This window comes from Diceros bicornis, chromosome 33 (assembly GCF_020826845.1).
Source record: "Diceros bicornis minor isolate mBicDic1 chromosome 33, mDicBic1.mat.cur, whole genome shotgun sequence".
In the NCBI taxonomy this organism is placed as follows: Eukaryota; Metazoa; Chordata; class Mammalia; order Perissodactyla; family Rhinocerotidae; genus Diceros; species Diceros bicornis.
The window spans coordinates 7,242,074-7,314,162 of NC_080772.1; the positions used below are offsets into that span (position 1 = coordinate 7,242,074).

The window sequence follows — 72,089 nt, forward strand, 5'->3', positions numbered from 1 at the left end:
CCAACAGGAATGGGAGTGGAAGTGATGTGCACCATTATCGGGCTTGGCCTGTAAAAACCTTTCCCATCTGAGATTGCATGGAAACATCATAACCTCGGTTGGAGGTGGTGGAACTACAACACGATGAGGCCTTGACTCACTGAAGGAATGATACTTGCCTATCAGAAATATCTATTTTGGACTTCCTGTGAGCTAGAAATATACTTCTCCTAGTTAACCATAGAAATTTGTGGTTTTATCTATTATGGTAGCTACTGCCTCTCTAACTTGTATATAGTTCTACGTGATAGATACTGTTAGTATCCTTATTTAACATGTAAGGACACAGACCAGAAGTCAGACAACTCAGCAGCAGCCCTGGGATTTAAACCCAGACAGTTAGGCTCTAGAGTCTAGACTCCTAGGTATTACACTATTCTGCCTCTTTCTTCCTTGCGGGTACAGATATAAGATAAATAATTGTTTGTTGGTTTTTCCTTCAAGCAAGTGATATAACTCAGTGGCAGTGGATCACCTTTCAAAATACAAATTTATCTTCTCAGGAGCGTACTTTTCTTAATACTGACCAAGCGTGCCAGTCAGCCAGTACCGGCCCATGTCAGTCAGGCCATTTCTGATGACTGGATGCTGCCAGGCACACGGTGTCTGGGGAAGCAGGGGGAGGCAGGAAGGAGGAAGAGGACACAAATATCAGCATCACTGACGGTTGAGGATAGGCTACTGCCACTGTCAGTCTAGGTAATTGGGACAGGGGAGGCGCCCTCTCCATTGTGTCTGGCTCACCGGCAGCTTTTTGGCTGGTGCTTCCTCTGGCCCCTGAGAATTTATATCAAAATAGGGAGGGTTAACCTCTCTTCCTTGACCTCCACCTGGCCACGCCTCATCAGTAGTGATAGTAGCAGAAAAGGGAGCTTATTCGCCCCGGATAAATACTTGAAATAAACCATGTGTATTGATTTACTGAACTCCTGGTAATGAAGCAGGTGCCTACAGGACCCAAAATGTAAAAGAGAGAGACCAGAAGACAGCCTCTGATATTTTGCTGAACTGAGTTTTGATAGGCTCACTGTATTCCAAAGAAACAAAGTAATGACTAAAATACAGCATATGATCCTCCAATATGCAGGTGCAGGAAGCGGAAAAATTTATATATAGACCTATTACCGTGGTGTCTCTGGAACTTGTGCTAACCATCAGGTTCCTAATTACCAGATGCCGTGCAGCTTTGAGTTACATTTAGGAAATTATGGAGGTTGCAAAATTCACATTTAAAGAGAATAACAAGGTACACAGCGGTATCAAATAGGCTTGTGAATCAAATGCAGAATCTAATGAAATTCAGCCATGGGCCTTCTGTTTTCATGTTTGTTATGCTCTATCAGGTCACTGAATGCAAAAATAACTCCATACAGATCCTTCACTTTTTTATGTATAGCCATGGGTTGCACGCCAGCAAACAGTTGGCAACAGAACTATTGGCGATTGTTTCTGAATATTAATGGTTAAAAATCTCTGAGCATCTAGATGATGTGAAATGTCTTAGATTTCAAAATAAAATCTTTTGCTTTCTCAAGATAACTAGCATCAGAATAGAAAGTAACCAATCTTACTCTTTTTTTTTTTTTTTGTGAGGAAGATCAGCCCTGAGCTAACATCTATTGCCAATCCTCCTCCTTTTTTTTTTCCCCCAAAGCCCCAGTAGATAGTTGTATGTCATAGTTGCACATCCTTCTAGTTGCTGTATGTGGGACGCGGCCTCAGCATGGCCGGAGAAGCAGTGCATCGGTGCGTGCCTGGGATCCGAACCCAGGCCACTAGCGTGCGCGCTTAACCGCTAAGCCACAGGGCCGGCCTCCAACCTTACTCTTTAAACTTAACCTTTAAAAAACTTTCACAACCCAAACCTGAGTAAACCAGTGGCATTTTGTGATGATGCTGACACTGCTCTCAGCTTCTTCTGTTCATAACAGATGTTAGAATTTGATTTGCAAGCATTTGTCAGCTGAGTCCCCAGAGGTCACCACATAGGCTGATGTGTGACCCTCGGGGGCTGCTCTGTTGGTCACTGTGACAAGGAAGAATTGGATCTCAGACTTTTAGCTCTGCTCCACTACAGAATTTCTGAGGCGCAACTGTTTATTTAACTACCCAACGTCCAGTGTCCCTCCCCAAAAATTCATGTCCACCCAGAACCCCCGAATGTGACCTTATTTGGAAATAGGGCCTTTGCAGATGTAATCAAGTTAAGATGAGGTCATACTGAATTAGAGTGGGCTCTAAATCCAATATGCCTAATGTCCTCATTAGAAGAGAAAACAGAGACAAAGAAGACACACAGGGAGAAGGCCATGTGATGACAAAGGCAGAAATTAGAGTGATATGTCTTCAATTCAGGGATCACTAAGGATTGCCAGCAACCACTAGAAGCTAGGAAGATGCAAGAAAGAAGCTGCCCCTAGAGCCTTGAGAGAGAGCACAGCCCTGCTGACACCATGATTTAGACTTCTAGTCTCCTAAATTGTCAGACAAAAATTTCTGTTGTTTTGAGTCACCCAGTTTGTGGTACTTTGTATGGCAGTCCTGGGATCTACTACAGGGAACATCTAGTAAAGAAACAATGTTTTCAAAGATTTATTACTAAATATTTGAAACCAAGTCAATGTGAAATACATGATGGGTTTTTCTTCTTGTTCTCAAGGCATCCTTCAAAAGATAAAGAGAAACGTATTTCCTCTGAGTTCGTAGCTGCCGATATCAGCTAGTCGACCGCAGGCCATTGGTCATGCTCCATTATTGCACGTTAAGGCATGAAAGCCTTTCCACGGTAAAGGGCAGCCAGAGAGTATGACCAGGGCCCCAGGGCCTCTTCTCCCAGTGACCATCAGTGTCCCCTGAGATGGTACTTGTGAAACTCTAAATCTGAGATCACCTTCGTTGATTAAAGTCTCAAAGAATAGAAGCAGCTCTTTGCAAGAAAGTGTAGCACTGGGCTCCAGAGCATTAGCTTGACATGCCACTTGTCATGTGCATAAGCTTGCACATGTTGTCTAACCTTCCAGAGCCTCAATGTTATCACCTATAAAATGGGAACAATGGTACTGCCTACATCATAGAGTTATTTAGAGACTTAAATAAGTTAATACATGAAAAGTGCTTGGACAATGGCTGGCACACAAAAGCACTGAATCAATGGCAGTTGTTATTGTCTATGAGAGCCTCAAATGCCCCAAAAGGAGAGTTTAATACTGAACAGCAGTTCTCATCATGGTGATTGCATTTATGACTTTGGCATTTAGATGTAATCCATGAAAATCCCAAGCTCATGTAGTACTATCCTCCAATCTAAAGTGTATATAGTATGAAAAATGAAACTCAGTAAATGCTGTATTTTTCATTCTTTATATATGGCATACCAGTTTGGAAACCATTTTTCTAAAGAAAAAGTTCAAGATAGAAGTTATCACAGCCTAGGAGACATTTGTTTGACTTTCTTTTCCAAATGCCTGCAATAGACAAGACTGGAGTGAATCTGAGACAAGTGTCAATACGTTGCCCAGAACTTCTACCTGCCAATGTAAAACCATGGTGTAAGGTAGTGTCGGGGCAAGAGGGAGAATCTCCCTCTGCCCTTTTCCTTAAGGTTCTTATGGCTGGCCAAATAATCAACAAGACAGGTTAGCAGGAGAAAATAATACCAAGTTTAATAACATGTATACATGGGAGAAACTCAGAAATGAGCAACTCGTCCCTCTGTCTAAGCTGCTTGCTTAAGTATTGCAGCTAAAGGCGAGGAGCGTGTTGGGGGTGGGTAGTGGCCTGGGACTTCAGAGGGCAGGAGGACAATTCTTTTCGGGGTCATCTATAGATAATGTGGCCAGGGAGAGACAGAGTTTTTGATAAAAGAGGCTTGGTGCCTTTGCTATTGTAACCTCTATCCTACATTATCTTTACAGCCATCATGATAGAAGATCTGTTCCAGGAAGGAGCCACCATGTCAAATTCTTTAGGCAGTTAGTGGGGGAGGTCAAATGTCCTTCAGAGAAAACAATCAAGGTAAAGAGATATATTTCAGGCTGGCCAAATCTTGATCTCCCACAGTAGTTATCTCTCTGGTAAATAACCTTGTGTGTCTTTTGGCATAGGCAGTTCCATGGCTTTCTGATAAGTGACAAAAAGATCATCTGTGCATTATAGAAAAACTTTTCTTTTACCTTCTTGCATTATATAGACAGAACACTCTTGACCTCTAGCCAAGGCTAAGAGCTAATTTTAAGTGACACATTCAGTAGAGTTGGCACCAAGTTTTCCTCCTACAACACAGAGGATTCTGATTTCATTGGCATATGAACCAGTCCCTTGTGAGGCTGACATTGCTCAGAAAACACAAGAATTTTAACTGATAATTTGATTTGTCGTAGATGTTCTGGCTTAATGAATTTGACAGTCCCTAGTATCTCCCAGTATGTTTATTTCCTAGAGAGAAAATTGGTTACACTTATAAGAAAGTGTGAAATCTACTTATAATGTTTCTACATAAACTCATCTATTTAGGTTTCTTAGTTTCTTTGACCTCTGTGTTGAGTCATTTACTCAAAATGTCACCAACTAGGTGCCTCAAGAAACTCAAGGGTGGGTTTGGAAGCATTTAACTGTTTTTCCAAGTTGTTTTTTTCCTTTTGTGTGTTAAGGAGATGTAACCACTAACCACGCTGAAACTGACCAAGCCTCACCACAAGAGCTATGCCCATGACCTTTGCCTTATTTTTAATGCTAAGATCTCTCCAGGAGGAGGTTAGGCCTCATTATGTGGAAGCATGTGTTCCACGTGAGCCTGTGCAAGCAAATACTCACCTCTCTCTTTTGAGTATTCATTCCCCATCCAAAATAAAAGTTCCTGCTTCCCTTTGTTTGAGGATGCCATGACTTTGGAAATGATTCCTCATGGCCTCCTATTTGCTGCAAATACACTTTACTTTGTGAGACAAATTCCACTGGTGTAGAGTCTTATTTAACTCACCAGGAGGCGAGCCCACTTGGTTCTACAACAAAAGCATAGAGTAACAGAGTGAAATGCCAAAAGGTAGATTAGTATTAACATACCATTGTGTTGAGCTTAGATCCAAATTTCACATGATCCATGGCTAAACTGCCTTCAAGAGAAATGAGAGCCGTTCTCTATTTCCAAGCAATTGCAGGTCTCTGCATTCAGTGCACAAAATGAGCAACACAGCATGACTCCAACTGGCGACTTGCAGTTTCTGGTCTGACATGTAGAGAGCTTGGAAGTTATCACTACCATCTTCACAACAAGAAAAAGACTGAGAAAAACTGAAAATGATGACTCTTTTTAGATCTTTCAGAGAACTGAGGTCACGGGGCAAATTACCCATTGGAAAACTGGAGAGAGAGGGGAATAGAGCCTGAGCTTACTGGAAACGAAGCTGCAGCTAGTAGGAACAATTAAAGGATAATTGACTAGTTCCTGAGGGCTGAGTATAGACTAGCTTGAGAAAAAACAAAAACACCTACAGGCCCAATCTTAGGAGTGTCCTCACACTTTGTAAATTTTACCTCCAAGAACCCCACCGTGTTCTCAAGGCAAAGATCAGAGAACAATGCCTGCCTGCTTCAAGCAGTAGGTTGGGAAAGTAACCATTGTGAAACATACCCAGAGCATTCTGTTCTCATTAACAAAGGCCCTGTGATCAAGGGAACTATTTTACCAAAGCCTAACCTGGCTTGGGTTTTACCAGAATCTAACCAGCAAGGGGGAAGGGAAACACCCAACTCCAGCCCTGCCAACCTTCTTATCCCACCTAAGAGGGTGAAAAAAAGCTGAGAGGCACTTGTGAAGGTCACAGCCCAGGGGCATGAGTTGATACCTAATCATAGCAATATAGAATGTATCTCCCTCCCCCAAATCTTACCATGATAGCAAAAAGACTGCTTTGTAATAACACAGGATTACAGCTAAAAAGAACTGCAAGGTTCAGACTCTATTTTAGGATTCTCTAGGAAAACCTAAAGACAACAGAGGAGACAAAAACAAGGACACTAGAGGAAATGTGAGCCACTGACAGACACAGCTACAGCAAACGGTAAACACAGCCTGACTCCTCACCAGATAAATATGAGACCTCACACTAAAGGCATATTTACCTTAGTTCTTCCTACCCAGGATATCATGCCTGGCTTCCAACAACAAAAGCTACAAGGCATGCTAAAAGGCAAAAAACACAAACCGAAGAGGCAAACCAAGCATCAGAACTCAGATGTGGCAGAGATTTTGGAATTATCAGACTTTATCAGGAATTTAAAATAACCATAAATAATATGCTAAGGGCTTTAAAGCGGACAGAAAAACAAAAAAGTGGACAACGTGCTAGAACAAATGAGTAGTGTAAGCAGAGGTGGAAACTCTAAGAAAAAATCAAAAGGAAATGCTAGAAATCAGAAACACTAGCATACACTGTAACAGAAATGATGAATGCCTTTGATAGGCTCATTAGTAGACTGGACATGACTAAGGAAGGCATCGGTGAACTTTAAGATTTGTCAGTAGAAACTCCCCAAACTGAAAAGCAAAGATAAAAAATAATGGGGAAAAAATAGAACCAAATATGCAGGAACAGTGGAGGGATTATTACTTTTTTAAATAGACTTTATTTTTTAGAACAGATTTAGATTTACGGTAGAATTGAGAAGACAGTACAGAATTTCCTGTATACTTTGCACCCAGCTTCCCCTCTTTTAACATCTTACATTAGCATGGTACATGTGTTACAATTGGCAAAGCAATAATGATACATAAGTATTCAATGCGTCCATACTTTTTTCAGATTTTCTTAGTTTTTCCCTAATGTCCTTATTCTGTTCCAGGATCCCATCCAGGATACACATTACATTTAGTTGTCATGTCTCCTTGGGCTCCTCCTGACTGTGACAGTTGCTCAGATTTTCCTTATTTTTGATGATCTTGATAGTTTTGAGGAGTATTATTCTGGTTGGGATTTTTCTGGTGTTTTTATCACTATGTAGATTTGAGTTATGGTTTTTTTAGGAGCAAGACCAAGGCAAAGCCCCCCTTTCATCGCATCACCAAGAGTACATACTTTCAACATGGCACATCACTGATGTTGACCTTGGCCAACCTGGCTGAGGCGGTGTTTGTCAGGTTTCTCCACAGTAAACTCGCTCCTTTTTCTCTCTGGCCATACTATACTCTTTGGAAGGCAGTCGCCACGCACAGCCTGCACTTAAGGAGTGGGGAGTTGTGTAATACACCCTAGAGGGAGGGGGAGGGCTGTCTATATAAAATATTTGGAGTTTGTCTCTTCTCTCACATCTATTTATTCATTCAATTATTTATTTATACTCATTTATTTAGGAATGTTGACTCATAGATATTTATTTTACACTTTGGGTTATAATCCAATACTACTTTTTTAAAGTTTATTGCTCAAATTGTTCCAGCTTTGGGCACTGGGAGATCTTCAGCTGGCTCCTGTGTCCCTTTGACATCTCCCCAGAATGATGGGTTTACTTATTTATTTTAGCATATCCTTACTTTCTGGCACTACAAGATGTTCCAGGCTCACCTTGTATATAACCTGCTCACTCCTAGAATCATCCCTGGTTACTTGTATCGCAGAATGGTATTAGAAACCATGATCTGGGCACTAGGTATGCTCATTGCTCATTTCTTTTAGACTCTCAGTTGACAAAGAAAGGAAATACATGTTTATATAAGAAACCAAGTAAACACACACATCTATACGTTTTTCTATATGTAACTGTCTGTATCTATATTTTAAGGTAAACACAAGATTACACTGAAGTCTCCAGTTCTAACCCACTAGTACATGGATTATTCTAGCTTCCTCCCCTTGCTTGTCTGTAAATTCCCACTCCAACTGGAAAACCTGGCTTACACCCTTTGCTGTCTGTTTCCTTAATTGCTCAGTTCCAATGTACACGTATAGCAGTGTGGGAGATCAAGATTTGGCCACCTTGAAATTTATTTTGTTTTTTGGTTGTTTTTTTTGAGGACATTTGACCTCCCCTACTAACTGCCTAAAGAATTTGACATGGTAGCTCCTTCCTGGAATAGATCTATCATGATGGCTGTAAAGATAACGTAGGGTAAATGTTACAATAGGAAAGGCACCAACAAGCCCCTCTTATTAGAAGTTCTGTCTCTCTGGCCACATTCTCTGGATGACCCTGCGAAGAGTTGCCAGACAATCATTTACATTTATAAGAAAAATCTCTATTTGTAAAGGTATCTCTCTCTCTGTTTGGAGAAGAGAGGGGGATGAGCTCATCTCTGGTGACTTGTCAATGTGAAAGGTGAGGCCTTGAGCTACATAATAAACTTTATTCTTGTTTACTGTGCTTTAGTGGTAATCTCCTGTAACTGACTCCCCCCACCGCTAAAATCCTCCTTTGTCATTGGCTGAAAAAGATATTTAAGACAAGAATTTCTGCTATTGTGTTGAGAAACGCAGTGTCCCTGCTTTCTCCCATGTATACATGTTATTAAACTTGGTATTATTTTCTCCTGCTAACCTGTCTTGTTAATTATTTAGCCAGCCATAAGAACCTTAAGGAAAAGGGCAGAGGGAGATTCTCCCTCTTCCCCCGACAGTTTTGGCGAGCCAGCCAGGAGCCACACTGGCTGGCAAGTTGCCTTCTCTGGCTAAAAGACCTGCCTTCTCCCTAGACTACTACAGATGATAAAATACGGGAACGCCTGACGAAAGCCGACAAAAGGTAAGACTTCTTACCATGTCAGCCTCCCGGAATCTCTATCTGCAGAGTCCAGCGAAAAAAAATAGTGAAAATTTTTTCTCTTTCTAAATTTAGATTGGCAGGAGAAAATATTTGCAAAACTAGTTTCTTGGGCTTTTAGTGACTCTTGGTTTAAATTTGATAAAGTACTCTTGATTTTGATCTTGATCCCTTTTCCTCCCAGAGTAGTCTCTGTCTTGTTTTGTGTCCTAAGAATTTAGCTTTGTGACCAGTGAAAATCTTCTCCTTGGTCTCCACCATACGGAAGGTGCATTTACCGGGGTGCACCTTGGTGGCCAGTCGAGTAGACTGGGGTTCCGAACTGTCTCTTTGTCCGGCTGTGCCAAATTCTCAGGAGAGTTTGTCATAAAAGGCCCAGTCCATAAAAGCTTTTGTCGTCTTAACCATCGTTGCTTGTTAGTACTGGAAAAATCCCATTCCAGTATCGCCTGCCCGGTGTCACAGATTAGCGGGTCTGTGACTAGAGGCGTCCCACACTATTGTGGGAGAGCGGAGGCACCGTTTTCACTACACCATCCTTACCGCCTGTACAATGAAGGTCTTTACTTTCTCTAAATATCTTTGAGAGTAAATTCTGTAAATCATGGGGGCTACATCATCTGCGCCCTCACCAGGGACGCCTCTTGCGTCCATGATAGATTTATTCTAAGCGTAGAAAGTTACCTCCGAGTCTTTCCTTAAAAAGGCTTATTAGTTCGAGTCACTATTAAAATAAATATACAAATAAAGATCCTACTCGTCAATGGCCAGATGACGGATCCTTTAAATTAGAAAAACTTCTAAATTGAAAAAAAAAAATGTTTTAAGAACTCTCACATAATTATATGTTTAGTACCTAAAAAAAGGCCAGAAAAAAAAAAAAATTTGACTAGCCTTAAGACCTTGACTCAGGTTACAATTAAATTAAAAACATGTAAAAGTATAAGTGTTGATAAGATTATAAAGATTAAAATGTTTGAGCTAATTTTATATAAAAAAGTTACATCAACCTTGCCTGAGTATATTTTAAAATGTCTGACTGGGAATGCTCCCCTGATCCAAAATTATAAGACCAAGACCTATTGATAAAAATCTTAATGATAACTATGTTTAAAGGTATAAAAAGTGATAAAAATTGCATAAAATTTTGTAAAAAAAAACTGATGTTATTTCTATTACAGAACTGGTTAACAAAAATAGTAATTTAAATGATGGCTAATTTTATCTAAAGTCTTATAAAAGCTTATAGACAATCTAAATAATTATTAAAAACAAGTAAATAGTTATAAAAAAAATAAATGTTAGATAAACTTTAAACAATAATTATGTGTTATGGTAGTTACTGCTTCCAAACTCTTTTTGGTGACTTAAAACTATAAAGTTTTGCTAAAATTTATGATAAAAAATTCACTAAATATCATCATTTCCAAATAACATAAGATATTAGACATTGATTGCTAAATATACGTTTGTCTACTTTTGGCTTTTCATTACAAGAAAACTAAAAGGTGTTTTGAGTCTATTGGTAAACATGTGTTTTATTAAAAAATTATACTATAAAATAACATGTTTCTAAAAGATATAAAGTGTTTATAAATTTTCCAAGCCACAAGATACTAATGTAAAAAAAAGTTTATAATTGTTTAGTTTTTACTTACAAATTAAAGTTTCTAAAGGTTAAAATTTCTAATTAGTATATGTGATTAAAAATTAAAAAAATATGTCTGTGTACAAAAAAAGTAAAATATATAAAAAAAAAACAGAAAATAAAAATATTTTGTTTGGTTGATTAAAAAAGATAAATTTGTCCTCAAGTACTAAAAGGGAAAAACAAAGACATAAGACAAATTCTAAATGTAAAAAAAAAACTTATAAAAGATTTATAAAAAAAAAAATTCTAAAAAAAGAGTTTTTACATGGTCAAGTTGGCTAAAATTAAAATAAATTTAATTAAATAAATGAGTTTTAATAACAGAAGTAAACTAGTGCAAAATTAAAATTTCTCATAAAAAGATAATTTGCTTAAACTTGATAAAGAAGTTATAAAAAATTTTTCTTTACCTTTGAGTAAGTCTACCAAAAAAAATAAAAATAAAAAAATAAAAAAACCTGTTAAAATGATTTCCTGTGTTCAAAAGACTGAGATCTCTCTATTAAGGCTTTTTAAACTGTTAATGCTCTGTTTGCTTTGACTTTTTATATTTTGACAAGCTCCCCAAAATTCATATCTTAAATAAAGTATTTTTACTTTTTTCTTTGAGAATTTTCAAAGGGCCCTGAAACTTCTCAAAAAAATTTGCTCTCTTCCTATAAAAAAAAAGACAAAAAAATTTGCTCTCTACCTATAAAGAAAAAAATACTAAACTTATTAGGCTTATTCAATATGGTAAATTACATAAAAAACATTGTCAGACAAGTGATGATAAGCCTGCTTAGGTGCTATTATGTGGACAAATGTTATTGACATAGGTGTTTTAAAATTATATAACATTACTAAAATTCTGATCTGTCCTGGTTATCAGTCATAATTCTGGTTATTATTATTTTAAAGTGTTATATGTCACAAAATTAACCAAATTTCCTTGTCAATTGCCATTTTGAGGTCTTGTTGTTTACAGACACTTCTTTACTCTAATGCTTTTGCAAAATATGTTTCATCTTCAGAAAAGTTCATAAAAAAGACTTTAACACTTACTCTAAAATACAAGTTTCTGACAAACTTTCTGATCATAAAACTAAACTTGGTAAAAAATTACAAAAATCTGATAAAAAAACTGACTTCATAAAGCTGCTAACAAAAAGATTGAGATCAAAAATAGATTACACAAGACTAAATAAACTGATAAAGATAATTATAATTTTTATGATTTTTCATTTAAAGTATTGCTAAATTTTTAATGTTTTGTTTTTTCAGATTTAAAAAAAACTTTTTCTCTTTTCTCCTGAGCTAGCTATGACTTATAACAATTTGATAAATGATACTTTTGTAAGTAAAATTAAAATATTTATCTTTTTCTCTCTACCTGATCCCTCAAATTTAAAAACTCTTAATAAGTAAATATTGTTGTTTTCATGGCAATATAGTTATTTACATAAGTTCAATAAAAATCTGTTCTCCTTATAACAGGACACAATTAAAAACACTGATTCTATTACCAAGGTTGTGACTGGAATATCATATTTACAATATAACCATACAGCTTTTAAAAAATAAAAATTAGACTTTATAAAATAAAGCCATGTAAAAATATTAGCCTAGTACCTTTATGTTCCAAGCAGCACTTACCAAGATAAGTAAAAAATGTCACTTATCTGACAGGTACAAGAAACCTCAAAATATTTTTAAAAACCTCAAAAAAAAAAAATTCACCGAAATCTATAAATATTACAGGCAAACGTCTGATGACAAAATCCTTGGCTTGGCTTTCCTGGCCTCGAGAGGCCTTTAAAGTTCAATCTGAAATTCCTTATAAAAAGTTCCAGCAAAGCAGATTTAAAAGAGCCTATGTGATCAATTGCTATTCTTGCTGTACTTATGTAAATAACTGGGCCAACTCTATTAAAACTAGACTTATTTTACAAACTAGTTAGTTTTCATTTGGCTATCTTAATAAAAATAAAAGTGATTTTAAAAAAAAAATTATATTTCAGTAAAAACTATAATATACATTTGTAGATATTAGATCCTAGTTTTGTTGTCTTTTGAAGTTTTTGTTTTATATCTGTTGACTAGACTGGATCCTGATTTCTTCTAGTCTCCTAAAATATCTAGCTACAGATATCCAAACTAACATTTTTGATTTTTTCCATCATTTTCATTTAAAATCACTAAAAATTAAACCTGCCCTTTTTCCTAAAGCCTTACAAACTGAAGCCGATAGACTTGATATAAACTTGAGATGACCTGACGACACCATCCGAGACATTTTAAACTGCAAAAAATGCTTTGACGCTGACATCTAAAATTCTTCTTCACTGGCTGTCCTCTAAACTCAAAAACTACTTTACAACTTGCTCCAACCATTAACCTTGTTTTTCTTTTATAAAAATGCTTCTATTAAATACTTAATTGCTTGCTTCCACAATATAAGCGTAACCTTAAGAACCCACCTGCATCACCACCTTCCAAAAAGAACTTAATTAAACTAATCTATTATCAAAACAAAAAACTGTGTTCAGTGAGATAAAACAATCTACCAACTCAGCTTCTAAACTATGAAACTTCTCTAAGTTTCAAAAAGACTGTAAAACTTTTAGTTTCAAAGGCGAGACTGTGGGAGATCAAGATTTGGCCACCCTGAAATCTATCTCTTTCCTCGGTTGTTTTCTCTGAGGACATTTGACCTCCCCCACTAACTGCCTAAAGAATTTGACATGGTAGCTCCTTCCTGGAATAGATCTATCATGATGGCTGTAAAGATAACGTAGGGTAAATGTTACAATAGGAAAGGCACCAACAAGCCCCTCTTATCAGAAGTTCTGTCTCTCTGGCCACATTCTCTGGATGACCCTGTGAAGAGTTGCCAGACAATCATTTACATTTATAAGAAAAATCTCCATTTGTAAAAGTATCTCCCTCTCTGGAGAAGAGAGGGGGATGAGCTCATGTCTAGTGACTTGTCAATGTGGAAGGTGAGGCCTTGAGCTACATAATACACTTTATTCTTGTTTACCGTGCTTTAGTGGTAATCTCCTGTAACTGACTCCCCCCACCACCAAAATCCTCCTTTGTCATTGGCTGAAAAAGATATTTAAGACGAGAATTTCTGCTATTGTGTTGAGAAACGCAGTGTCCCTGCTTTCTCCCATGTATACATGTTATTAAACTTGGTATTATTTTCTCCTGCTAACCTGTCTTGTTAATTATTTAGCCAGCCAGAAGAACCTTAAGGAAAAGGGCAGAGGGAGATTCTCCCTCTTCCCCCGACAGCAGTAACAGCATTGTTAACCTTCACCCTCATGGGAAACAACTTTATCAACTAGAGTACAGTGCTTTGTGCAATTCCCTTGCCTTTAGTCTTACAGACTTCACTCATTTCCAGAGTTACGGAGGTCAGCACCTTTTCCCCCACCCCTTCAGTGAACTTGTTCCATATATTTGTAGTACACTTAAAAATGGTCTGCATTCCTCCCTGTGATCCCTCAACCTCCTAAATTATTTTTAAATCTGTATACAGTAAGGCCTACTCTGTACTGTGAAGTTCTAAGGGTTTTGACAAATGCATATTGTCATGCGTTCACCATTACAATATCAAGAAAATTGTTCCAGTGCCCTGAAAATCCCTTGTGCTTCACCTAATCAACCTTCTCTCCTTCTGCTTGGACTTTTGGCAACCACTGATTTTTTATTTTCTCTATAGTTTTTCCTTTTCCAGAATGTCATATAATTGGAATCATCCTGTATGTAGCCTTTTGAGGTTTTCACTTAGAAATATGCATTTAAGGTTCATCTATGTCTTTTTGTGGCTTGATAGTTCTCTTTTTTTATCACTTAATAGTATTCCACTATAGGTATATACCACAGTATGTTTATCCATTCACCTACTGAGGAATATCTTGATTGCTTCCAGTTTTGGTCAATTATTAATAAATCTATAAACATTGATATACAGATTTTTGTGTGGACATAAGCTTTTTAATCAGTTGGGTAAATATCTAGGAGCATAATTGCTGAATTGCATAGTAATACTATATTTAGCTTTGTAATAAAGGAGAGGGCCTATTTTTAAAATCAATTCCAGTACCAGCATTTTATGATCCTACCAGAATATGGCATTAACTCCATTCTATAGCAGTGGTTAATAGTGATAAAATACAAAATATAAATGTGGGGATAGTGAACATAAACAAAAGTATATATATCAGCACCATTTTTTTCCTCAGAGTTTCCTCAGAGTAGTCTTCTCAGTGAATTAATACTTTATCTCAACTTGCTCATTCAGGATTAACAACAAATTCACATAGCAAAATAGATCTGATCTGTGTGACTACCACATTAGTGATCTCAAATAAATCAATGTGTTTTCATGCCAATAGTTATTAAGAAGTCATTTTCTTTTTCAGTGTTTCTGGGAATATTCATTGGCCTATCTATGACATTCAGTGGGATATGCTCACATCAGATATCACAACATTATATAGTCACATGTTACCAGCCCAGTGGTTTATGAACTCTTTGGCAAAATGCAATTTGACTCTTAAAATTGATTGTAGGTAACAATGTTGTACTATATACTTGAAGTTTCTAAGAGAGTAGATCTTAACTGTTCTCACCACACAAAAAAATAATGATAATTATGTGATGTAATGAAGGTGTTAGCTAACACTACAGTGGTAATAATACTGCAATATATAAGTGTATCAAATCAACATGTTGTACACTTTAAAGTTACACAATGTTATATGTCAATTATATCTCAATAAAGTTGGAAAAAACGAGACATTTTATTGGAAAGAAGCCTGATTTAGAAAATTTGGAATTTTCTAAAAACCCCTTAGCTTGATTGTATAGTCTTGTTTAAATTCTAATTAAAGAATGTTGTCTACAAGTTAAATATTTTGAAATTTATTATAAACTGTATTAGTTTGCTAGGGCTTCCATAACAAAGTACCACAGACTGAGTGGCTTAAATGACAGAAATTATTTTCTCATGATTTTGCAAGCTAGAAGTCTGAGATCAAGGTGTTGGCAAGGTTGGTTTCTTCTGGGGTTTCTCTCCTTGGCGTGCAGATGGCCGACTTCTCCCTGTGTCCTCACATGGTCTTTACTCATGTGTGTCTGTGTCCTAATCTCCTCTTCTCAGAAAGACACCAGTCTTATTGGATTAGTACCCACCTTAATAAATTCATTTTAAGTTAATTACCTCTTTAAAGACCGTATCTCCAAATACAGTCACATTCTGAGGTTAGGACTTCAACATATGAATTTTGGGAGGACATAATTAAGCTCATAACATGTACTTTCATTTTTTACTCTTGATTTTCAAACTAACATTTATTACAAATTTAGTGTAGACCATATTTACCAGAAGTGTAATAGAAAAACTTCATAAAAATGTGACTCTCAGGAAATAATATATTTTTTTTAAGAAAGCACTCAGAGGGGCCCAGTAGGACAACTGCCAGTTCTCCCAGTCAGGGATATAACACCATTTCCTGCAACATCATTTTCAACTAAGCTTTGGAGTGAGAAAAGTACCTGTTATCACAAGGAGTAATGCCTCCCGGAAAAAAAATCTCTCATGACATATTTTCCTCTCCTTCCCATCCTCCCACCAATTTGACCACAGTAAATCTGAGAGATAAAATTAGGCTTACTCAGAGAATAAAATATTTGCAATTGTTATTTACACTTTCTTGTTTTACAGTGAAAATTAAGAGCGGTAGAATGTAAGACCAGGATAGCCAGCTAGTTAACAGCAGAACATAGCTCCAGGTTCCTAATCTAAGATTATTGCATATTGTTAAGGATTCTTTAGCTTATATGTAGAAAATGGAAATATTTACATATCTGTTCCAAATGCTTAAGTGATTCTACAGTATACAAGGCACCATACTAGACCTTGAGAAAATACAAATTATGTGTTAAGACTCTGCAGCTGGACTCAAAGATCTTGTAATGTATGGAGGTGGCTAATGGAAAGGGGATTGGAACATGTTAGCAAGTGTTTCTAGAAAAAGATAGTTTAAGATAAATGTTACATGAATGAAACAGAAGAGTATCACACACACTAAAGATAAAGAACATATTTCCTGTGGGAGTGATCATCAGGGTTAAGATTCCCACAATTGAGCAATGTCAAACACGTGGCCTTATATTTCTCAATAAAAGCCATTAAATGCCAATAGTAATCTCAATTCCATTTGAAAGAGGAACTTCATAAACCAAGCATTCATTGGTATAGAGAGGTAACTATAAGATACCATGTTAAATGCCACATTATTAAAATTAACCTTGACACTGTTGACACAAATAATCCATAACCAAGCTATAAACCAAAATTGGGGCGAGTTCCTTATGAGCCAGATCTGAGGACCATATAGCCCAGGAGAGTCCTTCCACAAAGGAATGGAGCACTCTAAAGAAGTGGGGTGTACAGAGCAGTTATATACCATCAAAGAGCATGTATCACATATGATTGGAAAGTCCCTTTTACAATAGTCATGAGATTGCTTTGCTGGCACAGCAGTTCAGTAAACACAGCAGGTCTGTGGTCTCGAGGTGGGTGGTCACAAGGTGAGTGCAGCAGGTCAGCAACCAATCCTTAGGTTAGGGAGAGATGCTTATCCTTAAGGAAATGCCAATGTGGGGAAGTTACAGCCTTATCTTTAAGGGCATTGTTCTTGTCTTTGGGACATGGTAAACGCTTAAAGCAGATATGCAATGCATGCTCAACAGCCGTGTCAGGACCTTTTGGAAAAACAAGGTCAGGCCGAACTAGTTTTACACCAAATGGCTTCTTCATATACTCTAATATCCTATTGCTTGTCATTTACTTATCAACAGTTATCTAACAACTGGACAATGCTACCAATCAGACGGTAGTATTAGTATTTCATGAAGGTTGTTCTCTCTCTCTCACAGATAGATAGACAGATAGATGTATGTATGTATATGCACCTATATATATCCATACATATAGATGCATATACATACCTACATATAGGGTGTTATTGACAAACATTTAATAAAAGTAAAGCAATGTAAATTAACATGCAAATTCAATTTCCAAAGCAAAAAACTAAAAACTATGTAATTTTTATTTTCTAAATAAACAAAATCGTGTGTACGTGTGTATCATAAAACTACCTCTCAATCAATATAAGTTCAGGTCATTTTAATCATTTCCAAGTCCTTTATTGAGTTTTAGAATTTCTTTTCCACATAACCCATTGCATTGCTTGCTCATCATTGGTTTTCCGGTGCATGTTTAGTTGTAGTCAAGGAATGGCTCAGGGTGAGAGTCAGCTCCTGGATCCCGGGGTCTCCCACAGTTCCCTGTGTCCCTGCCCATGATGCCTCCACCAATGCCGCTGGTCTGCTGCCTCTTCCACTGGCCCTGCCAGCTGAAGCTTAGTGGGGAGGCAACCACTCCCAGCCCCTCTGCTGCCACCTCCACCTCTGTGCATTTGTGCCAGCTCACAGCCTCTGCTGTGTATGCCATCCTCTTACGCACTTAGCCAAATGGTATGGAAGGATGTGCAGTTTGTGCCTCCAAACTGGGGCCACAGTTTGTGTGTGTGTGTGTGTGTGTGTGTGTGTGTGTGTACAGAGATAACATATATATGTATATTAGATAATGAAAATAATGATTCTATGCACTTAAGTCAGTTATAGCCTCTCTTTAGTTGAAAATAATGGAGATAAAAGCCTCCCCCCACTCTAGCTTATATTTTTGCCTGAAAATCTGTTGTCGATCTTAAAGGAAAGTCACTGTAAACCACACTCCAAGCATTTTGAGTTTTAAAGAGCTGACTTTAAACCCCCCCAGCCTTGTTATTCTGTAAAGCTTTAATGAACTTGCCCTGTATCTAGTCATATAATCTAATATCCCCACCTGCCATTTGTTCAGATAGAATAAATTGCCATTACTCTGAGAGCAAATAATTACAGGCTCTTTGATGCTTTGTTCAGCCTATTAAACTTTATCTAATTTACCTTTGGAAATATACTCAACACTGTATCAAAAAAGTACATATCTATCTGCATTTCTGATTTCTAACCCAAAATTTCAAACAATATGATTTGATATCAGATTACCTGAACTGTTATACTTCGATAACAGAACAACGTAGATATTTTTTTGGGAGGGTGGGGAGAATTATCTCACAACTATTTTATTTTTTTATATGTATGATTTTTTTTGGAGGGAAGAGTTCTTTTTTTCATTGAAGTAACAATTATTTACAACATTGTATACATTTCAGGTGTGCATCATTATATTTTGCCTTCTGTATAGCTTATGTTGTGTTACCCACCAAAAGTCTAGTTTCAATCCGTCACTGTACAACATGCCCCTTTACCCCTTTCACCCTCCCACCACCCCCCCAAAGTAGATATATATATATATATATATTATTTTTTTAGTGCATAAAGAAACTAGGATTGAGAACTGTTAAATAACATGTTCAAAGTCACAAAGCCAGTAAATGGAGGTGATTACAAAACCCATGATCCCAAAACCATGATCTTTCAACTTTCCCACAATGTTGTCAGGGATAACATTTGTATAATTTGATATAATAATCTTTAGGAATTTAAGATAATACGCAATGATAAAGTTACTAAACTTTGTAGTAGAAAGTTACTTTTTACTACAAACTATTATGATGGGGAAACTATCCAAATCTAAGAGAAACTTATTTTCAGTGTTCTCATAAAACTTCTACATTCATTGCTTATTTCCATTGTTAATAAATTCATTGCAGAATTATCTGCCACTGCTGAGCTGTCTTTTCAGTTATGTTCATTATCTGCTGTTTATGGTCCAGTGGTAGCTGGAGGGAAGAGGATCTAATGTGAGTGTCTTAGAAGCCTTAGCATTTATATATTCCTTCTCCTCAGAAAGGATGTGAGTTGGTAAGCCAACAAGGTTGGAAGAAAGGCTAAATCTGCTTAGGATGATTCTTTTTATTACTAAGAGGAGTAGTTTCTCTCGTCTGCAGCATGGAGAGGTGAACAGGGAAGTTATGAGTGGGGGAAAGCAGTAAAATTTGACTGCTTCTGTCTGTGTGTGTTCCAGTTATTGTTGCTTCATGTCAAGTGCCACTGAACACAGTGGTGTAAAACAGCCATTTTCTTATGCTCATTGATTCTGTGGGTGAGGAATTTGGAGGTGATAGGATGGCTTGTTCTGCTTCACAGTGTCTGGGTTCTCCACTGGGAGTGACTTTACACCCAGAGGCAGGAATCATAGGCAGGTGCCTTCACTCCCTTGTCTGGCGGTTGATACCATCTGTTAGCTGGGGCCTCAGCTGGGCTCTTACACTTGCCCATAGCCTCTCCATGTGTCCTCTCTGCAGGGGCTTGTTTTGGCTTCCTCTTGAGACGGCATCTGGTTCCAAAATCAAACTTCCCAAGAGAGAAAGGCAGAAGTATGTGGCATTCTATGATTTAGTCTCAGAAGCCACATGGCATCATTTTCTCCATAGTCTCATGTCTTCTACCAAGTCTCATGTAACACTCATGTTACCACGGTGATGTTATCACACTCATCAGTAACACTGATTTACCCAGGTTCAGAGGAAAGACATAGACCCAGAACTAGACAAGAAAAATGCCAAGATCATGTTGCATGAAGATTACTTGGAATGAAAGATACTGTCATGCCATTTTGGAAAACACAGTCTGCCACAATGAGTGAGATCTTAAAAATAGACTTGTAATTTTATAAGCTGTGTGATTTCTCAATGGCAGAAGTATGAAAAGAATCATTGATCTGGGACTATTTGCCCGTTAAACTGTTCATACCATTGATGGGCCTCTCCCTAGAAACCAATGAAACTTGATTGCATATCCATTCTTTATGACTGGATCTTTGCTCCTTTTGTATTCTTATGTAATAGAAAATGTGATGTAAGACAACTAATACTTTACCCATTGATTGCCAATCATTAGAATTTGTTTCATGATAACAGTAAGAAAGATACTAGCAAAGCCTGCTCAAGTAGATCTGGCTGGGAAAACTCAATTCAAGGTGCAACTGATTCACAACACCTGAAAGCCTGACCATGCCTGAAAGCCTTGACCAAAACAGTTCAGTAATAAGGACAAGGTTGTCCTACTATTTTTTTTATTCCCTAACAAAATATTTATGTTTTTTGGGAAGGGAGGTGATATTGTTTAAGTCCTTAATTACATTTGAACTCGTATTTGAATGACATAATCAAGAGATTTTACATAAGTGAAATAAATTTTGTCTGAGTGTTGATCTAAATGGAAATACCCTCTATTTTTAAAAAAGTTGTTCTTAGAAACAAATATGTGTGTACAGAGGAATGATTTTAAACTATGACTTGAAGGAACTCTGAGATCTATTTTTAAATCTGGAAATAAAGATGGTGGGAAATGTCATAGAAGAAAGAAAGCATAACTGTCAAAGGACCTTGAGAGGGTCATTTTGTCATAGTGTGTTCATCTCAGCAAAACTCCAAAATGAAAACAGGCTATGGAAAAATGTCTTCTAGTTTACCAAAAGAAAAAAAAAAGTCAGCACTAAAAGAAAAATCTATTCCATGTTTATTGGTACACTGTTCCTCAAATTATCTCAGAATACAAACACTCTTAATTTTCACCCAAATGGCAACACATTCCAGCTGGCATACATCACAGTTTTGTGTGGGGTTACAAGAAGGAATGGCAGAACCTTATTCTCTGTATACTGATTGAAGACACATTGTTTTATGTCTTTTCCCCTCACTGTCACTGTCTCTGCATCATAATCTTTTCTCCATGCCAATAAAATGCCTGGATCCGTCCTCCTTAAAATGGTGTCCAATTTACACCTGCTAGTTACAGGATAAACTTGGGTATAAATAGCTGCCATGTGATAAAGTCTGATCTTTATGGAAGATACACAAAATATAAGATATGGAAGGTATAAGAAAATCATTAATTTAGTCGGCAGAGGTAATCAATTGCCCATTGTGTTTTGTATTAACAGTGCCATTTTTAGCTTTATTTCTAACATCTGCAAATATTTATTTTTTAGCTTTATTTCTAACATCTGCAAATAAATATAATACCTTGTGTTATTTATAATAAAGAGTGTTAGAACTCTTCAAAAATGTTACTTATTCTGTGACTTGTGTAAAATTTTACTCACTAATATTAAGAATATTCTATTCTCTTTTATTAACAAAAAATTGTAAATTTGGATACTTATTCCCATTTAGAATTAGTACTCAGAGATATAAATATTTTTAGTGTGGGTTTTCTTCTTGGCAATATGCAAATCTGGAGCCCAGTTCCCAGAACAGAAGGAAAGAAGTGACAAGGGTTGTCAGAACACCGTGTCCCACAATCCTATGGCAGCCTATGCTAATAATACTGCTGCTCTCATTCTCCGCTCATCTCATACCTCAGCTCACTCTCCACCTTCACCTGCAAATATCTTTTGCATGTACATTCCTTTCAAAGCTGCTGTCATCATTTTTCTATTCCCACCAGGTTCTTCCCCTTTCTTCCTATAGATCCATTGAGGAAGCGGCAAAAGTTTGAGTAGACGGATACTGTGGTAGATGGCTGTTGTACTTCTCTTTCCAGAGTCCCTTTTCCCTTCTCTGGTGATAGAGTCTCTTTTTCCAATGGAAATCCATTTTATGAGGCTCGAGGAAAACTACTCCTTCCCCACTCCTCCCTGTTAATACACACACGGGGCTAGAGGGAGCCCAGAACCTAGGCCTGGCCAACAAGAGTACTGCATACCCAGTACTAATGATTGATTCAGGAATAGAGCAGTTAGAATCTCTTCCTTAGATATAAGGGTGGTGGAAAGAGATGGTCTGACTGTTCCGTGGTATGAACTACATGAGCCTGGAGCTCCCAGTACCATACTTAGGGAGAGATTGCTGGAAAATGAAGGTAACACAGAAGGCACTAGAACAAAGGAATAAAGAGAGAAACAGATCCCTGACGTCATCATCTGAGCATTGGATCCATCTATGTCTATCCTCTGAGACACTCAGTGTCCCTAAGCTGCACTGCAGATGAAGCCCACACGCCTTATGGGCCAGCATCTGGGTGCTCTGCTTGAGGTGAGAAAGCAACCAGGTCAGTCCTTTCCTGTACCCAGTACCACCCCTCACTTACAGGAGGAATCAACCAGTGATGATAAGGCAGTCTCTTTTTCAGGAATGAATAACTTTTAGGGCTGGAAAAGGAAACAAAGCCCGGCTTCTCACTATGCTGGAAGACCAAAGACCTGTGTTTCATCTTGCTAGGACACTCAGATCCTCTTCCCAGGGCATAGTAGCGTCCAAATTTTATTTTGCAACTACTTTTAGGGAAGGAGATGACAGTAGAAATGACTTGTGTCCTCACTATCCACTAGATCTCACATGTCCATGATGTGTTAGATGGCTATGTGAAGCAGCACACAGGGAATCTCAGAGTCATGCACTTTTAGAACTGGAAGAAACCATGGAATAACTGAATCCAATGTTTTTGCAGTAAGCCTAATTGAGAATAATAATTATTATATTAACTAATACTATTGAGTACTGACAATAGTTGTATAAGCCCAACAACACTATGTGGTAGATATTCTTTTCATCAATATTTTACAGAGGAGACTGTAGTGCAGAAAAGATGATATCTTGCACAAGACCACACAAATCCTAACTAGAGCTGGGATCTAAAGCCAGGCAATCTAATTCCCAGTCTATACTAGTTTTTATCCTCCTAATCTCATCCATTGCAACTCACTATCCTCCCATGAACACTGACCCTGAGAAGTCCTATCACTTTGCATGTAATAATCACATTTTTTCCACCTCTGCCAATTACTATGTGGCACTGGCAAATTTACTTGATATCTCCATTTCATTTAACTCATAGGCTTCTTGAGAGTATTAACCCAGGACATACCTGTTTTCTCTCCTCTTCCCACCTGGTAGAGGAGGGGGATCCTCCACAAGAGGAGTTAATTGGTTGCAGAGCAGCTATTTTAACTCTTTCCTCCCCAGTTCCATTAAAAAAATATTAAAAGTGACTACACTGGACCCTGTAGTTTGGTTTGTGTTTTACATACATCTTTATAGCATAGCTCATAATTATCAATGTCTCATCTTCTGGTATAATTTTAAGACTATGTTGTTCCTAAATTGTTTGGCTTTCAACATATTGGCTTCCTTGACTAATTCAAATTCAAATAAGTCACTTATACTACTTACGAGTAGTCGCCATTTTAACTATCTACGAATATTGGAATACTGTTAACTTTTCTAGTAGCTTCAAGTGTAACATAAAGACATAGATAAAGCAACTTTAAAAATACGTCTAGGTAAATGGATATAGACCTTTTAGGATAAGTTGCATTCCACTAATTTGTGCTCCCGTTGCAATACATTGTAAGTACTTCCTTAATTGCTCGTTTTTCTTAAACTGCCAGCATCAAAAGTCTATGTGTTTTGTTTACCTATCTATCCAAAATCTAGCATAGTTCCCAGCATAAATATGAGTGAATATGCTCTCAAGTACCATTTACTGAAAAAAAACAATGATGATATTTGTTTGTTATTGTTATCACTAGTTTTCACAAACCTGGCGACCATCCACAGGAATATATACTGCTGCAAATTTACAGAGAAGATAACACAATGCCTAAAACTTGCTGTATATTGAGTTTTCTCTCAAATATATTAACAATTTTCTTAGAAAATAAATTTCTAATCACATTCAACATACTCAGACATTTTTACAACCAAATATATAGCATCCAGCCCAAGGAAAGGATCTTGTTTCAAATGAAAAACTATTTGCTTCCTTAGACTTTCCAATTTATTTTTGTCCCTATTTTATTAAACAAGCCAAAGAATCCACCAAAAATAGAAGCTTATAACACACACGAGATCTAACCGTTAATGAAATCGAATTATCAATCAAAGATAAACAGTAATAAGAACTCTGCTGTGTTAAATGAGAATAGGACCTGCTAGTGTGTTCTTCCCAATTAGCAAGAGGATTCCCCTTTTCTCCCCATCCCCTAAGTTTTTGCTTCTACTTACAAAAAAAACTTTCTTTTGTCAAGATCCTGGTTTTTAAATTGCTTTTTGTGTGTACAGATACCATGAGATTTAGAAACAGATCATTCATGGAGTGATATGGTTATAGTGTATTGGGAGCAGAACAGAAGGTTGTTTGTGTTTCTAGGAAAGTTTGGTTTATGTTTTTATTGATGGCACATTTTGCTTTTTGAAATTTGCATAGTTTTTATAATGAAAAAGTGGTTTTTCATGGAGAGGGCAGTGTGTAACACTGATTCTCGGATTTTGACAGCATTACTGTGGAAACAGGTGAATTTTCCTAAGTGATTGATGGGTTTGGGTATTTAAGATCATGGTTTAGATTCCTACACGTTTTTCTCCTTTCTATTAATCACCCACAACAACGTCATGGATGGAAAGTTAAATCAACTGTTTATAGTTTGAGAAACAGTTAACATTGTTCTTGCTGAAGGGCAGCATCACTGAAGCCATTAAAGAATAGGTGATTTACCACAGTAATCAACTGTTGCGATTTTTAGCAGGTACAATTTTTATTTTGTTGCAAGGCACACAATCATAGACACAATGCATAATCATCACCTTCCAAAAGTACAAGATATAAATAATATACAACACAGTAAAGAATATATGAATATACTTTTGTTTCAGGGAAGAAAACTGCCATAGGGCAAGCAGGTTTATGCCCTTTGAGGATGGGATTTTCATATTGATGCTGAATCTTCCACACAGCTCTTGCTGAGAAAATAAATCTCATTGAATGGACATACAACCTTGTCACAGTTTTCTCTTTAAAAAAGCTCTAATTTAAAGCCAGCCAATGTATTCCTTTTATTCCAGTTATTCACCTTACTATGACCCAGTACTAGATGGAACATCTATAAATGGTCTGATCATGGTTATACAAATTTAAGAACTTTTATTTCTCAGCTATACATTATAGAATGGGATCATTTTCTTAAGATTTATGTGAATATTCCTTGGTTTTTTTCAAAACTCTTTCCAAACTATGCTTCTTTTAGTTTTAAGCCTCGAGTTTTGACTTAAAATCTTTGCATAGGCGATGCTCCTAGATTCCTAACAGTAGTCTGAGACACTAACAGTGGTTCCACTCTCCTCCCAGTTAGCATTATGGTTTTCCATCTTCATTGCTGCCTCCTTCATGGCTGTTTTATTTCTCTGCATTTTTTCTGACCTCTCACTAGATCCTGTCTTCCAGAAGTTGTTACCAGGGTGGGAAAATGCAGTTAATGTAGAGAGTTGATCTCAAGGTTAGATACATGCAGTTCTGGTCTCACAGAGACACAGCAGACAGCGCCCTCCTTGCTGTGATGGGAGAACAGGAACATCAAGAGATGGACATATCTGAGAGGTAGCGGGGCTTGCACAAATGTATTGTCTGGAACGATGAAGGAATGGCAATATGACCACTGCTTCACAGCAGTACACACACACCCTCACACACACATATGCATGCATGCACACACTATCACACACACACACACGTGCACACATATACACTTCTGACAAAGAAACATCTTTGTGCAAGTGGCATTTTTCCTAACATACATGATTCATTTTATCACACTAAAGTGTGCCCTAAAATGTCATACCCATCCACTTTTCTCTTTCAATTTGGGGAAATTGGTGTTAACAATAATGGAGAAGTTTGGAACATCCCTCATGGGCACTTAGAGCTACTTCTCTATCTCCTTGGGCTGCTAACTTACATATGAAGAGATGCAGGATAATCACGCTAAAATTCAGACTCCAATAATGGCAATGGATCCTACGAGACTATGTGGGGTGCTAATTTAAAGAGAACACATTACTATAATTTCGTCCCATGATTGTGTCTCTGTTATATTTTTGCACTGCATAAGAATCCTTCAAGAAAATTTCTGAGGTTTTACTGTTTCATATAGAAGTTTTTACATTTCCAACTTCAGTAGGGTTTGTTCCTAGAACTATTCTCATATAGATATCCCTCTTGTATGATATCTAGTTTTTTAACCCAGGGGGAAATGTCAACCAATATTTAAGCCATCCCTATCTACCTTTAGCTATAAGAATACAAGGACACCTAAGAAAATCAATGAAATTTAAGAAATGCCCAAAAAAGCACTTCATTTTCGTTAGGTTACCCTGCCTTGCTGACTTAAGTCGTCTGTGTTAAATGCCGTGAAAATCGGGAATATAGCTAAATGTCATCATAGTAAAATTCTGAAGCTACATATAAAATCTTAAATGCAAGGTTTGTTTCCAAAAGGAGAGAATATATACACAAGAGAGAAAGCACACAGCAAACAGAACTTGTAGATGTAGTGATATCTATAGTTATATAGGTCTATACATTTGATTTTCCTATTAAATTCCAGAACGTGCTGCCCTAATAACATATAAGCTTAAAGAAGAGAAGAGTGTTATTTCTAAATTATCTCTTTCTTCTGCTCAGGCAAATGAAAGAAAAAGCCATTACCTCTGAAAACTAAGTTTCAGGGGAAAGGAAGGGGAATTTATATGTCATCTGGAAGTTTTAACAAAATTACCCTAAATGTGCTGCTCATGGCATTATCCTCAGCAGGTATGCTCTTCACAGAACCCAGTGGAAGGTATGTCCAAGCACCATGAGTAACATAATGTCCTCATTCCGCCCACAATTAGGAACAATTCCACTTCCTACTAAAAGCTACAAAGTAACATCTCAAGATTTACATGAGCAAAATGCCCTCCCTCCATGAATAGAAAGAATCTAGTAATAGCCATATATTCATAAAGAGATGCTGCATATAAACTAGATTCTGCCAAGGCTACAACCTGGAAGCGAGTTAAATATTTTGTGCTTCATTAACACATGAGTTATGAGCCCTGCTAAAGAACTAAATGGTGCTCAGGGAGTCCGAAAGAGATGGCACCATGACTGATTCCCAGAGAAGCTTATGTTGCAGCAAAATGTCTCTGCATCAACTCTAATAACTCAGAGGATATCCTTAGTGTGCCCTAGGGAAACTGCCTGGCTGGAAGGCAACGCCATTCATTATTTGCACATATACTGTTATTCACAGATGAAACTATATATACTTTTGGTGGTATTTAAACCACCCTATGTTTCTTAACATCAAGACACGCATTATCGTGAGATTACTTATCTGAATAGCATGCTAAAAAACAAAGTATAGTTCGCAAGAAATTAAAATATGTTGGAAACCATCTTTTGCATGTTTAAGTAAATTCATAAATATCAAGATAATTTCTACTATGAACATCAAACACCTCAGGTGTGGGTCCAAGTCATACTTAAGCTGGAATCTTCACATTGCCACATGAAAAGTGTGCCCATATAGCATACACTGAGCTGTGCATGGGCCCTGGAAATGGTCCTTCTTCTTACTGAGGTTGTTTCTGTCAAGGTTAAGCATCTGAATTGGATGCCCACTAACCTCTGAAATCAACGTGTTTTTTTTTCCCCTTTCCTTTTTTCTAAACAGAGTTTTTCAAACCACATTGCATAGGAAAGCCACAGCAGATGGGTCCTGAACTAAATCTAGGTTACCAGAAGAAAACGGCTTGTTTCTTTGATCATCAAAGGAGTTGGGAGTCAAGTTTGTTTCCTTGTCCTAGAGAAAGGTTGTATTTGCTCGCTCGGGTCTTTTTTACTCCATTCCCACAGCCTTGATGCTTCCACTGACCTGGGTCACTAATGCAGCCTGCATCTTATGACTTCAGACCATGAGATTTCTAAATGTTTCTTAAGAATTCTCCTTTTCTATCTCAGACTGCAGTAGTAATCTGAGTTAAACCTAGATCATTGAACTCTTCTCTTCCTGCAGAACTATAAGACATCTCCACGACTAGTCATACTGGCTTATTTATTCCATCAACATCCCTCATGTAAGAAGGATCCTGAACCGTATTTCTGACTCTACTAGTGCTCTGTCGCTCCATCCTCATCTTAATTGGAAAGCAGAAGTCCCTGAAACACCGCTTGAAGTTTTCATCGAGAAAGGCATAAAGAATGGGGTTCAGGCTGCTGTTGGTGTAACCTAAGGCGATGCAGAAGTAATAGCTGGAGAGGGCAGCCGTGCTGTGGGAGGTACTCCCCAGAGCCTCCACAAGGATAAAAATGTGAATGGGAGTCCAACAGATGATAAAGACCGCCACCACCACGAGGACAAGCCTGGTGATCCGACGGAGGTTGCGATCTTTCTCTCGGGAGCCAGAAAGGAGTCGGACACTCTTTAAGCGCAGGATCATCAGGGTGTAGCAGATAATGATGATGAGGACAGGGATCACAAAGGCAAAGACGAAGACACAGATCTTCATGAAGAGGTCCCACCAGGAGTAATCATCATCTGGGAACTGCAAGGAGCACTCGATGACATCCATGTCTGGAGCAGGTGAACAAAACAAAACCACAAAAAGAAAATCTACTATTATTACTGTGGCTGCAAAGTGTTTTACATGTAAATTTTAATACCTTTGGTTGCAAAGGTCCAATTATGGTAAGATGACATTACCTAAAGCAGATCACTGAATCAGGAAGGAATGCCAAATTTATTAACCATCCTATCTTTGTGCACAGAACAATGAAGCCAGAAAGTCACCATTTATCAGTAACATACACGATGCTACAGAATAAGTAAGATTAGCTAGCAACATGAATTATCTAGTTGCAGAAACTGGTTTGACATTGATGACTTTCAGAAGAGCTAAACTGTTGATTTATAGCATGGGCACTTATTTGCATTTCCATTTATTAACAATTCTCCCAGACCTAAGGCTCTGAAAATAAAAGCTGGTATCTATTTGTAATAAACGACTAAATATTTCAGATCTAGCCATTCAACTTAACAAAAGCCAACTTGTCTGAAAAACATTAACTGGCTTACAAGAAATCATTATGTAGGTCAATAAAAATTTATATAAAATTTGTCTAGATATGACCTAGGTATTATGATTTAATGAAACCAATGGTGATCATTGTGATTAGGGGATTGCTGAAAAATGAGTAAAACTTTTGGAGAAGAGGGAAAAGGAAGAGGAGGAGGAGAATAAAGAACATAGAGGGAGGAGGAGGAGGAGAAAGAGAATCATTATCAACAGCATCATCAAGGAAATTAAAAAAAAGGGCACATTTTTTATTTTTACCAACATTGATTATGTAACTCAGATAAAAGTTTTTTAAGATTCCTTAAAAAACTGCTTTATTTTCTCTGCTTCTCTTTGCTGGATAGTTTCTCTTTGGAGTGACCATAATATTAGAAAGAGCAGAGACCAGAAAGAGGAAAGACCCAGGATAAGTACCTTTTATGATACTTTCACTGGGGGCCGGCTCATACCTTCAGGGTCCCTCTTCCCCAAGCATTAACCAGCCCACACGTTCTCCCCTTGCCTCTGAGCAGTCATTGAGCACAGAGTAGGCAAAACTCTCTTTGTCATGATCCTTCCTTACAGATAAAGTAATCATGAGCAATACTATGGCTGTAATTTTTATAATAAAAATATTTTCTGACATCAGAAAAATCTGCTTCAAAAATAGCATAAGAATTTTTTTAATAATGAAACAGCTCTATTAATAATGTTTTCTACAACATTTTAATGTTATCTTAATCAAATATTCCTTAGTAAAACAAAATGTATCTTTTTAGAATTTCAATTAGACATACTTTAAAATACAAAAAAATATAATCATTTTGGTCAATTCATAAAGATGACTATCTTAGAGACATAACTTTTTATCAATTAAATACCAGATCAAATTTTTGAGTAGTAAATGAAAGCTCCCAAAATAACTTGTTTTTTTGATTCTCTAAAAAATCATTCTCCAAAGTAATATTACTATGAAGACTATTAGAAACGAACAAGCATCTCTTTTAATTTTTGCCTTAGTGTTTGTGGAAATAACAGTTAAAATCATTTTCTAAAATCATCACTATTATCATAGAAAAAAATTTATTAAACAACTTTTGATGGGTGGTACATTGCAAAAATTTGAGTTTAAAAAATATCCTATTCTAGGGTTGATTATCTGTTGAATCTAGCTTCCTTGAAGGTAGGGAACATTTTTCTTTTTCTCCTTAACTTTTGTGTATTTTGACATTGTCTCTTTCTCGTGGTTGGCCTCAGCTTAAACGTCACTTCAGAGACATTTATATAGAGGCTGCTCCATTTGAATAGTCTTCTCCCCTGGAACTTATATTCTCTTTATATATTATATTCATCCTATTTATTTCCTAGACAAAAGCTCTTCTGTAATATGTTACCTTTCTTAATATTTTTCTCTCCATCTAGAGTATAAACTACACTAGGGTAGGTACCCAACCTGCCTTATTCAATATTTAATCCCTGCCACATAGGGTGGCAGGAACATACAGTGCTTAAGAAGAAAAAGATGTTAAATAAATGAACACAGGAATACCACATGGAAATCTTTGAAAATATGAGCTGATTACAGTAGTTATTATGGAAGAGTAACTTTCTAAGATAAGCAAGGCAACACAAAGGCTGATGTTTTAATTTGGATACATCTTTTAACTCTGAGGATAAGCTTCCTCTTGAACAAATTATCTTGCATGTAGTAGGAGCTCAACAAATATTTGATGAATGGGTAAAATAATCAACTATAGCTACTTTTACAAGACTTTGGAAAATATCCAACTATAGAGTTGGAAATATCCTCCAGAAATGTCAATGAAGCTGAATTTATACCATCAAAGAGAAAGGAGAGTACTGAGGCAATTATGAAGGAAATTCAAGTCCAAGCACACCGCATACCATTTTTATTAAATGTTCTCTTTCAGGAAAATAAGCCCATCTTTCGCTTTAAGGCCACACATAGGCTGAAAATGAAAGCATAGAAAAAGATGTTCCATGCCATAGGTAAACAAAAGAAAGCAAGAGTAGCTACATACATATCAGACAAAATAGACTTTAAGTTAAAAACTGTCACAAGAGGCAAAGAAGGTCATTATATAATGCTAAAAGGGTCAATTCATCAAGAGGATATAACAATTGTAAATATATATGCACCCAACATTGGAGCACCTAAATATATAAAGCAAATATTAACAAAACTGAAGAAAGACATAGACAGTGATACAATAATAGTAAGGGATTCAATATCCCACTTTCAACAATAGATATATTATCCATATAGAAAATAAACAAAGAAATAGCAGACTTGAACAATACTATAAATAAAATGGACCTAACAAACATATACAAAACATTCCATCCAAGAGCAGCAGTATACACCTTCTTCTGAAGCACACACAGATCATTCTCCAAGATAGACCAAATGAAGGCCACAAAATAAGCCTTAATAAATTTAAGAAGACTGAAATCATATTCAGTATCTTTTCTAACTACACAAAAATAGAAATCAATAACAGGATGAAAATTAGAAAATTCACAAATATGTAGAAATTAAACAACACACTCCTGAACAGCCAATGAGTCAAAGAAGAAATCAAAAGGGAAAGCAAAAACTCTCTCGAGGCAAATGAAAATAGAAACACATATCCCAAAACTGATGGAATGCACCAAAAGCAGTTCTAAGAGGGATGTTTATAGCAATAAACACCTACCTTAAGGAAAAAGAAAGACCTAAAATAAACAACCTAACTTTATACCTCAAGGAACTAGAAAAAAGAAGAACAAACTAAGCTCAAAGTTGGTAGAAAGAAGACAATAATAAAGATTAGGACAGAAATAAATGAAATATAAACAAGAAAACAAACTATAAAAAAAGAGTTGGGGGGGCCAGCCTGGTGGCACAAGTCTTTAAGTGCGTGCGCTCCTCTGCAGTGGCCCGGGGTTCGCTGGCTTGGATCCTGGGTGCACACCGGCACACTGCTTGGCAAGCCATGCTGTGGCAGCATCCAGTATAAAGTGGAGGAAGATGGGCATGGATGTTAGCCCAGGGCCAGTCTTCCTCAGCAAAAAAAGAGGAGAGTTGGCAGATGTTAGCACAGGGCTTATCTCCTCACAAAGAAAAAAAGAGTTGGATTTTGAAATGATAAAAAAAATAGACAAACCCTTAGCTAGACTAAGAAAAAAAGAATACTCAAATAAATAAAATTATAAATGAAAGAGGAGACATTACAACTGATAACAGAAATACAAAGGATCACAAGAGACTACTATGAATAATTATATGTTAACAAATTGGATAACCTAGAAGAAATGGATAAATTCCTAGAAACATACAACCTACCAAGACTGAATCATAAGAAGAAGAAAACCTGAACAGACCAATAATGAATAAGGAGATTGAGACTGAATCAACAACCTTCTAACAAAGAAAAACCAAGTACCAGATGGATTCACTGGTGAGTTCTACCAAACATTTAAAGAAGAATTAACACCAATCCATCTCAAACTTTTCCAGAAAACTGAAGAGGAGGGAACACTTCTGAACTCATTTTACAAGGCCAACATTATCCTAATACCAAAGCCAGACAAGGACACCACAAAAAAAGAAAACTACAGGTCAATATCTCTGATGAACATAGATGAAAAAACCTACAAAACACTAACAAACTGAATTCAATAGCACATTAAATGGACCATATACCATGATCAAGTGAGATTTATCCCTGGGATGCAAGGACGGCTCAACACACACAAATCAATAAATGCAGTATACCATATAAATAGAAGAAAATATAAAAATCATATGATCATCTCCACAGATGTAGAAAAAGCATTTGACAAAATTCAGCATCCTTTCATGAAAAAACTCTCAGCATATTAGGTATAAAAGGAAGGTACCTTGACATAATAAAGGCCATATATTACAAGTCCAAAGCTAACATCATAATCAGTGGGGGAAAACAGAAACCTTTTCCTCTAAGATCCAGTACACAGCAAGGATCTCCATTCTCGCCACTTTTATTCAACACGGTACCAGAAATACTAGCAAGAGCAATCAGATAAGAAAAAGAAATAAAATGGCATCCAAATAAGAAAGAAAGAAAAATTATTTCTGTTCACAGATGGCACGGTTCTATATATAGAAAATTCTAAAGACTCCACCAAAATACCGGGAGAACTAATAAATGAATTCAATAGTGTTACAGGATACAAAATTAACAAACAAAAATCTATTGCATTTCTATACACTAACAATGAGCTACCTGAAAAAAAATGAAGAAAACAATCCTATTTACAGTAGCATCAAAAAGAATAAAATACTTAGGAATAAATTGAATCAAAGAGGTGAAAGATCTGTACACTGGTAACTTTAAAACATTTATGAACGAAATTGAAGAAGACAGAAATAAATGGAAAGCTATTCTGTGTTCATGGATCAGAATTAATATTGTCAAAATGTCCATATTACACAAAATAATCTACAAATTCAGTGCAATCCTTATCAAAACCCAATGGCATTTTTCTCATCAATAGAAAAAACAATCCTAAAATTTATACGGAACCAGAAAAGACCTCAAATAGCCAAAGCAATCTTGAGCATGAAGAACAAAGGTGGAGGTATCACACTTCCTGATTTCAAATTACATTACAAAGCTATAGTAATAAAAACAGTGTGGTACTGGCATAAAAACAGACACATAGATTAATGGAAAGGAATAGACAGCCCAGGAATAATCCCACAAATATATGGTCAAGAAATCTTCAATAAAAATTCCAAGAATACAAAATGGGAAAAGGAAAGTCTCTTCAATAAACAGTGCTGGGAAAACTAAACACTCACATGCAAAAGAATGAAATTGGACCCTTATCTTACACCAGACACAAAAATCAACTCAAAATAGATCAAAGACTTAAACGTAAGATCTGAAACCATAAAATTCCTGGAAGAAAATATACGGGAAAAGCTCTTTTTTTTGGTGAGGAAGATCAGCCCTGAGCTAACATCTGTTCCCAATCCTCTTTTCTTTTTTTGCTGAGGAAGATTGGTCCTGGGCTAACATCCGTGCCCATCTTCCTCCACTTTATATGGAATGCCACTACAGCATGGCTTGACAAGCAGTGCGTCGGTGCGCGCCCGGGATCCGAACCTGCGAACCCTCGGGCCGCCGAGGCAGAGCGCGCGCACTTAACCACTGCGCCACCAGGCCAGCCCCGGGAAAAGCTCTTTGATGTTAGCCTTGGTATGATTTTTTTTTTTGGATATGACACCAAAAGCACAGGCAACAAAAAAAAATAAAAATAAACAAGTGAAATTACATCAAACCAATCCAAACTAAAAAAGCTTCTGCACAGCAAAGGACACAATCAACAAAAAAAGGCAACCTACAGAATGGGAGAAAATACTTGCAAATCACATACCTGATAAGGGGTTAATATCTAAAATATATAAGGAACTCATACAACTCAACAGCAGAAAAGCAAATAACTTGATTAGAAAATGCATGAGAGACTCGATTAGACATTTCTCCAAAGTCGTTGTTAGTGCCATCAAGTCGATTCCAACTCCTAGTGACCCTGTGTACAGGAGAGTGGAACACTGCCCAGTCTTTTTGTGCCATCTTCTCACCTTCCAGACGGTATCAGACCACGCTCTGCTGCTATTCATAGGATTTTCACAGCCAATTTTTTGGAAATGGGTGGCCAGGTCCTTCTTCCTAGTCTGCCTTAGTCCGGAAGCTCTGCTGAAACATGTCCACCATGGGTGACCTCGCTGGTATTTGAAATACTGGTGTTATAGCTTTAAGCATCGCAGCAACATGCAGCCGCCACAGTATGACAAGCGACAGATGGGTGGTGTAGTTTCCTGACCAGGAAACAAAATCAGGCCGCAGCAATGAGAGCACCAAATATTAACCACTAGACCATCAGGGCTGGCTGTTTCTCCAAAAAAGACATACAAATGGCCAACAAGTATATGAAAAGGTGCTCAACATCACTAATCATCAGGGAAATGCAAATCAAAACCACAATGAGATATCACCTCACATCTGTTAGGGTGGCTATTACCAAAAAAACAAAAGATAAGTGTTGGCAAGAATGTGGAGAAAAGGGAACCCTGGTACACCGTTGGTGGAAATGTAAACTGGTATAGCTATTATGGAAAACAGTATGAAGAGTCCTCAAAAAAATTAAAAATAAAACTACCATATGATCTAGCAATGCCACTTCTGGGTATTTATACAAAAGAAGTGAAATGATATCAAAGAATATCTGCACTCCCATATTCACTGCAGCATTATTCACAACAGCCAAGATATGGAAACAAGCTAAATGTCCATCAACGGATGAAAGGAGAAAGAAAATGTGGTATATATAATGGAATATTATTCAGCCTTTAAAAAGAAGGAAATCCTGCCATTTGCGATAACCTGCATGGACCTGGTGAACATTATGCTAAGTGAGATAAGCCAGAATCAGAAAGACAAATACAGCACGATCTCACTTATATGTGTAATCTAAAATAGTCAAACTCATAGAAGCAGAGAGTAGAATGGTGGTGTCCAGAGGCTGGTGGGAAGGAGGAAATGGAAGGTGATGGTCAAAGGGCACAAAGTTTCAGTTATGAGTAAATAATTTCTGGAGATCTACTGTGCAGCATAGGTCCTATAGCTAACAATACTGTACTGTACACTTAAAATTTGCTAAGAGGGTAGATTTTATGTTAAATATTCTTGCCACACACACAAATATAGTAATAAATGGGCAGGAAGAAACTTTGAGAGGTGATAGATATGTCTATGGTCTTGATGGGCTGATAGTTTCAAACGTGTATACTTATTCCCAAACTCAAGTTGTATACCGTAAATATGTACAGCTTTGTACATGCCAACCATAACTCAATGAAGTGGTTCTTTAAAAAGCAGTCTTTCTGTTCCTTTTATATTAATATTAGAGGGTCACAGCTTTCTTTGGCACATGTTCCAGTGTCTTATGCTGTCGTAACTATAGAGTTAGTTCTAATATCTAAACTAAAGCTTTCTTTGTGTATATTCTTTTTGTTAAGAATAATTCTGTTTCTGCTTGTAACGATTATAATAATTCTTAGCTATCATAATAATAGTAACAGACAGGCTTTGAATCCCAAAATAAATAGTGCACACATATATGATACGTAAAATGTTATATTTAACATCTTGTGCCTATAAAGTGGAAATTTTGCTGTACACAAGAGCCCTCAATATTAAATAAATACCTGATAGATGTGGATGAACAAGCAATAAGGCAGGACCAGTTAAAATCACTGTCAGATGACGATGCTAAGATTTATCAAATGCTTGCTCGACACGGGGCACTGCTTCACCAGCTTTCCATGCATTGATTCATTAGTTCCGAAAGATACCTTCTAGGGTAGCCACCATTATTTTGCAGATGAAGAAACTGAGGCACAGAGATCTACGTAATGTCTCCGAAATGACACTGCCCATAAACGGTGAAATCAGGATTCAATCCCAGGCAGTTTGCTTCCGGAATCTGTGCTCTTAACCAAAAAGAAATACTGCAAACTCAGAAGCATTAGCTGAGATTTCTTGTCCAGGTAGATGTGTTCGACTCCAACAGATGCCTGATTCCTTTCAGTGAGCATCCTCCACAAACACAAGAGTATGAGCTACCCGTGCCATCCAGCTCTCATTCAGTGTATAGAGATTAGCTAAAATACTCCTCTTGGTCATCCAAGAGATTTGACATGCAGCATGATGCAACTTCAAAATGAGCACACTAGATGGTCTGGAGACAATCTTTCATCACATAAAAAAGATCAGTTTTAGAAAATAAAAGACACAAGGAATGAGTAGAATCCTCACACAAGGCTATTTTAATTTTCTTCCATTTTTTTCCCCTCTATTTGCTGCACAAATTAATCTTCTGCCAACACTGGTCGATATTTTCTTCCATTTCATCTGCACACATTTATCCACAGCAACTCATTCCTTAAAAACTCACATCTATCTTCATTTCCTCTTTCAAAACCTAACTGAAATCCATTTCTTCTAGGATGTCACTTTCTGACAATGATTGGAGGAGTGTAGTGGTTAAGTCTATCGGTATAACATGAAACATAAAAATCAATTCTTCATTTGCCCTGGAAAAATCATCCATCGTCCTTTATTTTTCAGCCCATTCTTCTCAATCTCATAATGGACATGCAGCTTCTCCTCTTGAATCCAAGTTATCATGCATTACACCTAAGACTCAGAAGAGTTTCTTGAAATTTTACTTCCATTTGTTGTATGCTTGAAGAAACAAAGTCCTATGTGTAATTAATTATTTTTAAAAATGCTTCTCTGATAAAGTTTGACATTTCATAAAATTTACTAAGTATTATAGCTTAACACCTGCGGTGCCTATGCTGGAAATTCATTTTATAGTTTCAGAGGAAACAGATTATGCTTTATTAAAAAAAATGTGCCATGCAAGATAAGCTATGATTTTAGCAACTACCCTGTCACTATGACCTGGAAAGTCCCTGTTACACGTATTCAATTATCTGCACTCACAAGTATCATGAACTCGCTAATAAACTGGAGCATTTAGATAACTGCTAAAGCAATAAATAGCATTTATAAAGTCCAAAGTGATTGTTCTGCTCCCCTCCCGCCCAATAAATTTCTATTAAGACCAAAGATATTTTCACAGCTTTATCTGTTACCAGTAAAGCAAAAGTCTTAGAACAGCAGTTCTCACCTTGGCTGCTTGGTCAGAGTTACCTGAGGAGATCTTAAAAATCTTCACACTCAGATTGTGCCTCAGGTCAATTAAACCAGACCCTCCAGGGTGGGACCAGGCAGCAGTATATTCTAAAGCATTAGGTGATTTCAACATGCAGCCCAGGGTGAGAACCAATGCTTTAGAAATACAGGGAAAACATCAAGTATCCTGTTTGTATGGTGTACGAACTTATATGTCCAAACTGAAAGCTTTGCTCATCTGTACTACCACGCGTCTATGAACCCGATTTGAAGAGACCACAGCCAAACGAAGCTGTTATGATTGAGATGTGGAGATTAACCCCTAAGGAAACAGGAGTGAGGAGCCAGCATACGTCTCTAACGATTTAGGACCTTTTTAGGGAGAAAGAAGAGGAACGAGAAGGTCTATCTTGGAATTGCCAGGATACAATGGAATTCTATTTTAAAAATCTACATGCCGGGGCCGGCCCCATGGCTTAGCGGTTAAGTGCGTGCGCTCCGCTACTGGCGGCCCAGGTTCGGATCCCGGGCGCGCACCTACGCACCGCTTCTCCGGCCATGCTGAGGCCGCGTCCCACATACAGCAACTAGAAGGATGTGCAACTATGACGTACAACTATCTACTGGGGCTTTGGGGAGAAAAATGGAAAAAAAGGAGGAGGATTGGCAATAGAGTAACGTCAGGGCTGGTCTTCCTCAGCAAAAAAGAGGAGGATTGGTATGGATGTTAGCTCAGGGCTGATCTTCCTCACACACACACACACACACACACACACACAAAATCTACATGCCTGTTGGTCTTTACCTCATCCACATCCCTCCAGATTCTGACAAGCATTTCCAGAATAGGAGATAGGTTGGGTGTCTGTTTCAGGTAGTGTCATTATCTCATTCTTTGTTTAGATGTGGAAAGGAACACAAAATTGTTTTATTTCTCATCTTCCATAGATTTAGGCATTTCATTTCTGTTGACACTTGACTTTTCCCTAGAAGTGTGTCCTACTCACTCCCAAATTAAGAGTTCGTATAATTAGAAGTTTTAAAAAATTCAGTGAAAATGACTGCCCTTACCTTCCCTGACTTTGGTTCCTCCAAGGACCATTGCAGATATGCCAACAGATGAAGACAGGAGCCAAATACAGATATTGATGATCTTTGCCTTCAAGGGTGTGCGGAAGTCCAAAGCCTTGACAGGGTGGCACACAGCAATGTATCGGTCCACACTCATCATGGTCAAGGTGAATATGCTGGTAAACATGTTATAGTAATCAATGGAAATGACTATCTTGCACAGCACATCCCCAAATGGCCATGAATTCATCAGATAGACCGTGCTCTGGAAGGGCATGGTTGTAGTAACTAAAGCATCTGCCAAAGCCAGGTTAAATATATAAATGTTAGTTGCTGTCTTCATCTTCGTGTATCTAAAAGACAAGAAATAAGATCAATTCTCTCCATCTTCATGTCAAATCCATGAGGTGAATGTGTTTGTGACAGCCTTTGGACTACTAGATTTGTTTTTCATTTATTTATTCTCTTTACATATTTATTGAGTGTCTAATATATGAAAGGACTGTTTTAAACATTAGGGGTAGAAGAAAAATGGGCAAAAACCTCTGACTTTATTTAGCTTTTTTTCTATTACTTTGCTCAAAAAATATTTAAATAAAAATAAACAGATAAAGAGTGTAAATAGAGAAATAGATAAATACACATATGGATCTTTTCAACAGACTTGCATATATACAGGTCTTTATTTTGTGACCGCAAATTCATTTTAATCCTACCCAGAGTTGCTTGGCTTTAAGCATTTTTTCTACTTTATTTTTTTTTCTTTCACTTGTGTAAAACAAAGACAAAACATACTCAACTTCTCCTCAGGGTTACTTTGAGAAACCAATCATTGTAATTATAATGTCTTTTGAAAATGCAAAATAATTTTTATTTTTTAAATACATCCAATTTCAGTGGCTAAAACACAACTAAGTTTGTTGATTGCTCTTTGCCAATGTGCCACTAGTTTTTCATTTTAAATGCTTTATGTAGATAAAGCAGGCAGAGTTCTTCCCTTATACGTCATATCACTAAATGTAATCTGATATAGTAGATGAGAAATAATTCTGTTTTTCTTTACTCTCATCCTGAGAGATTTTTAAAGCACATAATTTGTTTCATCTTCCAATGAGGGGACAGTAATTTTCAAAGTAAGTTAAAAAGATTGCCTTTAAGCCCAAATTATTCTTTCCATTACAACACGAAATTTAGAACAATTCCATTTTCAACCAAAACTGAATTAAGAGGGTTGTTTTACTCAGAGAATGCTTCCTCAAGGATATACAGGGCATGAAACATTCTAAACTATATAAGCAGATTTTCAGAGGCCAAATGCTAAGATACGTTGGGAAAATTCATATAATTACTTTCTACACACCTCAGATTTATACACCACATCACAATTCAGCCATGCCCCATATACCTTCAAGGAGCCAGGTTTCTTCAATGTTATGGCCTTGACTTTTATTAAAGGTCATTTATAAGGAGCTGTCTTATGGAAAACTACTTCTGCTTTGGCTATAAAATCAGTATGAATAGTATTTATTGATCACTACACTGGTGTCGTTCAATACATAAATTTCTACTTGAGAAACTTCTATCACCATGAAGTGATAGAACAGCCTTGGCTCTCCTTGGAGGCAGTTTGGTATAATGTGAAGTCAAATAGCACCGAGTCTGAACTCAGCATATGACTTTTCTGAGTTTCAGTTCCTATTAAATAAGGATAATAAAACTGAACTGGCAGTACATGAGGCAAAGACAGTAGATGACCTGAGTCCTGACACATGGATCACACTTCCCTCTGCACGTCCCACTGCCTCCCTCCCCCACCAATCTTCCCCTGCTCTCTTCTCTTCTGGTTAGGAAACAGATTTGTCTGTGCTTGGATGAAGGCATTATAAAGACTGGTACTGGAGTCAATATGTTTGGTTTCCATTTTGATGCTCTGTTAACTAAACAGTGCTTTAATCTGGAGCATGAGGAGTTTATTTAAAAATATGTTTTGGCTTTACAGCTTTTACTCAAATATTATTAAATGAACTTTAAGTTTTAGAAAGTGATTGAACATGCATGAACAACGCTCAGAGGATAGGCTTTATCAAGGCACAGATAACTAAGCAAGTACACTTACCGAGACACAGCCAAGTGCTTCTAATGAGCAAGACTGAAATGCTATCTGTTAAATAGTGTCTTCTTGAAAATATGAACTTATGTTTCAAAATGCATCTTACAAGTCAGCCTCCTAGTCTTTCAACTTTTTCCCTTCAAATCCCCGATATTAGCAAGGATTTTAGCAGGCAATATCTTTGACTTCTACTTTCCTATTTTGTGACCTTGATATTCTCCTCTTTCTTTATGAAGTTAGACTGATGGTCTCTGCCTTACAGTTAGATAGACCTGGATTCTAGTCCTTATTTTTCCCTCCAATGAATAGACTTTGGAGAGGTCACTAAAAATTCTGAGCTTTAGTTTCCCAACTATAAAATGGGAAATATAATGCTTATTTCATAGATTGCTTGAGATAATTAATGGAATGCACCTGATCAGGAGAATATGTCTAACTTATTTCATGTTCTCCAACTCCTCTTCCCCCTCTTATGTGGATGGAAGCCACCAGTTGCCATGGGAAGCAGAGAAGAACACAGTTTCTAATTAACACCCATGGTAGTATTTACCTAATTCAGCCTGAATATAAAAAATAAGAGTAAAAATGAAGCCTGGGACCTTACATGCTAGAAGAACATGAATGGAATGATATGAGAGTTCCAATAAAATATAATATGCATCTTTAATTATAAAATGTTCAATGGTAACTTGCTCTTAGCTTTTCAAAAATATATATAACAAATACATATATGAAATTGCTTAAGGCTTGAACTTATATAGAACTCAAATCCTGTCATCAAATCTCTGTCATCAAATCTCAGAATAAGAAAGATGAGTACCCACAAAACAATGTCTACAAATTGTATTAACTAATTGTAGCAAAAGTTCCTGCTCCCAGAGAAACAAGTTCTGCCCAGATCACTCATGTAGGACCTCCTGCTGCTACCATCTCCAAGGCTCAGGAGACATCGACCAGGGACTAGTGAGGTGCCTGCGCTCTCCTGCTGTGAGACCCCTGGATCTGCCAACATCCCAGTGTCATGGCATCAACCCCATTTTGAAATGGTTCATGTTAATGACAATAATCATAATCATCATTTATTTCAAAACACTCCCTGTGTCAGACACTCTCCTGTACACCCCCCATGCTTTATCCCAGTTAGTCCTCACAGCAACTCTTTGTGGTAGACATCAGTATCCCTATTCTATAGATAAGGCCACTGAGAACCACAGGAGTTATGTAAATTTCTCAAAGTACAATAGTTATAAAAGGCACCACAGGAATTCAAACCCAGGGGTTTGATCCCAGTCCCCGTATTCTTACGTCTCCCCAGCACTTTATAATTTACAAAGCCCAGTATTTTGACTTCCGTGTACCTTCTTTGATTCTCATAACAACTGCCCTCTGAGTTTACCCAGGAGATGTACGTCTTTTCCCTAACACAGCTGAGGAAAGTGAGACTCAGGAGAGTTCAGCGATTTCTCTAGTGTCAGCAGAGGCAGGAGCTCAGTGGGAGGATCCAGTAGTGGCAGCAGGCCAAGGCCCCTCTTCCAGGGTTCTGGAAAACACATGCTTATAAACCTACAACACTGAAAGGGAGAACTAAATAGGTATAATTAAAAGTAATAAACTATGAGTTCAACAAGTATTTGTTAACAGTCTTTTACGTACTACACTGGACTGACTCCTGTGAATACATGTTTATAAGACAAGACCCTCACCCTAAAAGACAGTCTGGTTGAGCACTTGGGTATTGGTTGTATTTAACCAAAATGCAAAAGTAGCTAGTACTTTCATTGTATATCCACTGGTGAAAAAAAGCAAGTAAGCTTTCTTACTATGATAGGATATTATTTTCCATTTCATCCACACTACTTTACAAAAATTCACAAGTATTTCAAGTAAAATGGCACCATCTGGGTGGGAAGTTCTGGCTTCTATGGAGAAGCTGGAGGTGGGCTGGCAGCAAGTGGTTGCACTTTTTAGCGTACACACCGCAGGAGCATATGGCACTAAAAGAGCAAAGTCTGTGGGCTGTCCTCACTCAACTTGACAATGTTACAAACCTAGAAACAACAGTACGGTTTACCAGGTGGTATGCATGGGGCAGGCCAAGAAGACGGTTCAACTAGGGAACTCAGGGTACCAGCCATGAGGAAGGTCATTGCCAGGCAACATGGTGGAGGGTGTCTCTGGGAGTTACAAATGCTCGCCATCACACCTTAACTCAACACCTTCCTAGTGTGGTTTCCTTTACAGAGAATTGAGCAGTGGCTTCTCAACTGGCAATCAGTCATGCTTGTGTGATGATGAGGGGAACAAAGTTATCTGCTGAGCTATCAAGAACCAATGTCATCAGGCAGGGTTTCTGGGAGAGTGTAGCACTTGCCATGCAAGAAATGAGCAGGAGGAACATTGACCTTGCAACACAGTGGTCTCTTCCTGTCCTTTCCATGTGCTCTGAAAATATGCAGGTAGAAGAGCTCATTCTTGGATTATTAGCATCCCTCGCTATTGAGGTGCATTGCCCAAGTGGTTTCTTTTTTTAACTTAAATGATGCTTCTTTAATCAGGAGCTCCTTTTTAGCTTTATGATAACACGATAAAGCCATAATCTTGATGGCTAATCACCATGTATCTTTAAACACAAACACATTTTCAGTTTCACTGACACAGTTTTTTTAGCCCTCACCTGCAATTGTCCCCCATGTTGACATACATCCTCTCTTCTCTCTCCAGTTATGTCCGTGCTCCCTCCCCTGTCTTCATCCTTTCATTATTTCGACACATTTTTAAGTGCCCACTCCATACACAGCAATATACTAGACACTGAGGATGGCTGAAAAACAAATTCAGTAAACAGATCCTGCTCCTAGAATCTTTTAAACTACTTGAATCAAAATTGTAATGTGAACCACAGGGATAACCCAAAGGGAGAGCCCAGGGCGGAGTGAAGAGAGAAGCTGGATAGGAGCTTGTGCTTTGAGAAGGACGTGGAGAGACAGAGAGGCTTGGAGGCAGGAGTCTTGTTCAGGGATGAGCGGTCCTGTTGTGGGGTAATGGGAGGCTGGTCGGGACGAGAAAAGGGGTGTCAGGCCACCGAACCTTGAGCACAAGGAGGAAAAACCACTTTAGGCAGTTATTGAGGACTAATTATGTGACAGACACCGTTTCAGGAACTTCACATTATCTGGCAAAGTTGTCACGATGATTAAATGAGATGATGCCTGAAATTACTTTGCACAGAACTTGGCACTTGATAATCGCTCAACGGATGGCAGCCCTCATTGTCATCATTGCTGTTGCTGCTGTTATTATTATCATTACTGTTATTATTAATTACCTACCACAGTCCTAATAACCCATATTACAATCTCGTAGGATACTAATGCTCCCACTTTTTCTGAAAATGATTCTCAGGGGTTCTCAGAGTCCATACCTAATAAGTAAAGGCATTCAGGGCTGTCATTCCAAAGCTTCTTAACGAGTCAGAAATTTTATCAGAGAAATGTGATTCTGTGAATTCTGCTGCTTGCAGCAGCTAAAGATTGAAAAACATTCTGAATTGTGCGGTGAATTGTATGCGTCATGAGGGGAGAAAACATTTGACATGAGGACACAAGGCGTGGTCCAGAAGAGAATACTCATATACAACATCAGCACACTGCCCCTCACTGTGCTACTGTTTTATACGTTTTCCAGATACATAGCATTCTAGATTTTATGTTTAAAATGATCAGAAATAATAATAGCTATACTGATGTGAATTCTCAGAAGAACTTATTTGAAAACATGAGTTTGCTTCATTAAACTCTCCAGATACCTTCAGTTCATCTCAATGAAACCAATTTGCTATATGTCCTTGTGGATTATTTACTACTGAAATCATGGTTCTTTACTAAAGGGCAGTAGCTTATTAATTTTAAAAAAAGAAAGGAAATTCAGTCATTGTTTCTCCAATGATCAGAGTTTGAAATTGCCTCAAACTAGCATTTAAAGGAGTCACATTCCCATAGGCATCAGCTCCCTTTGCTCCCCAGAATTACTCTCATGCAAAAAGCAAAAGCGATAAAGATAAGAGGAGGAGCAGAGCCTGTCCCTGAGTTCTACGGCTGTCTGCATTGCACATACCACACAGGTAGTGATACACAGCCAGACAGCAGACACGCATCCCATAGAGCCCCCAGCAGGCTGTCCATGCAGGGTGGGGGTGGGGAGAGGGGGAAAAAGGGGAACGTGGAAGGAACGATTTCACTGCAAAGCCAGTGCCCCAGGAACTGCTCAACCTCTCCGTAGTCACGGCCCTGACTCCCAGAATGAATGTTCTGGTGCATTCAGCTATGCACGCATGCCCAACAGCACCCAGTAGAAAACTACAAATCTCAAATGAGGGACGTGTTGTTTCCTAGTGTACAACTATCAGGATACCCAGAAGTATCCAGATTTAATATCAATATCTTAAATTACTTTTCTATTTCTATACAGAAAACTGACCTAGCTAAGGTAAGACACAGGGTGCCAGCAGAGAGGCCACACGATTACCTTCCTAACTCTGTCCTCTGTCAGAGGAAGTGAGCCCTTCCCTAGGTGGAAAGCAACATAGTAAGGCAGAGAGAGTTCAGAGTTTTGTTGTGAGTTAGATGAGTCAACATTCAACAGGAAGTCAGAAAATCGTTCCTATTGTTATAGCTGATCTCTAAATGCTCATAACTCGAGCCATTCTTAATCTGAAGGCTTCCCTGCCCACCTTCAGACCAATCCTTTGGGATCTATCAACTCATCTCATGTTTTATGCTTTTCTCATCTTTCATTTAAATTCTGACTTGCTTGGCCAGTGGAGAGGATAAGTGTTGAACACAAAAACACAAGCCTTTTACGATATTATCCCCACTCCTAAAATCTATTCTTCTTACATGAGTCTTCCTTATCGAAGACAGAAGCCAGCATCCCCTCCAAAGAAAGAAACAAACAAACAAAAAAGAACTATCGGCTGACTTTCTATTGAGGAATAAATAAACGTTATTCTGAAACCATCTTTTGTAAATACAGTTCTAAGCCTGTATTACCTGCACAACTGTAACCATGCAAGCCAAACCTTAGAAAGGCAATTTTCCTGCAGCCACAGAATTTTAGGTTTTTAGCTGAGCACAGAGCCTCCCAGGGCCACGACAACTGAGTGCATCCACAAGCTAACCTGAAGTGAAGGAGGCGCCAACTGCACACTTCACACGAAGATACTGCTGAACGACTTATGGAGGGGAACAATCATCTCCCAGCAAGAAGGAAGTTCCTCCTGAAACTAACACTAGTGTACAACTATCTGGATACCTAGAAGTATATAAGAAAAACTGTCAAGTCAACACAATCAAAAAGCGATCCTGAAGAGTACAATTTTGCCTGGAGTCTATAAAGGTTAGGAGCTCTATACCTGACCACAGAATTGAGTTTTATCTCTTTCTTTCTTTCTTGTTTTCCTTTTCCCTTTTTTCTTTTTCTGGGGATGGAGGAGGGTAACAGTTTAGTCTCTGATCTCTGAAACAGTTCCAAGAGGATTTGGACTTCTGCAATCACATGTCCCACAGGGAAGAAAGTAATTCCACTCAGTAAATCCATATAAACAGTTGCAATGATTATATTTTTTTAATCAAAGACTCAGACAAGACTGATGTTAGACAAGGAGCAGCACATGGTTAATTATACCAGTATACCTCCACCTTTTCTTTAATACCTCTCTAGCTGTGGTTTGGTGATATTATCTAAGGTAGGCTATGTTGCCGTGATGCTGAAAGCAATGCCACCGGTGTTTCAAGCACCAGCAGGGTCACCCATGGTGGACAGGTTTCAGAGGAGCTTGCAGACTAAGACAGACTAGGAAGAAGGACCTGGCCACCCACTTCCAAAAAAACTGGCCATGACTAACACTAAATTGGCCAGCACTAACAACAAAGGCTATGTTGACAGCTGAGAGAATACGGAATATGGGTGTACATACAACTGCAATGATTACAATGAGCACTTCGAGGAGGAGGAAGAAGACCTGGGATGGAAAAGAGGCGGGCACTGTAGCATATGCTCTGATTGGGTCATCCTATTCCTTCTCATACTTTCCCAATTCGGTGACAGCCATACAGTTTTGGTGGGACTGGCAAGACTTCAACAATGGGGCCCAGACTCGCTCAGGGGAGACCCAAAGGAATCAGTATATGCTACGCAACCTAAGATGGTCTCAGCAGAGTGGAGCATGCAACTTCTGTCAATGGTTTGAGGGAGAAACACTGTCCCTCTGTTTATGAGCAAGAAAACAGGTACCTTCATGAGAAACAACCTCCACACCCAGCAAGCTTGGGTGGGTTGGTTGCCGCTGGAGAAGAAATTGGAGCTCAGGAAATGGAACCACTTCCACAGTATTTTTGTGGTTTTGTTTTTTTCTAAGCCCCTTATAAAATTATCCCTTTTAGAAAATTTCAACACTGACCAGGCTGAACCTTAGGGAAGCAAAAGTCTTCTACTCCCAGGGCAAAGTCAGCAGAAAACTGATCCCTAGAGGTTTGTATTGTGGTAGCAACAAATAAATGAAAACTATGAGAAAAGGAAAAGGCAAACTTAAGACTGAGGACCAAATCATTTTCTGATTCCTGCTATATTTTTCCTAATAAATTTTTCCTTGTCTGTTTTTACAACTAATTTACAAAGAAACATACCTTTACAAGCATAAAACTTTTCTTTAAACAAAGAGAATATATACATAATCAGTGTGGAAACTGAAGCTTGAGGAGAATGTTTTCTTAAGAAAAGGGGATAGGAAGGGGAAGGGCAGTATTTAGGGCTCATTTGTTTCCCCCCAAAATTCTTATGTTCAAGTCCTAGCCCCTCATACCTCAGAATATGACTGTATTTGAAGAGAGGGCCTTTAAAGAGGTAAAATTAAGGTAAAATGAAGTCATTAGGGCAGGCCCTAATCCAATATGACTGGTGTGCTTATAAGAAGAGATCAGGACACAGACATGCACAGAGGAAAGACCATGTGAAGACACAGAGAGAAGACTACTGTCTGCAGGCCAAGGAGAGAGGCCTCAGGAGAATCCAACCCTGCCAACACCTTGATCTTAGACTTCTAGCCTCCAGGAGTATGAGAAAATAAATTTCTGTTGTTTAAGCCACCCAGTCTGTGGTACTTTGTTATGGCAGCCCTAGCGAACTAATACAGTCAGATTCTTGAACAACCTGAGGTACATGCGAGAGTCACAGAGAGCCATCCAGAAGGAAGGAGGCCTGCTGAGTCTGTACTGAGGGATGAATAACTGTCAGAGACATACATAGACTTAGGATTGGTCAGCATTCTCCTGACAGTTATGGCCACAAAATGGGTGGTACCACTGAGAGTGTGAGGGTCAGTTTGATGTGTCATCTTGGCCTGGCTACAGTCCCCGGATATTTAGCCAAACACTCATCTAGGTGCTGCTGTGAAGGTGTTTTGTAGATGTGGTTAAAGTCCATAACAGTTGACTTTAAACAAGGGGGATTATCCTAGATAATCTAGGTAGGACTGATCCAATCAGTTGACAGCCCTTAAGAGCAGAGCTGAGGCTTCCCTGAGAAAAGAGAAATTCCACCTAGGGTGGCAGACTTGCCTATCCAACCCCACAATCACGGAAGCCAATGCCTTGCAATAAATCTCTTAACATGTTCATCTCGTACTGGTTCTGCTCCTCTGGTTGAATCCTGAATAATATAGAAAGTATGCAAAGTGAGGACAGAGGAGAGCTAAGAAGGCTCAGGAAAATATGATCATTTAAGAAACATCAGAGGAAGATGAATCTGTGAAGGAGACCAAAGAGAAATCCAGAGGATGTGGAAGGAAGTCAAGGACAGGGAGCTGTTGCAGAAAGTGAGGGACATAAAACTGGTCAAGTATGCCAAATCCCCATAGAAGTCAAGTGATAGCCAGCCTAAAGGGAGCATCTGAAACACGAGTGCTATAGCTTCGGTAAAGGAGTGTCAGGAGGGAACCCAAGTGCACTGGGCTGAGGAACAGATGAAGACAAGGAAATGAAGAGGAGGGATTGTTCCTCAAAGAAGCTTACCTATGACAGACAGGAGGATGAAAGGACATTAGCTAAGGGAACTTAGAAAAATGGAAAGTTGGTGGATATTGATTGTAAGATGTCAGATACTTGAGTATGTCTAGGCACGTAAGGGACAAAAGCAGTGGAGAGGGAGGGATTACAGACAGAGCAGAAAGGAGGTAACAGATACCGCAAAGACCCCAGGAAAGCAGGAGGCCATGAGATCCAAAACACAGGAGCAGGGATTTGCCTCGGACAGAGGAAGGAAGCTCTTCGACTGAGACGGAATGGAATGAGGGGAGGGTGGCTGCTAATACACATGTGTAGGAGAAGGAGCATTCCCAGCAGCTGGACTCTAGCGCCACAGTGAACTACTGGGTACGACCATTGCTGCCCATGAGGGGAATATGGTCAGGTAGAGGGCTTGGGCATTAGTATTGATTACAATAGGTTTTTTTTTTAATGAGAAATGGGAAAAGAAATTGGCTCTTTCTGGGAAATAGGAGAGACACAGAGAAACCAGGCAGAAATGGGGTCAAATACACTTGAAGGTAGTGACTTTGCCTTGACAAAGATAAAATTGGTTCCATTCAGCAGCATTCAATTATCTGGGTACAGGAACAAGGAAGATAGGTTACTGGCTTGATCCAGGGTTAAGATTTGGTGGAAGACAGTGACAGAAAGACAAGAAGGCAAGGCAGTTGAGTGTATTGTCAAGAGAGGCCAAAGTGATGGCTCATGGAGTCTAGGCTAGGTAAGAAAAGAAGAGTCTGGGAGAAAACGAAGGACCGCCAGGTAAGGTCTGCAAATGTCTGCAGAAGTGGTGTAGTGGAGGGGCCGGCTCCGTGGCATAGTGATTAAGTGCACGCGCTCCACTGCTGGCGGCCTGGGTTCGCATCCCAGATGCACACCGACGCACCGCTTGTCAGGCCATGCTGTGGCGGCGTCCCATATAAAGTGGAGGAAGATGGGCACGGATGTTGGCCCAAGGCCAGTCTTCCTCAGCAAAAAGAGGAGGATTGGCATGGATATTAGCTCAGGGCTGATCTTGTGGTGATCACAAGATCAAAAAAGAAGTGGTGTAGTGGAAAATGACTAGCAGAGTGGATCAAAGCACAGGATCCGGGGTCAGGCTGCCAGGATCATCCTGGCCCTACCAGTTAGCAAGGTATGACCTTAGTCAATTTGTTTAATCTTTCTTTGCCTTAGTTTCATCATCTGTTAAGTAGGTATGATAATATACCTATGGTTGCAAAGATTAAATAAAATAATTCACAGGAAGTAGGTAGCTCTACTGGCCTGGCACATATTAAGTGTTCATTAAATTTTAATTTTTGCTAGGAGAGCAGACAGCTGTATGTGTGGGAAGTTGTAACAAGAGTGGGAGAATGGGTGTTTAAGATGTCAGAGGTGGGACTGTCTGGCAAGGTCCGGGGTGTGGGCGTGGGTGGGCATCACAGCATTCGTTGCAGGTGACGTGCGCAGCAGGGGGTGAAGAGAACATGAGGTTAGGACCCTGAGTGTCACACCCATGGGCACACTCATGGTGTTGGTAGGACCCAAGGACATGAATCAAGGGCTGAGGTAAGAATTTCTCACCCCAGGACCACAAACCCCAAAGCCTGGTGAGAGGGGAGGCTGGAGTGCTTAAATTTTAAGGTTTTCACAGTGAAAGGTTAATGGGCCCTAATATTCGGGAATTATGGCAGTTGGTATACATTAAATGACAGAAACCCTTGAAACTACATATCTTCAGAAGATATGGGGCAGCATTCCAGGTGCCCAAGGCAGGAAAAGCTATCTGTAAGACAGGTCTAAAAAGAGTCAAAGCTTGGGGCCAGCCTGGTGCTGTAGTGGTTAAGTTCGCATGCTCCGCTCTGGCAGCTCGGGGTTCGCAGGTTCGTATCCAGGGCGTGGAGCTACACACCACTCATCAAGCCATGCTGTGGCGGGCATCCTGCGTGCAAAACAGAGGAAAACTGGCACGGAGGTTAGCTCAGAGACAATCTTCCTCAAGCAAAAAAGAGGAAGATTGGCAACAGATGTTAGTTCAGGGCCAATCTTCCTCACGAAAAAAAAAAAAGTCAAAGCTTTTCCCACACCTCTAACTGTCTCCCCAGGGCTGAGCTGGCCATCCTAGACCCACACCTGCCCCACCATCCGTACATCTAAATTCTATCTCCAGAATAATGTTCTAGATGACTGAACTACGTATGCCAGGATCCTTTTGCATGCATAATATTTTAAAATAGTATTCATCTCAAAAGTGACCCTCCATTTTTTAAGCAACGTTGCTCAGCCCTCAACATCAATTGTAAAAACTGCATTTGAATTCCACACTCTGATTTTGCTCTCAGTTCCAATGAGCATACCATAGCCCTCTTGATGCCGTCCTCTCTTGAATCTTCAGTCCTTTCTTCTCCTGAGTGAATTAAACCCAAAACCACCAACTTTTCTTTTGAGGTTTCATTTTTCAGTTCTTTGACCAGCTCTAGGTTTGAACAAAGTCTTAAATCTCCTTAATCCTTTTAGTGATAGATTTAAGCAAACTATTGTTTCAGTAGGTTGGCATTTCAAAATGATGGTATAATTCTTTACTTTTCATCTATTATCAGCCTTAATCTGATTGAGAATGGGGTAGTTGAGAATGGGGTAAGAGGATAGATGGTGCTGTTATGTGAACTATCTAACTTCTTTTGTTTTTTTAGTTGAATTTATCCCCTTCTAACAAGTTTTAGTCCTGGATATCTTTAGTACTGGATAATTGTAATATATATTTATATTTAATTTACATTTATATTTCTTTATATTTACCATTAAAAGTCCTAGTTAATTTACAATGATTCTTGTTTCTTTCTGACACATCTAATGTTCCCCACGGAGTTGTCTTTGCACATATTTGAGGATTCTTCATTCTTTTTAATCCTAGTCTGCAGTGCTATATAAAAATTTATAAGAAACTCTTCTCAAACCCAAAACTTCAGGTGCTCATTCAAATGACAATAAGATATATCTGTTTGACTCAAGCACTTAAATATGATATGACTAGGAACAGAGTTTTTTTCTTAGCCCCCTCTTTTTGTGTAACAAAGTTTTATTACAAAACAACGGCCTACGTACCAAAGATCTCCTAAAAATTTTAATTATAATTTAGAATACACCTGTCTTTTCTTTTCTTTTCGTTACCATAATCTTCTATCTAATGGAGAGCAGCCCTGAAATTACTAATGACTTGGAAAAACAATTTGCTTTTAAAACATTCCCCCCTTCTGTAGCCTTTACTCATTACTGATAGAATTCCTGTAAAATGCAATAAGCAATTACGGAAACCAAGGGCACCAAGCTACAAACACAAATGGTAGGTGAAATGAGCTTCATAATATGTATTTGGAGGCTTCAATGATAGTTTTTAGTTCCAGAGCATAGATAAGGATAAAAGACCTGACACTCCCAAGCCAAGAAAAAAAAAAAAAAAGGAATAAAGGCATTTTTTTTATGATGATTACCCAAGAGAAAGATTCATGCTATTGTAGAAGTTCATAATAAATAAAGAGCCTGTTTCAAAACTCAAGTCAGGATTAAAAAGAGAAATTAGTTCTTCATCCTTTCAATGCCCAAACAGAATGACCTGCATCTTTTATTTTCATAGGGATTTCTCAAAGGAATGTAAGCTTTTTAGTCACTCTCAAAGGTACATCTCCAAAGCATTAAGTCTCCCAGAAAGTGAAACACATATATCTCAAAGGGCATCCAGAAAAAGCATGGGGATTTTTTTTTTCTTTTCTTGTTTTCTTTGTTGAAAGTGGAAAAAATAGGAGTCACTTCACTTACCAGAAAATTAGCGTGTATGTGGATATTTGGATATTTATTACTGGAAGTTGACTTCAATGTCATTCCACAAAAGAACAATAAAACAAAAACCTTCAATTTCTCAGGGTGGAAAGTAAAAAGCAAAGAAATTTTTGAAAACCTCCATAACCCATACTGTAGAGGATAAATATTGGATGACTTATTTACAAAAATCATTGATATTCTAAACAAATAAATGGCATTTCAGTACTAAAAAGGCTCATATATGGATACCAACAACCCTAAATAGTACAATAGCCTTTGCTTCATGAACCATAACACCAATCTTATGAGTTACAGAAAATTCTGAATTATCTTCAGTGCTTTCGTTGGGCACGAACTTTATCTTAAGAAATAATTACAAAGGGCAAAACGAAGTGCTCAGACTGGCGCAGACAACCAGGTAAAGGGCCAGGCAGAAGGACTAGCTTCCTTTCCAGGACACTGACCTTCTTCTACACCCTAGTACCTTCCTGGTCCACAGAGTTTTTAGAGGGGGCTTGGGAGGCGAGGGGACCGGTCACTCTTACATCCTCAAGACATCTCTGGCCGCTCGGATTCGCCCTATGTGAATCTCGCAGTCCCCCACCAAAACTCTCCCAAGAAATCCTTCACTTCTAAGAGGCCACTCTCTGAGAACCTCCGGAGCCCTGCACGGACGGAATCGAGTCCCCACCACCTGGCTGGCGCCCCACCGCCCATCCTGGTGGCGCGGCCCGACCCTCCCTCCCGGCTCTGGCCACAGGGGCGCCCGGACCCCGCGCTCACCGGATGATCACGAACATGACCAGAGAGTTGCCCACTAAGCCCACGACGAACACCACGGAGTAGACCGCCGTGATGATGACCGGGATGGCCGGGGAGATGTGCGCGGGCTCCAGCGGCGCGTCCTCGGAGCCCGCGCTGCTGTTGCGGTCCTGCTCGGCCCAGCCCGGGAGCCAGCCGCTGCCGTTGGGAAGCAGGCAGGTGCTCGGGGCGCAGGTGGGGCCCGGCGCCCCGCGGAAGATCTGAACCGGGGACTCCATGGTCGGGCAGCTGCAGCTGGAGAGCGAGGACAGGCGGCACCTGCGGGGCTGCGGGAGCGAGAGAACTGGCTGCACCCGGAGAGGCAAACTTTGCCCACGCCCGCGCCAGAGCGCGGAGGCCTGCGGCGCTGGGAGCCCAGGCCCCGCTAATGCCCACCCTGGCCGCAGGTCCCCGGGGGCGGGTCAGGGAGGACGGCCCTCTCACTGCCACCCTGGCCAGCAGACGCACCGCTGGGTGCCGGGTGGGGCGGAGAGCGCTTGCCCCTTTTCCCCGGCTCTTGAGATGCCCCCTCCCTTTCCTAGGCATGGTCCCCTGGTGGCACTGTCCCCAACTGTCCCCGCTCTGAGCCCCCCCCGGACAAGAATCTCCTCGAGCACAGAACCCTCGCTCCCAAAGACTGCGCCTCGAAAGCCCAAAGCTCACCTCTGGCACCCGGAGACGCACGGAGTAGTCTAGGGAGCGCCCCGGCGGGTGCCGAACCGCGCGTTCCCGGGGCGCGCTCAGCCAGGGGCGCCGCCGCCCTCAGACCCCGGCCCCGCGCGCCGGCGAGGGCGCCTTTTCACCGAGCGCCGTCCCCGCCGCTCAGCGCGCGGCTCCCACGTCTGGCGGCGACTCAGCCAAGCGGGACCGGCGAGGACGCGGCGGGCGCAGGCAGGCTCGCGCGGGCGGAGAGCTCGGGGCCCGCCCCGCCCGCCCACAGCCCTCCCGGCGACGGGAGGGGGCACCCCGGCGCCCTTCGCTCGCCCCGCTGGCTCAGCGGCGCGGGAACTGCCCCGAGCCGCGCGCAGCCTCTCCTGGATGGCTCTGCAGCCTTCCCAGCGGCCTAAGACACTGAGCTGTGCCGTTTAGACTTTGTAATAAGGAAGGGTGTGCCTATTTAGTGCATCTGGATTATTCATAATGTGTCTAGAATTTGTAGGCAGAGTTCTCAAGACGTCTTCTTTCAAGTGAGGAGAAAAATCGTAGTTTTGTTTATTTGAATGACCAATCTAAATAAATTAGCAAAATGATCCAGTTAGAATAAGACCAGGCCATAAAATATTAATGATTTAATATATGTACATGGACTATTTCTGCTCATTCTGTTCCTTTCAGTCTCCTCTGTCTAACTGGGACGACACGCAGAGAGCACCTTACGGGTATTACCTGTATTGCGTGGTATTACCTGTATTGCGTGGTATTACCTGTATTGCGTGGTATTACCTGCGGAAAAACAAAACACTCGCCTTACACTCAGGCCTCAGTGTTGGGCCAAGTAGGTGACGATGTCTCTTTCTCTTTCATTAATCCCTGCAGCCATCATGTTCTCCTCACTTCTCCCTCATCATACCGCCTTCTCTATGATACCTCGGAGAACCTGAATCCCCACAGAGAAATTCAGTCACCATCATTTCTTTGCATAACTCTGCCAGTCCAAGGATTCTGTCAGATTCTGTTGTGTGAAAGAGGACCTTAGGCAAAGAGATTCAGGGAACAATGACGAAAACAAAGGAAAGCAAATGTGAGTTGAAGGAGGGGAGCCAGAAGTCAGCCACCGCGGTGAAGATCCTGAAGGAGAGTGGGGGGTTCCCCTTTCCCAATTGGGTATTGGAGGCAGGATGCTAGGAGTCCAAGGCACTTGAGTTTCTGGGGTGGAATCCTTGTCCAAGACTGACTAACTTTTTGAGACAAATATAGCTCCTCCACTGCTTTCCACAGCTGGCATCCACGCCCACACCTGGGCACCATAATGGCTGATACAGTCATTCCATCCATCCGCTGACAGCAGCAGAAGGCTCTTACCTCTTCCAAGATACTGTGACCCCCAAAGAAGGATTTGACCACCAGAGTCTTACCAGGGCCTGGAAATGCACAGCTCTCTTCAGCAGTGATATGAAGAACAACAGAAATGCTCCCTTCGCCCAACAGTATCCCTCCAACTCTGGGAACCTTAGGAGTTTTGAAAATAAGTATTATCAAATCTATTTCTTTTAAGTCTGATTGCAGACTTTTATTAGAGGGTGACATCTGCTTTCACAAAACATCAGACCTGCTGGACCCTAAGTGTGCCTGGGAGCTCCCCCTCTGTTAGGAAGATGGCAGGCGAATCTTCTCCAGATGTCTGGAGCTCCTTCCTGCTGGTGAGATCCCAGGCCACCACCCAACCAACTCAGCAAGATGTTTTGTTTGAAGTTCACCAAAACTGAGCAGTATCCAAGTTAGAAAGAAAGCAAAAACTATATGTTAAAGGAAAATAGCTGGGAAGTGCAGAATTATTCATCTATCTACATTTCTATTACCTGTCTGTCTATTTATCTATGAGTTCGTACACTGAAGATACAACTGCACCTGTGCTACACACTTTCGAAAGGTGTTTACAGTGTCTGTCCTCCTTTTGCACTCATTTACCACATTGGTTCCCTTCTCGCTTAGCACGCAGGTGGCTCACACAGCTGGTGATGTTAGAGCTGGGTTCAAATGCAGGTGTTTCTGGCTCTTGCCATATGCTGACCGAACAGAACAATTTCATGTAAAGGAACAAATGCAGAGTCACTCTTCCCCAAAAGACAAAACAAATATAGGAGGGAGTATTTAGCAAGGGCAAAAGAGAATAAAGAAAAAGGTATTACTTGAAAAGATTTAGGTTAAGTTTTAAAGAGGTAAAAAATTTTAAAGAAGTTTCCAAGTCGGTATAATTCCAATAATTCAAACTCTTGCTCTCCCTTTCTCACATATCTATAGTGTGTGTGAAGGGGTTTTGCTGGGAAAATACTTCTGTAACAAAAGCAGAATGTAGAACTCAGCCGGGGATTTGTAAACTATAAGATGATTATTCTCATCATTGATAAGAAACTTCTACTAGTTGAGACAGTCTTTGTGTGTGTGTGTGTGTGTGTGATGTTTTAATAGTTTTTAACATTGTGAAATTTTGGGTTGTACATTTTTGTTTGCCCATCACCATATGTATGTCTCCCTCACCCCTTGTGCCCAACCCCCAACCCCATTGCCCCTGGCAACCACAATACAGTTTTGAGACAGTCTTTTGAAGGCAGAAAATTACTAATTATGATAAAAGTAGTTTTGTTTCATTTGGATACCCCTGTTTTTTTTCTTTTTTACCAAATTAATGGCCAAAATAAAGTGAAGCCAAAATGGGCAGAGCATTAAGAAGCCTTCAGGCGGCTCTGGTTGCCAGGGGAACCTGGCCTGTGTCTCTGAACACAGCGAGGGAAGCTGCTTATGTGGAGCCAGGTTGTCAGGGGTATGAGATATTATCATAATATTGAAGAAAACCTCTAAAATTGAAAGGAAAAATAAACTACTAAAACTCTGTACAGTATTATACACTGATATAAAGCACATGCTATAAAACTTACTAGCACTTTATCTTTACTTGCCGTTCTGCTCAATGCAAACGCTCTGCTTATAACTGCAAGTAAGGCACTGTTGAAGTGAAAATGTGTTGCCAAGGATTTTTATTGGTTAATGCTACAAAACATCTTGGGTGGTGGGTGCTTTGGCGTTTCTGTCATATAGACCAGACAACTCACCAGTAAACTGTGATCAATTCATTTTCTTGTGTCTCTGACAACAGACATAAACCTGCAACTAATGTATAGTGTAGCTGAAGAGAGCGGTTACGTTTGCTTAAGACCCCAGGTGCAGCCAGTGCAGCCTCAAGAAAGCCCGAGTGCAGCCAGCCCCAGATCACCTCGCTCATCAGACGTTGCTGAATGTGCCCCCGTGGCAGATGAGAAGACAGGAGTTGAAACTGCAACAATAAACAAGACAAAGGCAATCCCCTCCCAAAGCGGATGTACAATCTGGTGTGAGAGACAGAATCTAAATTTTCAAAAAACTTATGAATGGTTAATAACAAATACAGTTAACTGGTAAGTGTTATGTAGGAAAAGTGTTTAATAAAACAGAGTAGCCAACAGCCAATGCAGCAAGTTTGTGCAACATAAAAAATGGCTCCCCTTCTTCAAGACACTTTACTAATATCTGTCAGCAAATTGCCATAATAAATACTCAAGTCCCCTTCATGTCTTTGGCATGAAGGCATCCTGTGAGCTTTTGCAGGTGTACAACCTGCACATGTTTGTAGGGGCCTGAAGACCAGATGTCAGGGACTCTTACTCAGTACAAAGGCATCAGGGAAGTCCTTCCTGACCAGGTGGCATTGGAGCTGACGTTTAAAGACTGTGTGGTAGTTCTCCAGGTGAAGAGGAAGAAAGGGACCATTCTAGGCAGGGAACAGTGTATATGAAGGACATGGATGGGCAGGAGAGGGGCACATTTGTGAAAGTGAGGGGAAGCCAAGCTACCTGAGCCTGGTGCCCAAGGGAAGTGTGGCACAAGATAAAATGACAGTCAAGGCCTAGATCATGCTGAGCCCAGCAAATAAATGTTGAAGATTTTGGATTTCAGCCTAAGAGTCAATCAAGAGATTGAAAGATCTCAGGCAGGAGAATGGCATGCTCAGATTTGGGACTTTTGACATCACTTATCTCTGATTTGTAGAGAATGTATTGGAGGAGACAAGAGAAGAGGTGAGAAGTTCCATATTGAATCAGCATCATGTACTGTTATCACTAAAAGCATCATAGTGGGTTTCATGCCTGCCTTATATAATAAATGAGGGGTAAAATGAGGACTCCCATGGTCGTGGAGCTGGCACTTAAACCTGAAACTTCTTACATTGAAAACCTTGACTGAACTGAATCCACAGATTTGAAAATTCACTGCCAGTACCATGTTAGGCACTAGGTTGGGGAGTGAGAGAAATTATGGCAACAAAGCACAATAAATGGCATAAAAGACATATGGGCAGAATTAGTCCAAGGGAGTTCGGAATTATCTCTAGCAGGAGAGGAAAGGCGACGTCAAGGTAGGGATTGAAATTTGAGCAGGAATTTACCAGGAAGAAAAGGCATGGAAGCACAGAAGCAAAGGTAGGAAAGCCTGACACACCCTGGTGTGTTTGCAGTGTTACCAGCACCAATGGTGCTAGGGTGAAAGCCAGGTGGAGGATGGAGGGAGACAGAAGTAGAGAGACAGAAGGTCAACTGGGCTCAGATTGAGGGGCTGTGCTGGGCTTATGGGCAGGCTGTCGGTGGTTGTGGTGGTTGATGGGTTTGAAGAGGGCGTGTTTGGAGAGAGAACAGTGGTAAAGTTATTGTAATGGTCTGGGTAGGAGATGATTCAACCCTAAAGCAAGACCATTGCTAAGAAAATAGAGAGGAGATGACAGTTTTGAAAATCATTTAGGAAATTCAATTGGCAAAACTTGTTGTTTGAATGAAGGGAGTTTGAATGTGGTTTGAATGGAAGTTAAGGAGGAGGAAGAGCCTAGAACGCTTTAGGCTTATGCTTGGGTGACCAAGTCAAATAAGGTTCCATTAAGTGAAATAGGAAATACAGGAGAAATTACAGCAAACGAGGGAGAGTGTAATGAGCTCAGGTTTTGCAAACCTGTGTTTGAGGCACCAGTGAGGCATTTGTTTGTGTACGTGGTGTAGGATCTAATGCTGGAAGCTTCAGTGTTGAAAAAGTAAAGGGCAGTTGAAGCCATGGAAGGAATAAGGGTGCCAAGGTGAGAATGGCAAGAATATCAAGATGATGAGACAATGCTGCAGAAACCACACCACTTAATAGAGACCCAGCAACAAAGACTGATCATAGGCATAAATGAAGAAGGAGAAAGAGAAACAGACTCAGAGAAATCAAGAGAAGAGAGAATTTCAGGAAGGAGAGGTGATCAACAGTGTCCGTGCAATAGAGAATGTAAAATAAGATATTTGACAAAGAGAAAGTCACTGGGGTTCCAGCCTTAAATGATTAAATTACAATTTATATTTGTGAATTGGAACAGAAATGAACATACAATAAAACATAATGGAAGTCTGAAGACCCACTTGATATAAGAGTTCTCTGTTGAAAGAACTCTTCATGCTGGGAGAAAGGGCTATGTCGGGTGGCTAGTGTGAAAGACACCTGCCTTTTTCTGCTCTGCCCTGAGGCCATTCTTCACTGTTTATCATACTATGGGAACAGAAAAGCCAGACTGTCTGGGTACACGCTGGGGATGAGGGGTGCCTTCTCCGTATTAGAAAGTGTCCAGGGTATCAGCTTATGTGATGTTTGGGAGTCAAGGACTCAGCCCTGAGGCACGAGAGCACCAGCTTTCCTGTTTCCCCAGAACCATGTGGATATTCTCTCTTTGCCTCTGCTCATCCTCTCTCCACCTTTACCACTTTGCTCTACGTCTGGAAAGTTCTAGTTGGGTCCAGGTGTGAGAGGCACCCAGACAAGAGATCCTAGGACAGGCGGAGAGTGAAGTGCTGTTTTTGTCCGCATGCCCTCCCACCAGGGCTCTGTGGTCAGCCTGCAGCCCTTGCTGAAGGGCACAGATCCTGCCTAGCAGCCCACTCTATATGGCTCCCCTCTCAGAACTCCAAGAATTCCTCCTTCCTCTTGCCCCTTCAGGCCAAGGGGCAGAAGAACTTCCTCCTCCTACTTCTCTAACTCGGTACTGAATTCATCCGTTGCTGGCTTCCCTCAGCTCTTCCCACACCTTAGAAATCTCCCTTTATTAAACTCTCTGTTTCGAGTTTAAGGTGTTGGTCTGTCCACTCTCAGGACCCACATTCCCTGACTCACGCAGATCTTTGCTGTTGTGCTCTGCTTGTGCAAGGAGGGAGCTGGGCAGTAGAAAGTCATACGTTGCCCTGCTCACGCTTAACCTACAGTCACAGAGAAGGAAGTGGGTTGTGACTTTCTTTAAGCCCATTTTGAAAGATTACGCTTCTGTGTTTGGTCATCCACCTTCCCGAATGCCCTAAGTGAACCTGAAAAGACGCTGTCTTGCCCAGCCTGGATTTTCTAGGGAAGAGCTTGCCTTTGAGTTTTCTTGGCATGGATGAAACAATTCATCAGTGCTGAAACCACCAGCAAACAGCCATTGATGATTAAACAGCTGGTAACTATGGGGGATTGGAATTTGAGAACTCAAAATATGTCTCTGCCTGAATGACATTTTGACCTCCACCCCCACTAACTGACCAAAGAAGTTTGAGATGGGAGGCCTGCCCCCAGAAAAGGCCATTACTATAGACATCTCCGGGTACCTGGGTGGGTCATGCTAAACCCGATTCTTAGTTCTAGTTACCCTTTATGAGAGACATTTACATTTGTAAAGAAAATCTCCATTTGTAAAGATATCTTCCCTGCACCAGGAAGAAGTGGGGATGGCCTTACTTAGAAACTTATCAGAATGGAAGGCGAGGACTTAAATCTGCATGATAAACTTGTTCATTGTTAACTGTGCTGTTTGGGCAATATGCTGTCTGACTCCCACTTGGTTCCTATAGATGACGTCTCCCTGGAGCCTGGGTTACTATGGTAATGGGTGTTTGAGCTATTTTTTTCAGGAACTGAGCCCCTCGTCCACTTCAGTCCAGACTGAGACCACCAACCCATCAACTGGGCCCTTTTGATGGCAAGAGGTTGGAACTCCACCTTCAGGGCATGCTAATTAATGCCGCCATTCTGTGAACATGTGTCCTACGAAGAAACAGGAAGCCTGACTATGCTTGCGCAGATCATCAATTACTTCCTCTCTCCTCACCTCCTATCGTTTCAGACCACCTTGCCCCCTTCCCCATAAATACCCCTGAGTCCCTATTTTTGGGGAGATGGATTTGAGACTTGTTCTCCCGTTTTCCTCACTTGGCTGCCTTGTGATTAAACCCTCTCTTTCTGCAATCTCAGCTCGGTGATTGGCTTTCTGGGTGGCGGGCAAAAACGGACCTGGTGTGGTAACAGTGCCACAAAACAACATCAACACAGAGGCGCCCCAAGCACAAGTTCCCTCTCCCTTCTAATCATCAACATCGAGTGAGGTTCCACTGAGGTTAAAATGTTGTCAGCTCCATACACTGTAGGTCATGACTAGACTGGATATTGACTAAATGGTGTCCTCACTGGCTATTGTGGAGAGAGATGGCCAGTTTATCCAGTCCTGCCAGGCTGTGGAGTCACGCGTGTTGAAGCCACATTGTCTCAACTGATTAGACTCTGTGCAATATTTGTAGAAAGTTGAAAATCTTTGTGTGGTTCCTAGTGAATATATCATATTTCACATAATTTTATTTGTCTAAAGCCTTTTGCAGAAACATTAGAATTTCAAGGGATTCTTTTATTTTTTTTTTCTTTCTATTTGTTTGGTTTGATTTCTGTCGTACCAGTAAGGTTGCCTGTCCCTAGCTCAGCCCCAATCAATACCTTACGTTAGTCGTTATTAAGACCACTATTCTGGGAATTACGCTCTCTTCCCCAGGCTTTACATGCTCCTCTTTTGGCTTAGAAGAAGATAGTAAGAAGAGGATGCCCTCTGGAGATCCTTTCCGTAAACATTTCCTGAGCCCATTTCTCTATCTCTGATACAATCCACCCCAAGTGGGTCCAGAGGAGAGGAGGATGCGGTGGAGGAGTAACACGTGGGTTTGGGGCGTAGCTGAAGGCAATTCAGATCTTCAGTTTCTGAGAACTGAATCAGAAAAGCCATTTAAAAAGCAAGAGCACGTTATTTAAATGTCGCTCATAGTTTATACAATTTCACTTTATGTATAAAAACATGAGTTTCGAGGGAGAGCAAGAAGGTCAGGAGCTTTTAATATTCAGGAATAATGATAACTACTGATGCGCAACTTAGCAAGCGAAGATATTTGAGGCAGCTGTACCAAGGCACTGTCGATGGAGGAATTGATCGACTGCTACTTTGGAGGATAACTGGTGTCCCTGGGACTGAGGGACTCCTAGGCCTCTGAATAGCTGCTTCCTGTCTTGCCCTTGAATGGCTCAGGAGAGGCTGTGCAGACACCCCAGAGTGTAGCTGGGGCATCCCACAGGCACAAACCCCCATCTTCCCCACTCACTTGGCTTATGCATCCTCACCAAACCCACTGTCTTTTATGCAAAGAGTGAAAAGCATTTTGGCTTAATAAATATTCATGATATTGCTACTCATAACCCCAGTTCAGTATCTGACGTCTACATAACAGATATCCACTGAATGAATTAAGAATAACGGCAGGTTATATGTTACATTTCACAGTAAAGAAGCAAAAGTGGATGGATGGGCTTGGGACCAGAAAAGGTGCTAACAGAATGTCAGCATGTGTTTGAAAGTTAGCATTAATGTGAAACAATGGTTACATTCGCTTTACCAACTTTAACAGCATTTTCTTTTCCTTTTTCTTAAATACTTCTTAAAGCAAAATTATGAGCAAAGTGATAAGACTTAAGGGATAATAATTCTAGAGAAAACAAGCTGGTGGATTCCTTTGAATTCTACGGTAGCATTGTGCACATTTAGTAAGATCAATAATCTCACTGAGCTTAACAAAACTTAGGAGTTCAGGACTCTAAAGAGTTCAGACTCAGAATACACTTTGTTTTTGAAAGCAGTGCTTGCCAAAAATGTTACTTGTTTTGCAATAAATTTCACAATTATTCAGTTAGCGCTCAGAGTCTAGAAACAAAATTCCCCCAGTGGAGAAGCCACAATAGCTCATGACGTCAAATAATACCATCTCTGACTCCTTTATCTTATAAAAAATAGAGATCTCCTCCAATTTCTAGCATTTTTATAGCATGTGCCATTAAAATTAAAAGCTTTAGACTGCACTCAAAGAATGACATTGAGGCCAGCCCCAGTGGCCTAGTGGTTAAGTTCAGTGCCTCCCACTTGAGTGGCCCAGGTTGGGTTCCAGGGCGTGGACCTACACCACTCTGTTACCAGCCATGCTGTGCTGGCAGCCCACATACGAAAAAGTAGAGGAAGATTGGCATGAATGTTAGCTCAGGGTGAATCTTCCTCAGCAAAAAAAAAAAAAAAAAGAAGAAGAAGAAGAAGAATGATATTTAAAAAGAAGATCAAAGCCTAGTTCTACAAACTACCAAACAAGCAAACAAAAAAAGAATACAGAATGCTTGAATAATCTACCTTGAGAAAGAACGAATGTTTCAGGTGACACAGAAGCAGAAGTGAATTCTGCTTGATTGTGTTCCTGATTCCCTCCCACCCATTTAACAGAACGGGAAAACAAGGACCTTTGAACAGCACAGGGAGTAGGTGCTATAAAATATTACTTTTTATAAAGAGATAAAAGTAAATAAAAATAGAACTGACATATAGATATTTTGAATAATACAGCAAAATTTGAACCCAGCTTTATTTCAAAGGTACTGTTTCTTTCTGATTTCAAAATCTATGCAGCATATTAAAATATCTTTTTGTGCTGATGGCAATGACAATATATAAATTTGTACAAGCCTCTAATTTTTCAAAGTACTTCATGCGCTAATATCTCATTTGGTCATGATAACTTCCCTGTGCTTCATGCAGAATAACCCTGACTATCTCTATTTTATAATTAAAAAACAGGCTCCAAGGGGTTAAGCCACATAGCCATGATCACTTAATAAGTGGAGGAACTAGGAATAGAACCATTCTTTCGAATCCCACCCAGTGATCTTTTCACCTTCCCAGATTGCACAAAAATTTTAGTTTGAATGAAAGCAGAGATGAGTCATAAGAGTAAAATTAAAATGTGAGAAGAATGTCAAGTGTTCGCTTTAATATTGAAGCATGAATTGTGGATTCATTGTCTACTGAGCAAGAGCTAGTTAATATATTTTATGAAACGGAGACAAATGGTCACAATGGAAATTATTTTGAAAAATTACGTCAATGTTAGTATGTTAAACTCCCCTATAAAAGAGATATGTTTATACAACTAAAGCAAGTAGATCAATTCCACAGTCAATGAAAAGATATTGAATAAGTGAATACTGCAAATATGTTTGAGGAAAATAATTGATACCAACAGGATTATACAGCACATGTGAAGGTAACACTCACAATTATAAATGCAGTACAATTTGTCAAGTTTAGTTGGTAAACAATAAGAAAATGTCATTTATAGTTCAAAGTAGACAAAAATTTCTTTTTATTGGTTTAAAAATGTTGTTACTTGCTTTGGTAATACATTCACATGAACCAAAAAGCAGAATTATTTACAGAAGTATTGAGAAATTTGCTCTGTCCTGTCCTATCTCTATATTCTCCATTCTACCCCCCATCTCATGTAAGTAAACTACTTTTTTGAGTTTCTTTTGTATTTTTTTGGCGTTTATTTATACAAATACAATTAAGTTGCTTTTTCTACATTTTTACAAACAGAAAAATATTCATTGTTGTTCACCACGTGTTTTTCATGTAGCAGGCCATACTGGAGATATTTCTATATTAATACATAGTTTTTCACTCTTTTAAAAATTGTCTAACTTCTTCAGAGTGTTCTATTTTGTGGATGTACCAGAGTTTGCATGATAAGTCCTTCACAAATATAAATTTGGATTGTTTCACCTCCTGCTATCACAAGCAATTCTGCAAGTGTGTTTATATGTCATCATGCATGTGTGCAGGTATATCTGTAGCATAAGTTCCCAGAGGTGAAATGATTTGATCAAAGGGTAGTTAGAGTGGTCTACTAAAATCAACTGTTAAAATTTTGGCAATCTTTCAATCAGCTGTTAAAAACAGATACTACTAAAAGTTAAATTACATAAGCTTACAATTAAATAATATTATAAATAAAGGTAATAAATACTTAAACATGAATCACTTCTGATTATTTTACTATATTTTACTATAATCTATGCTTTGGAGATTGCGACTTCTGTATTGGTATGGGGCAAACTACACGATGGATGCTACTGCCCGTCTCTTCCCGGCTCTATGCTCAGTAGCATCATATTAATAGTTGAAATCAGCAATGATGGGAGTATTTACACCTCAGAAACTGGCAAACGCTATAAATCCGGGTTTGGTTTTGTTTTTTTCCAGAGTGCTGGTTGTTAAACATTTATCTGCATACTACTCATTGATGACTTTAAGCTATTTTTAATCCATAACAATTCTGTAGACTTTACTTTGGTTAACTGAAATTAAACATTTTTAAATGACATCTGATTCTCCCCTTCCACAGAATTCACTTCTTTTATTGAGTCTCCTTAACTTTCATGATAATATAGTTATTGCAAAAGTTCAATAAGAATTTGTCCTTATTTTTACCAGGATATAATTAGAAAAATTAGTGTCTTTTTGGGTGTCAGTTTTGGTAAATGATACCTTCCTATAATTTCACCCCTTATTATTTCTTATGTTTTATATTTGAAATTTCTCTCTTTTTCAAAAATAGATTGGTTAGTGTTTTATCAATTTTAATATATGCTGTTATTTTTTCACAGAACTAGGTTTGAATTTATTCTATTTTTTAAATTTTATTATTTCTGCTTTTAACTTTTTACCAATTTCTTTCCTTTGTTTTTTTTAAATCTTTTGCTGTTTTTCTTACTTTTTCATTTGGTGGGTAATTTATTTCTTCCTTTTATTTTTAAATAGATAAAAGTATGTAAGGCTATGAATTTTCCTGTGAGTTCTGATTTTGTTTTATTCCAAAGGTTCTTAAATACAATGTTTTCATTATCTTGCTTTCAAGAAATTCTCTAATTTTGGTTATATTTCCTCTTTGATCAAAGAGTTGTTTAAATGAGATTTTTCTTAAACATTTATATGAAAAAAAACTCTGTTTTCTAATTTTTTTTCCTGAGGAAGATAGGCCCTCAGCTAACATCTATTGCCAATCTTCCTCCTTTTTGCTTGAGGAAGATTGTCCCTGAGCTAACATCCATGCCAGTCTTCCTCTATTTTGTATGTGGATTGCCACCACAGCATGGCTGATGAGTGGTGTAGGTCCGCACCAAGGATCTCAACGCGTGAACCCGGGCAGCTGAAGCAGAGCACAAGGGATTTTAACCACTACAGCATAGGGCGAGCCCTCTGTTTTCTGATTTTTGAAATTAATTTCTGTTCTATGACCCTGTGATCAAAATGTTATCTGAAGGAGTCCACCAATATGGTGACATGGGGGCTCCTGAACTCCGTACTCCCACAGATACACTGAATCTTCAACTACACATAGAGCAATTTCCTCTGAAAGAAATCCAGAACCTAGCTAAGTGACTCCTACGCATTGGGTGAATGAGAAAATACCCACAGTGAAACAGATAGGAAAGGCTGAGACATTCTCTCACCATAATCCCCACCCCCAGAACAATGCCATACAATTGGGAGGGAAGCCCTAACTCCCAGCTTCTCCCTGAGGAGCGAAGGGTTAGGACCACACACCTAGCATGCCGGCTATTAAGATTTCCACCTGAGAAACAAATCCTAAAACACCTAGCTCTGAAAGCCAAAAGTCTCGCGTCCATGAGATGTACAAGAATGTAGCAACGAAGCAGTTCTTAACAGGCAGGTGACCACTTTCCAAGGCTACCCCCCCAAGGCTCTGCACAGAGGGAACAGACAAAAACACACATCTCCTAGTCCTCCCCTGAAAAGGGTATAACTATTTACTTTACAAGATGTTGCCTGGACAGTCCAGCTTTTAATATTAGCATGCATCTAGGAGCTGCAAACCTCCTCAGAGATTGGGAAGGCAGACAGAGACTTCCTCCACCTTCTTCCTCTGACATGCTCCAACAATAAAACCAAGTCAGCAGTATCTCCATGGAAGGAACTTGCACACACATCTGATATCCCAGGTGTTACAGCTGCTGCTCAAGGAAGAACACTCAAATTATCTAGCTCTGATAGCCAACAGGGTTTGCATTCATAAATCTTGCAGGATTACAGCAAACAGAGAAGCAGTTTTTAATGTACACAGGAGCACTCCACCATGGCTATACATCTGGGCTCAGCACAGAGGAAGCAGGCAAAAATGTCCATTTCCCATGTTTTCCCTCTAGGTGCTGACTGCAATCCATCCCTTTGGAAAACCAACAGGTCTTGGCACAACTTCAGCTACTGGGAGCACCTAAGAACAAAGAAGATGGCTCGGATTATCACAAAGGTTTGAGAGCAACTAAAAGCTTGGATCAGGCTGATTGATGAGGATCATCTGCTACACAAGATCACTCCATTGAGGCTGGGAGAGATGGTTGTGTTATTTAATGTACAGAAACAAACACAAAAAGTCAAGTAAAATGAAAAAACAGAGGAATATGTTCCAAATAAAAGAACAAGAAAAATCTCCAGAAACAGATCTTAATGAAAAGAAGATAAGTGGTTTATCTAATAAAGAGTTCAAAATAATGGTCATAAAGATACTCACTGGGGTCAAGAGAGCAATATATGAACAAAGTGAGAATTTCAACAAAGAGATAGAAAATATGAAAAAGTACCAAACAGAAATCTCAGAGCTGAAGAATACAATAATTAGACTGAAAAATTCAATAATAAGGTTGAATATTAGACTAGATCAAGTGGAAGAAAGAATCAGCCAATTTGAAGACAGGGCAGTGGAATTCACCCAATCAGAGAAGAAAAAAGAAAAAAGAAGGAAAAAGAATGAAGATATAGGGAGACTATCAAATAGTTCAATATACTGATTACAGAGGTCCCAGAAGGAGAAAAGAGATAAAAGGGGGAAGAAAGCTTATTCAAAGAAATAATGACAGAAAACTTTTCCAACCTGAGGAAAGACACAGACATCCAGATATAGGAATCACAGAAAGTTCTAAATAAGATGAATCCAAAGAGACCCACACTGAAACACATTATAATTAAACTGTCAAAAATTAAAGACAAGGAGAGAATCTTAAAGCATCAAGAGCAGAGCAACTATTATATACCAGGGAACCCCCCTAAGACTATCAGCAGAGTTTTTAGCAGAAACTTTGCAGACAAGAAGACAGTGGGATAATATATTCAAAGTACTGAAAGAAAAAACTGTCAACCAAGAATACCCCACCTGGCAAAGTTGTCCTTCAGAATCGAAGGAGAGATAAAGAGTTTTCCAGTCAAAACACGCTGAAGGAGTTCATCTTCAGTATATAGGTGCCTTATAAGGCAGTAGACCAGCCTTATAAGAACTGTTAAAGGGAATTCTTCAAGCTGAAATGAAAGAACACTATCTAGTAACAGGAAAACATATGAAAATCTAAATCTCACTGATAGAGGTAAATATATAGTTAAATTCAGAATACTCTAATGTTGTAATGGTGGCAAGTAAATAACTTTAAACTCTAGTATGAGGGTTAAAACTATTAAAAATAACTATAGCTATAATAATCTGTTTATGGATACACAATGTAAAAAGATAAATATTGTGACATCAAAAACAAAATGTTGGAAGAGAGTGTAAAAATGTAGAGTTTTTGTGTGTGTTCAAAGCTAAGAGACATTTATAGAACATTCCATCCAAGAGCAACAGAATGCACATTCTTCTCAAGTACACATGGAACATTCTCCAGGATAGGTCATATGTTAGACCACAAAACAAGTCTTAATAAGTTTAAAAAGACTGAAATCATATCAAGAATCTTTTCTAGGGGCCGGCCCGGTGGCGCAAGCGGTTAAGTGCGCGCGCTCTGCTGCGGCGGCCCGGGGTTCGCTGGTTCGGATCCCGGGCGCGCACCGACGCACTGCTTGGTAAGCCATGCTGTGGCGGCGTCCCATATAAAGTGGAGGAAGATAGGCACCGATGTTAGCCCAGGGCCGTCTTCCTCAGCAAAAAAAGAGGAGGATTGGCGGATGTTAGCTCAGGGCTGATCTCCTCACAAAATAAAAAAAAAAAAAAAAAAAAAAGAATCTTTTCTAACCACAATGGTACGGTATGAAACTAGAAATCAATTACAAGCAGAAAACTGGAAAATTCGCAAATATGTGGAGATTAAGCAACATACTACCGAACAACCAATGGGTCAAAAAAGAAATTAAAAGGGAAATCAAAAAATATCTTTAGACAAATGAAAATGGAAATACCACATACCAACATTTATGGATGCAGCAAAGCAGTGCTAAGAGGGAAGTTTATGGTGATGAATGCCTACATTAAGAAAAAAGAAATATCTCAAAGAAACAAGCTAACTTTACACCTAAAGGAACTATGAAAAGAAGAACAAACTAAGAACAAAGTTAGTAGAAGAAGGAAAATAATAAAGAGTGGAAATTAATGAGATAAAGACTAAAAAAAGAATAGAAAATATCAATGAAACTAAAAGCTAGTTTTTTGAAAAGGTAAACAAAATTCACAAACCTTTAGCCAGATTCACCAAGAAAAAGAGAGAGGACTAAGATAAATAAAATTAAGAAGGAAAGAGAAGTGTGTATTTGTATGGTATCACACAAATACAAAGGATCGTAAGAGGCTACTGTGAACAATTGTATGCCAACAAATTGGACAACCTAGAAGAAATGGATAAAGTCCTAGAAACATACAACAAATTACAGACTAATATCCCTCATAAACATAGATGCAAAATCCTCAATATAATATTAGCAAATGAATGAAACAATACATTAAAAGGATCATACACCATGATCAAATGGGATTTATTCCAGGGAAACAAGGATGGTGCAGTGTCCACAAATCATTCACTGTGCTATACCACATTAATAAAATAAAGGATAAAAATCATATGATCATCTCAATAGATGCAGAAAAAGCATTTGACAAAATTCAACATCTTTTCATGATAAAAACCACAATATAATAAAGACCGTAAAGGCCATTTATGACAAGTTCACAGCTAACATCACACTTATGATCATCATGACTTAGATCAGGAACAAGACAAGAGTGCCCACCCTCACCACTCTCACCACATAGTACTGGAAGTCCTACCCAGAGCAATCAGGCAAGAAAAATAAACAGAAGACATCCAAATCAGAAAATAAGAAGTAAAACTGTCTCTATATGTAAATAACATGATATTATATATAGAAAACCCTAAAGATTCTACCAAGGACTGTTAAAACTAAGAAACAATTTCAGTAAAGTTGTAGATTACAAAATCAATATACAAAAATCAATTATGCTTCTATATACCAACAATAAACAATCAGAAAGAGAAATTAAGAAAGCAATCCCACATCCCTAAAGATAATTATCATTGTATCTTTTTTTTTAAAAAAAAAGCAATCCCATTTACAATAGCATCAAAAAGAATAAAATACGAATAAATTTAACTAAAGTTGTGAAAGATCTGTACACTGAAAACTATAAAACATTGACGAAAAAAATTTAAGAAGACACAAATAATGGAAAGATATTCTGTGTTCATGGATTAGAAGAATTAATATTGTTAAAATGTCCATACTACTCAAAGCAACCTACAGATTCAATGTAATCCCTATATAAATTCCAGTGTCATTTTTCACAGAAATAGAAAAAGAATCCTAAAATTTGTATGGAACCACAAGAGAGCCCAAATAGCCAAGGCAATCTTGATCTAGAAGAACAAAACTGGAGGCATCATACTTCCTGATTTCAAATTATATTACATAGTTATAGTAATCAAAACAGTATGATAGTGGCATAAAAGCAGACACACAGATCAATGGAACAGAATAGAGAGCCCAGAAATAAACCAACCACAAAGCAGCCAAAAATATACAATGGGGGAAGGATAGTCTCTTTAGTATATGGTCGTGGGAAAACTGGAGAGCCACATGCAAAAGAATGAAACTGGACCCCTATCTTACATCATACACAAAAATCAAATCAAAACGGATTAAAGACTTGAAAGTAAGACTAGAACCTTAAAACTCCTACGAGAAAACATACAGTGTAAGCTCCTTGACATTGGTCTTGGCAATGATTTTTTTTGACTTAACGCCAAAAACATACACAACAAAAGCAAAAATAAACAAGAGGGACTACAACAAACTAAAATGCTTCTGCACAGCAAAGGAAACCATCAAAAAAATGAAAAGGCAACTTATGGAATGGGAGAAAA

At 39.1% G+C, this 72,089-nt stretch overlaps 1 protein-coding gene across 2 annotated transcripts; it reads right to left on the minus strand.

The window, feature by feature from the left end:
* Positions 1 to 25,021: 25,021 nt before the first annotated feature.
* OPRK1 (opioid receptor kappa 1) lies at positions 25,022 to 54,831 on the minus strand. Of its 2 annotated transcripts, none has more exons than XM_058528696.1 (4): positions 54,663 to 54,831; positions 53,982 to 54,286; positions 39,207 to 39,559; positions 25,022 to 28,901 (listed from the first exon to the last, which is right to left on the minus strand). In XM_058528696.1, exons 2-4 carry the CDS (start codon positions 54,236 to 54,238, stop codon positions 28,369 to 28,371), a joined length of 1,143 nt encoding a protein of 380 aa, XP_058384679.1. In that variant the 5' UTR covers positions 54,239 to 54,286; positions 54,663 to 54,831; the 3' UTR covers positions 25,022 to 28,368. The 2 variants fall into 2 exon arrangements, with proteins under 2 accessions (XP_058384679.1, XP_058384680.1); XM_058528697.1 differs by lacking the exon at positions 54,663 to 54,831 and adding an exon at positions 42,675 to 42,856 and having other exon boundaries at positions 53,982 to 54,042.
* Between the last annotated feature and the right edge of the window lie 17,258 nt (positions 54,832 to 72,089).

Excerpts from the sequence above, each read along its gene's own strand:
- OPRK1 (XM_058528696.1), bottom strand. The coding sequence starts at position 54,238 with ATGGAGTCCCCGGTTCAGATCTTCCGCGGGGCGCCGGGCCCCACCTGC. Across the intron at positions 39,560-53,981 it reads GTCATGTTCGTGATCATCCG|ATACACGAAGATGAAGACAG; the intron begins GTGAGCGCGGGG and ends CTTGTCTTTTAG. Across the intron at positions 28,902-39,206 it reads AGGAACCAAAGTCAGGGAAG|ACATGGATGTCATCGAGTGC; the intron begins GTAAGGGCAGTC and ends CACCTGCTCCAG.